The sequence below is a fragment of the Dermacentor albipictus genome, chromosome 1 (assembly GCF_038994185.2).
Source record: "Dermacentor albipictus isolate Rhodes 1998 colony chromosome 1, USDA_Dalb.pri_finalv2, whole genome shotgun sequence".
NCBI classification, from domain to species: domain Eukaryota; kingdom Metazoa; phylum Arthropoda; class Arachnida; order Ixodida; family Ixodidae; genus Dermacentor; species Dermacentor albipictus.
The window spans coordinates 107,926,806-107,998,894 of NC_091821.1; the positions used below are offsets into that span (position 1 = coordinate 107,926,806).

At 44.7% G+C, this 72,089-nt stretch overlaps 1 protein-coding gene across 4 annotated transcripts; it reads right to left on the reverse strand.

Annotated features, from left to right (window-relative positions):
* Positions 1 to 6,862: 6,862 nt before the first annotated feature.
* On the reverse strand, positions 6,863 to 54,797 carry glo (heterogeneous nuclear ribonucleoprotein glorund). Of its 4 annotated transcripts, none has more exons than XM_070524544.1 (12): positions 54,658 to 54,797; positions 53,296 to 53,424; positions 48,878 to 48,983; positions 48,233 to 48,388; positions 39,618 to 39,761; positions 38,806 to 38,944; positions 24,972 to 25,147; positions 16,570 to 16,602; positions 15,946 to 16,040; positions 15,535 to 15,670; positions 9,887 to 10,075; positions 6,863 to 7,116 (listed from the first exon to the last, which is right to left on the reverse strand). In XM_070524544.1, the coding sequence occupies exons 2-12, from the start codon at positions 53,377 to 53,379 to the stop codon at positions 7,049 to 7,051; spliced, it is 1,326 nt and encodes a 441-aa protein (XP_070380645.1). In that variant the 5' UTR covers positions 53,380 to 53,424; positions 54,658 to 54,797; the 3' UTR covers positions 6,863 to 7,048. The 4 variants fall into 4 exon arrangements, with proteins under 4 accessions (XP_070380645.1, XP_070380648.1, XP_070380656.1 ...); XM_070524547.1 differs by lacking the exon at positions 54,658 to 54,797 and adding an exon at positions 54,170 to 54,184; XM_070524555.1 differs by lacking the exons at positions 53,296 to 53,424; positions 54,658 to 54,797 and adding an exon at positions 49,771 to 49,905.
* Positions 54,798 to 72,089: the final 17,292 nt, after the last annotated feature.

Consider the following 72,089-nt stretch of genomic DNA (forward strand, 5'->3'; position numbering starts at 1 on the left):
GTAGGCATATAGTGATTTAAAGCCTACTAGACTTGCAATGCATGAGAACGACGCCGATGTATCACAAATATTTGATAGCGCGTACCGCTTAGATGTTTTGTGGTTGCCTTAGGTTGGCCGTACACGAGTATGCGCTCTTATGTTTTAGTCCCTATGCCAAGCAACCAGATAGTGATCAGATTTACCATGTATATCTGGTAATGCAGAGACACCGGTTCTCTTCGTTGAATTAAAACCGATATACGCAAAATAGTTCACAACACATACACACACCGCGCCTGATAATGCGCGTCACGTTTGCGCCCCCAAGAGATATTTCCGCGTACTGTAGTTACCGATGCACCGAAAGGCTTCCCTGACGGCCTAATATGAACGTACAGTGCGTAAATTTCACAAAGTACGAGCTCAAACATCTCCAAACCGTTCCGCAGCACGCGACAGCAATACTTTCAAGCAGAGCTGCGCCGGATCGCACAAGCCAAAGAGGAGGAAATGCTCGCCGCGCGCCCATTCCTCCTCACCCGATGAAAAGAAATGAAATTATGGGGTTTTACGTGCCAAAACCACTTTCTGATTATGAGGCACGCCGTAGTGGAGGACTCCGGAACTTTCGACCACCTGGGGTTCTTTAACGTGCACCTAAATCTAAGCACCACGCGTGTTTTCGCATTTCGCCCCCATCGAAATGCGGCCGCCGTGGCTGAGATTTGATCCCGCGACCTCGTGCTCAACAGCCGAACACCATAGCCACTGAGCAACCACGGCGGGTATCCGATGAAAAGGCGTCCAAACACATGTCCCAGCGATGCTTCACTTTCAGCAATAGCCACGAATATCAAAGGCTATGCGTGGGGCTGCCAAAATAGACCACCAAATTTAAATACCTTTTTAGGTAAATTTCAATTATCGAACACGTTGGAGCAATGGGAGGCACAACTCGCCAGCTCTGACCCGGAGGTGCAGCTTGCGCTTTTGAATCACGTCATGCAGGCGGCAGCAGTCAGTGGAGCCTTGGACTTCATAACCTTTCAGTAAAGATATTCCTTCCTACCTATGCTTTTTGGTACTGCAAGCGCCGATAAACATCTTAGCCGCCACGTTTGACATTACCTGGTGCTGCTTTACTATGGTGTACTGGAACGGCGCAGTGTCTCGTACGTACAGCAACACAATGGGACAACCGGGGACGCTTCTGTGTGCACCAGCCAGGCGCTGCGACCGACCGGCGTGCCTAGCGCGCGAAATTTAAATACCTTGTGCAAAACTTTCTGCATCTACAAGCTAAAATGCTCTCAAAACACAATTTAAATGATGATAATTTGCAAAAAATAAACAATACAAACTGTTAGAATATATCAATAACGCCGTCTAAGCTTGCACGTTTGCAACCACAGATCCTACGGTGTTCCTGATCGCGCGCTCAGCGTTTCGGTTACACAAGACAAACAACGCTCGTCTGCTCGTTGCGTTCAGTAAGCACGCATGTTTTTAGTATTTCGAAACACACTAGGATGAGAAGTCCGGAAGAAGCACCTGCAGTGTGCCTGGTGGGTTGCACGGGATTCCTTTCATGTTGCCTCAGCCAGAAAAGCGGTCGCCAAACTCTTGAAACAAATATAGACCCTTTGGGTCGTATCTTGCCACACGATAATAGTCATCCGTCTTGCTTGCGTTTCCTTTTCTGAAAACGCTGCACTCGATACTTTCCTGCGGAGAATGCTCCGTCACGCTGATAACGCGCATGCCGTTCGCGACTTGGGAGTACTGGGCTCGCAGCGTTAAAGGAAGGAAATGCGGACCAGACGACGATTTTTGTTGCATGGCAGGGGCCGCTATTTTGTAGCGATGCCTTATGCCTTATTCTATGCTATTCTTATCACCCACCCCACACGGCCGCCTGATCGCGTTCATAATACGGGCAGACCGTCGCTCTGACGAGTGGCCAAGCGCGAAAAGCCTGAAAAAGCACAGAATCGGAAAAGGCATCGCTACAAAATACCGGCCCAGACACGACCCAAAGGGTGTAATTTTGCTCAAGAGTGTAGGTTTCACTGAAAAAAAAAAGCACTCCTCTCTGTGATGAGTGCAGCCGCCATCGTTTGGATACTTCGCTCCACAAAAGGGCGCCGAAGGGCAATACAGCCAACGTTCTCAATGTGCCCGATCTGAAGGAGCCCGGAGTTTGATCGTTATGCAGCAACCTCTATGCGCGCGTACACACAAAAAGACATTAACAAACCCAGCGTTGCCGTGCACATAGAGAATGCGCGAACGCGGCAGGAAAAACCGCAGCAAGCAATCTGCGAGCTCCGCACGTAGTCACCCGCAAAAGTTCACGAGACGCGGGATTTGCAAAAAAGCCAAATTTCCGCGAAGGCTGTGCACGTAGCCTCTCATTAAAAGCTTCGATCCGCAGCAGTTCTTGCGAACTACACTGTGATCCATTAAATTAGAAGCGGTACGCATTAATAGAGCAGAAATCCGCATTTGTGAAACCCGTGCCCCGTAAGCTTTTGCGGGTGACTGCACATGCACACCCTCCGCGACAACTAGAACTACCGTTCCCGGAGGCCCCGTGTTGCACCATTATTTCTTCTTGCCAGCAACGACAGCTGGCGCTGCAGTAGACCAGCATGCTCCAGCACCCTCGATGTCATCGCAAAAAAAAAAAAGGCACGTTTTTGGCGCCATAGCTTCAGGGCAGAACACCTCGTAGAGGAAGCACAGCCTCCAAGATGCAACATGGAGAGAAAGAAAAAAAAACGCGGCGCCGCGTCGCTACGGTGGTCTTTCGTGGGAGAAACCACCTGCAATAGAGGCGTTGGCCACAGAGCACTGCACAGGCGGTTCGTTCACGCCCAGGCCAGAATGGGTAGTTTCACGCTTGACCCGTCAACTCTTGAGCGTAAGCGAAGCATATTCTAATACTCGGCAATTCTGAAGGTACCATCCGCGGTAGATGACATTTTCTAAAGACAAGGTTTAACTGTCAGGACTTGGTCTGGCATAGTTGCCGATAAATTGAACAGGTGGAAAGATAATATATTCAACACATCTTAGATGACATCGGAATAACCTACGAAGCACAGCACGGAGTGCGGAGAGACATCCCAAGGAAAATAAGGGAACATCTATCAATACCCCCACACCCCAGAAACATGCACCCGGAGTTTCACCAAGATCGAAGAAACGCACGAGCGAGAGCTCTCCACAAAAGATTCCGTGATGCCAGGGACGTGGTCTATGTGGACGCGGCGGAGTACGCAAATGGACAGAGTATGTCGATAGTGGGCTTCTTCGATTTTCCACTTCTGGCTACCCGCGGGCTGCCAGAGCCAGCCAGAGCGTCTTCGTTTCTCTCGGGTTGCTCCGCCCACCGCGCTACGCACTTCCGCCGGGCGTTCGTTTTGCTCGCGCTGGACGGTTCTGGCTACCCGCGGGCTGCCAGAACCTGCCAGGACGATTTTGGTCTGGCTGCTCTCTGGAAGTTCTCTGGCTAGCAGACGACTAAAAGAGGCGATGGGCGCTCGCCGCCATCTTTACGGGGACTTCACGGATTTCAACGCGGGCGCTTGAGGACTTAAATTTATCTCGCTCAGCCAACTGTATACGGTCATCTCCGGATTTCCTTACTTCTAGCGTTATCTTTTTAGGTGCTAACGCTCCGTTCCGCATCGCGAAGCGGTGTGATGCGAGCCGTGGTGAACCGTTTGAAGCTTTTGTGTGTGTGTGTCCCCCGATTGCTTCTTCGCGGCGGTGAACAGCGCGCCGCGCTCTCATGCGTGCATGTTATCTGCATCGTGTTCCACGCAAGTTGTAGACGCTCATTCACACATTGCGGTACATCTTAGTTTCGTCTTTCTCTGGTGGCGTTCCTTTTCACATATTTCGTGTAGTATATCTCTCCTTTCTCTGCAGTTAGCGAAGGCTTTGCAGTTAGCCCGTGTTCGCTCCGTCTCTCCGTCGTATGCTTCCGTCTCTCCGTCGTATGCTTAGGTGGCAGCTCGAAACCGATATGTGTTCGAACTGCAGGCCGTTGATCTAAGAATACACTGATTGCACTCGGTACATTTAGACACACGTACAGTCGCGGTCAAAAATACGCGGCCCACGGCTCCAGTCGGCGGAGCGGCCGCGAGCCGCACCGCGGCGCTCGCGTCGGCGCTGCGAGAGTTTGCGCTCTGACGACAGGTATCTCCCTCGCTCTCGGGCGGATACGTAACACGGTTGATAAAGTTCAAGTGCATCGTTCAGCTGTTTCGAGATAGCGAGGGAGATACCTGTCGTCAGAGCGCAAACTCTCGCAGCGCCGACGCGAGCGCCGCGGTGCGGCTCGCGGCCGCTCCGCCGACTGGAGCCGTGGGCCGCGTATTTTTGACCGCGACTGTACATTGGCTTATTGCTCTAATGATTGCGACCAATGTTGTTTTTCGTGTAAAACGTTTCGCTGGTCACAGGCGACGTGCATTTTCACGCGCCAGCCGCGTCCAGCTCCTTAAATGAGAAGCACCATCAGCCACAACAAACTTTCTGAAATCGAAGCCCAAGCAGGTCGGTGCGAAATTTTATGCGTATGAGACGTACCCGATAACCTGCTTTCTCATGTCTTGTGATGATACAGCGCCAACTCATCAATGTCGCCGGTGGGCGACGTGATCGCTACGAACAGGGATCTTCCAGCTATCGCTTTCGAGTATACAATCACGATTTCGCGTCTTGTCATCTGCCGCGTCGGAGGCCATCTGTTGCGCTGCGCAAGGCGAGGTTGTCCCAGTACGCGTCCTGCGACGAGTCGCGCGAATGCGATCGTATTCCTGAATGCAACTATACATTTTCAAGGTGGCAACGCATAAATGAGCCGACTACGCCGAGCGCGCGTCGGCCTCGACGGGCGCTGCCATGCTGGTAGCATGTTTACATTTGGCCAGCTGTACCGGCGTTCGATTTTGCAAACTTCGGGCAGGTTCGGGTTGTCTTGGAATCCCAGACCACGTGACTTCCTGTCAGAACCGGAACTAGCTGGCTGCCGTCTGGCTACCAGCGGGCTGCCAGAACTGTGAAAATCGAAGAGGCCCAGTTGCTACGAGTCTAGAGGGTGACTGCAGAGTTAGTGGGACGGTGAAAACATGGAAGGCAGAGGTGGCGGAGGAAGCTGCCTTAGCACTGGCAATAGCCTCCACGGAAGCCAACATCGTAGTAAGCGACTGCAAGACAGCAGTCAAGAACTATGCAAAAGGAAGAATCTCGCCGGAAGCACTCAGAATCTTAAACAACTTTCGTGAAGATCGCGACATTCACATTATATGGGCACCCGCACACTCCTCCCTTCCCGGGAACGAAATAGCGCACAACCTGGCTCGAGAACTGACAGGCCGAGCAGGTGACACGCAACAAATACTGGGAACGGAGAGAGACCGGATGACCAGCTTTAACGAGATCACCAAACACTATAAATTGGGAAGGGCCCATTTCCCCCCGGCACACTCGTCGTTAAATAGACGGCAAGCGACGGCATGGCGCCTCTTACAAACAGATACATATCCGAACCCGGTGGCCTACCACCGCTACTACCCGGACCTTTACACGGATAGATGTAGATTCTGTGAAGAAAGGGCGGACCTACAACACATGGTATGGGCTTGTCCTCGTACACCCATACAGAATAAAATAATTAAAACCAGAGAGCAGTGGGAGACCGCGTTGCTCAGCTGTGTACCGGAAGACCAACGCAAGGCAATCCAGCAGGCCGAAGATGCCGCCAGGGCCCAAGGGCTCGAGGCCGTCATTTAGGTAGAGGCCTAGGTCTCAAATCTGCTGTGCACAAATAAAGTTTATTCCTCCTCCTTCAGCCCATTATACTCATGTGTTGTCATGCAATATGAAAGCCTGTGCTAAATTTGCCAAATAGTCGCCCTGTCCTCTAGCACGCCTGATGGAGGTCACATGTCAAAAGCTAGCTGGAGCAGAGGCTGGGGCAGAGGCAAGCGCATTTACCCTCCTGGCCATAGCACAGGCTGTGCATCACTGTCCACGTGGTTGAGCCCACGCTGTAGATGCTGTGGAACTAACACTGAATCACTTAACATGGGACTGCAAGAACAAACCTCCTTCTAACCAGATGGCCTCTCACTCGCCTGTAGCATAGGGGCGGTGCTGCGCAGTTCTATAGCCTCGACGCCCAACTCCAGGCCATAGAACAAGCTGAAGAGGTCACCATCTAACATCGATTGATGGCCATCTGGCCTGCCTAATCACCCCACCTAGTGCAGACGAAATCAAGTTTTTCCTACCTATAGTAGGCAGTTTTCAAGGCACCAATAGCATACCCGAACTGTTGGGGTCTGACCAAAGCCCGGCCCCGATCAGAGCCCGTGCAGTGCTCTAGTTCGCCATGCCTGGCCAGGCATAAATGCCTATTCCCAGTCAAGCCCAAGCAAGGAGCCGCAGATGGAATGAGCAAAGATGCATGGCGATGCCAGCGTTGCCAACGTGCTCCCGCACACTAGCTCATCCCATCTACGATGGTGCAGAGTTCGAATTATCAGTGGTGGTGTGGATTTCAGTGTGAATTAGCGGGGTGCGTCACATATTTCTTTCAAAACACTATTGGACGAACTGTGGTGGCTACTTCGAATTGTTTGAAATTTCGAATTAAGCTTTTACTGTACCACAGAGGCTCAATAAGAACACCTTGTGCGGTTTATTGAGTGGCCGTGGCACTAGTACGTAAGGCAGTTGTACACACATATGCCAGCGAGTGGTTAATAGTACTAGGCTGCCCATTCACTCCTGTGAAGTTATGTGTAGACACACTACTTACCATTTGAAATTCCAAAGTCATCCAAAAAATGAAACAAACAAGTCATGTGTTCTGAAGACATTTACTGGACTGCTTTTTTGTGTGTGTGCTACACAGCACTTCACAATGACATGATTTCCAGGTTGGAAACTTTACATGTTAGACATGAGGTACACAAGCACAACTCTTTATACAGTAGAAAAAAACATTTAAAAATGAACTCATGATCACCAGCATACTTCCAAATGGTTAGAATGAAGTGTAGTTGTTCCCACCAATCATGTTTCCTCCCATGGAGCCACCCCCATAACTTCCTCCTGGAAGAGAATGAAGTTAGTAATCAACATTAACAATACTGCAGCAAGTTCCATGCTATGAAAGTTTTGTGAATTTCTACTTGACAGCTGGCTATAAACTAAAACTGAAATCTGTGCTTGAATGGGGAGGCTACCCTGGAGACCGAACTTTCTTATTTTTTAAGATATCCAGATGAAACTTTCAGGGTATGTTCACACCACCGTACTATGAGGAACTGCAAAGTTTAATGAAGATATGTTTATTAGTTCCAGAGTTATTGAGGTCTAACTAGGTGATTCATGTATATGCCTGAGGAAGAGCCTGGAGAAATCCCAGGACATCGTAGGAAGCTGAAATTCACTGTGATGATCCCTTGATAGATATCCCAGGGGGCTAAAGAGCCCTTTTCTTTAATTTCCTCTCCAAAAAATTTTAAGACAACTTTGAATTCGATGTAGCCAGTAATGACCACATTCATCAAAAATTAATTGCTTATTATAAATTAACTGCACCAACTTCCAAAAAAAGTTACCCCCTGGCAAAGTCACTCAGGAACAGAATAAAAAAAAAACGGCATACAAATCTGAAAAGCGGTTCTTGAGATATCGCCTTCCCCAGCACCACTACTAGCGAAAAAATACATTCCGAGAAAACAGGCCTTAAAGTTGAGCACGTGTGTGTGTGTTTTTTTTTTTTTTTATAGAAAGCTCCTACGGAGCTTCTAATTAGCTCTTGCGGCTCCAGGCACACTCAGTGTGTTGGATTTTCGACTGGCGACAGCCGAAAGCACAGTTTCGCCGCTGAAAAGCGTCTACACAGTCGGCACTCAGCACAGAAGTTCGATGCTCGTACAAGACGCATATCGCGCTCCCGTGCACCGAACATCTGCTCTGTCTTGGGCTTTGCCGCCATCGCGTGAAGCGAAGATCTAGCGAAAAAAAAAAAAAAAAGCTGAGCAAATAATCTAAAAGATAGCGCTAGGCGATGAACAGCTCGAAAGCAGGCGGGCAAGGGAAGCGAGCGCGCCATCACAGGGAGAAGCCGCCACCGCCCGCACAGCAGCCAATGGCAGGCGCGCTTTAGCCCGCGGGATTTGAGCAGCCGCCGCCGCCCACGCAGCAGCCAATGGTAGGCGCGCTTTAGCCCGCGGGATTTGAGCAGCCGCCGCCGCCCACGCAGCAGCCAATGGTAGGCGCGCTTTACCCCGCGGGATTTGAACGCGCTGCTTGGGCCAATCAGCGCTCCGCATCACATCGCGGAAAAACGCCAATAGCGCCTCAACTGCGCCGACGATGCCATTTTGCAAGGCGGCAAAATAGAGACAAAGAAACCACGGTCAAAACGACACCAAGATGGCGAGGGCAGGCCGCATGGTCCGGGAATGGCGCGCGCGCAAAGTTTGACTTCATTTCGGCATCTGCACGTGTTTTGTGGGCCGCGGTAGCCTCAAAAGTCGCGTTTTTTCTGTACTTTACGGTTGAATTAGGTGCTGATAATTACAGAACAGGTAGTTTATTAGACATGCAACCCAAAAATATGGTTCTTCAAAAATCGACTATTTCGCGATTTTTCGGTTTTCAAGGGCCGCGTCCCCCTTAACTGAGTAACTTATCTGCTCAATTAGGCATTGATTTCATCAAATATAACAATCCCAAGATAGACCAACTACATGCCAACAAAACCTGCATTCAATACAATTCTTTTCCCGAAAGTTGACATGCATAATTGTCTCGCATTGTATTCACTGCCAACAGCACCACCATTAGGTAGGCACTTTAGTGGAAGCAGAAAGCCGAAACCACGAATCTCCACACCATAGTTCTGACGGACTAAGCTCCAAAACTTAACGATAACCCATGGTTTCATCATTTGGGACCCATCTGAGTTGTAACACATATGGTCAGGTGCTCCTTGCTACTATTACCTCTGGACAGACCACCCTTCAAAGTGAGTGCTTTGGATGGCTGCAGCTTGAAAAGCCCTCATCAACATATGTTGCATGGCTTGCATAATTGAACAACTGATCCTAGTCAAGCTTTTCACATGTCCAACGTAGCAACACTCACTCACTGCCCATACAAGTCTACAGTTTCATGTACCAATTGATCCAGCCACTGAAGGCTTTGAAGTCGTTAATGTCGAGCTTATTGACAATCTGCAAGGGTTTTACTTGCAAAATACTGCTGTCAAAGTTCATACCTGCAGCTCAAACTTATTTAAACCACTTCAAAAAAGACCGCAACCACGTTAGCGTACTTGGCAGCACTTGCTTTTAACATATCAAAGAGGATTCTGATACATAGGTGTTTATGGGCCCTTTGCCGGGACAGGGCATCGCTAATGTTATATCAAGTGTGCGAAGGAGCATATCAGCAAGGCTCTACAGTATACGAGTAATGCATGCAATACGATTAGACAAGATTTTTTTGCCATAGAATTGATCTTGATGTTCGAGAAAGTTGGCAGATCTAGATATGACTTGAGCCTACCAATAACTTTGTAACAGTGGTTAGCCAGTGAAAAACAGTCAATGCAAAAAGATAACGTATGCATGCCAAATATTTTGAATTACAAACTCTCTATTTTGAAATGTGTAGTATGGAAATATATTTTTTTTAATAATAAACAATAGCCTTTCGTTGTGCAATTTTCAAACCTTTGACAATCTTAAAAATCACTTAGGTAGTTTTCATATTAACAAGGTTTCACTGTATTCAGATTTAAGTGATGCTAAATGCCATCCTAACAGTTGTGGGAAACAGACAAGGTGTAAAAGAGAAATGAACGCACCTCCAAAACGGCCACTGCCGAAGCTGCTGGAGCCGAAGCCAGTTCCTCCAGTGGCCATGGTCCCTGCAAAAGCAGGGGTGCCAGAAGCAGACCCAATGGGGCCTACTCCATTCCCAAATCCACCAGCATTGCCACCAGAGTTCAAGCCACTTGGTGTCGAGTTCAGAAACAGCTCAATGTAACGGTGCTCTGAAATGAAAAGTATGCCATTCTATTACCATTCGATAACGATTAATCGCTTGGTCACATATGAACATTATATGTAGCTGGGAAAACTGCAGGAAATGTAAAAACAAATTTTAAACACGCCTTTCTTTTTCACCACAATACAAGTGGCATCACAGTAACAAAAGATGCTAGCACCTGAGGTTGGAGTACAGACACTTATTTGCAAAACTGTAGGAACTCTACCACCTGCATTTCACATGTAGAAGGATGAAGGTTTACAAACACATCTTTAAATTTGACACTAATTATGTACCGGAAGTGCCCAACCTGGCATCATAGACATTACATTTCTTCTAGTTGTACAGTGTGTGCCAGTCACAGGAGTCCCGGAACTGAGTGAGCCAGTGCATGGTGAAGTCATAACAGTTGCCTCTTTGGTACTGAAACTGGTGCATACAAACACGTATACACTGCTTAGGGCAGGTTCTTGCCAGCATTTTGCTCCGATGTGTATAGGGTTTAGACCTTTAGAAGTCATGCTAGTCTCAAAGGGGCCTTCATACCTATTGAATATAAACATTATGGGGTTTTACGTGCCAAAACCACTTTGTGATTATGTGCACCTAAATCTAAGTACATGGGTGTTCTCACATTTCACACCCTTTGAAGATGATAAAGTAAACCTGAAGCCAGGTGCTGGAAAAATTACTTTTAGAGATAGTCAACTTTTATTTCGCTCTAGTGGGACAGACGAAAATATTTGAATTATCCAGTGCATTGAACGAAATAGGTAGAAGAAAACATCCAGAGACAACTGCTTCAATTAAGGGGGGACACGGCTCTTTGGGACCGAAAATCGGTCAAAAAGCCCGATTTTCAATCTTTTCATTTTTGGATTCATGGCATAATTCTGCACCTTTGAGCAAATTTCCATTTAAATCTGATGCGTAATTGCGCCGTAATGTCGATTTAAAATAATGTAGTTTCTGAAAGCGTGCTTTAAATTGAGGACAAACAGCGCTAGTTACGACCGCGCGCCGCGCAAAAACGAAAAGCCGCACCTATGCCATCTTGGTCTTGTTTGAAAGCTCGCGCGTCCGGCTTCCCACCCTCTCTCGGCCAGCCACCATGTGCCAGCCGCAGTAAAATAAAACAAGCGCAAAGTTTTCTTCAACGCGCGGTCTTATTGGTCGGTAAAAGCACGTGACCCGAATGGCACCATCTGATAGGCTTAGGCCTGTTGCCCTGGCATGAGCGCTGCACATGCCGCCATTTTGAGCGGGTCCTCGCTACTGCACGGAACTATGCCAGGGGGACCGAAGAAGCACCATTCCGTGTACATGTTCGGCCGGAGACTAAGGAAAACGAAAAAGAAAGTAGGGGAATCGTCTTCTCTTCCGTCTGAAGTAAGCGACCGACGAGGAGCAAGTGCAGACGAGCAGCCGCATGATAGCCGCGGAGAAGCAAACAAGGCATCGCTGGACGACGCATCGCTGAACAGTGCTCCCATCACTTCTGCGGATCGTCAGCCGCCCGATTGTTGCGGAGAAGCAGAAAATGCTTCGGTGGACGATGCTTCACTGGACAGTGCAGCCAACACGCCTGCGGACGCCAGACTCGCCGACCAACGCACGGACGGGCAACCGCCCTGCCCCGGAGAACCAAACAATGCCTCGCTGGAAGTTGCATCGGTGGACAGCGCACCCGACGCGTCTGAAGTGTCCGCCCGAGTGAGAATTGACTCGAAAACTGTGACCGACAGCGACGTAAGGGAGGCAAGCGCTCGTGAAAAGGCTACGCTCGAGCGGCTTGCGTCGACGGCAGCAACGACGCGAAAGATGGAGCAGTTCACGGAACTCGGCGGCGCGGCAGCATCGGTAACAGACGAACGTAAGACAGCGTTTACTGCCGTCGACATGCGTGCGATAAACTCCCTCCTTGGCTTTATGCGCTGCCAGACTTGTCAAGGACGCGCGGAGATGGTGACAGGAGATCGCGAGTACGGCCTCGCAGTGAAACTGATGCTCATCTGCGAGAGGTGCGGTGAGATAGCGACTGAGTGGAGTTCGCGACGGGTACAGAGTGAAAAGAAATGCAACCCGTTTGAAATTAATATCCTTGCCGGGCGTGCGATGCTCGCAACAGGTAACGGCCAGACAGCCATGAATGACATTTTCGCAGCGATGGGCCTGGCTGGCCGAGGTCTCCACAACAAGACGTTTCAGCGGCATTTGAAAAAAACTCCGAACCCCGGTGCGACGCGCGCAGCTGAGGCTGTTATGGTGCAGTGTGCAGAAAAAGCGGTTACACTTTACGAAAACTTGTGTTTTGGACACAAAGGCAACATTGCTGTGTGCTTTGATGGCACCTGGATGACGCGGGGCCATTCTTCGCATATAGGAGTAGGCGCAGTGGCGGAGCTATTTACCGGCTACATCCTGGACTACGTCGTGCTTTCAAACTTTTGTTTGGGCTGTGAAATTGGGCCCAGACCTGACTCTGATGAGTATGCTGGGTGGAGGAAATCCCATCAGTGCCAGAAGAACACTGATTGTAAATCTGGCCAAATGGAAGTTGAGGCTGGATTAATCTTGTTCCAGCGTTCTTTAGAACGCAACAAAGTAAAGTACTCAACCATGCTGTGCGACGGTGACAGCCGCACTTTTAATGCTATCAAGGATGCAAAGGTGTACGGCTTTGTAGATGTTCAGAAAGAAGACTGCATCAATCATGTACAAAAACGTATGGGTGCAGCGCTTCGAAACCTGCTCCAGAAGCACAAAAGTGAAGGCATGCGGGGACTTGGTGGCAAGGGGAGGCTCACAGCAGACCTCATCAACAGGCTGAGTGCCTATTATGGTCGAGCACTCAAGTCTCACTGTGGTGATGTTGACGCCATGCAGAGAGCGGTAATGGCAACGTACCACCATGTCACGTCAACCGACAGCTGCTCTAACCACAGCCTGTGCCCAAGTGGCAAGGATTCTTGGTGCCGTCATAATGCGGCAACAGCAAAAGGTGAGCCACAACCAAGGCACAAGTATAACTTGCCAGCGGACGTGGCAAAGGCCCTTTTGCCTGTGTATGAGCGCTTGGCAGATGTAAAGCTGCTGGATAGGTGCAAGCGAGGGAGAACCCAAAACTCCAATGAATCATTCCACTCAGTCATCTGGAGTATGATTTCCAAAGAGCAGCATTTCTCCCTTTTTGCTGTGGAGGCAGCCGTTGCAGAAGCAGTGCTACGCTTCAATACTGGAAATGAATATGCAGCAACAGCCATTCTTCAAGAAATGAATATGAATGTGACAGACTCCGGCTCAAAAAGAGCCAAAGAAAAAGACTTGCGTCGCACCACTGCTTCCAGGAAAAAACGGGCATTATCACTGGGCCTCCAGACGATGGTAAAAAAGAAGCACCAATCTGGGATGCACCCAGATTATTCCCCAGGTGCATTTTCGTAATTTGAGGTGCTTTCGTTCTCATAAAGGTGCTTGAAACCGTTTTTCTTCGTTTTCTCAAAACTACAATTTTGACACACAAGCAGTTTTGGAGTGAACATATTTCTGTTTGTATTTGTGCTAGCACAGTAATTTTTTTTTCCCTGAAAACAGAAACTCTTACTCTATGTAGTAAGGCTAATTTCACTGTGCATATTGGTCAGTAACATTTTTTAAAAAGATACTGTGTATAAAGCAGGTGAGGGAACTTTTACTGCAATGGGTTTAGCAACCCCTAGATTTAGACCTAATTGGCCTAGGAGACTCATTCTTGTTTTACTACATTCCTTAGATGTTAAACATTAATTTGGTATGCTAAATTTTATCATTGCATCAATTGTTTGGGAAATTATCAAACTCCAAATGAAAAACATAATATTGTAAATATTTTGAAAACTGTTTATTGTATGGAAAAAATAAATGCAGATTTAGAATCAGTGCATAAAACTTAATGAAACATAGAAGTTTCATTGAAATCAATCCACAAATAAAAAACTTTTTTCAAAGAGGGGTGTCCCCCCTTAACAGCATTTGCCTAATTCTAGAATGCCCTCTAATCTATTCCGCACCAACTTTTTATGAATTTAAGAAAACTAACGTGGAAATATTAAAGCACTTAAAGTACAAACTTCACGTGCACCAAACCTATTGACAAGATGTAGCATGCCTCAGATTCCGAGAATCAAAAATGCAGTGAGCAAAGGAAAAGAGGGGGAGGGGAGCGAGCTCGCGGTAATGCGATCAAGCGCGCCCAAGGGGCTGGAGAGTTGGTAGGCATCCCGATTTATGGCGCGCGTCTCCTCTGTCTGCACATGGCTGTAAGTGCGGCTGAGTGCACCGAGACAGCGTGGCATCATGTAAGCTGTCTTCCCATGCGTTTAGCAATGATAGTTGCATACATAATCTCGAGTTTTGGTGATCGTTGGAGTGAGAGACAGACGAAGCATTCACTCCCCGCTGCAGGCCCTTTTCATGATACATCGTCCCAGTGCGAGCGACACTATCAGCTGCGGAAGCAGAGTGCACGCGAAAGCGTGGCTGGCTTCGCTTAATTCGTACCGCCAGTGATAAGATATCGTCGCCGACCCCCAAACACATCAAAATTATTCGTTTTCTTTTTCATTCAATTTTTTTTCGATTGCCCAATAATACAGAAAATTATGCGGCCCCTTTCGTGTATGAAAACTCGATCAGCGATTGTGCTTATTTGCATAAAAAGTCAAATTTCAATACAACGAAATTTCTATATAACGAAGCAAATTGCTGACTTACATACTTTATACTCAATCACTCGAAATAAGATCATTGTATTGCATTATAATACAAAGGAAAATGTTACCTAGTTCTATCTGATAATTTAAAAAAAAGGAATTCGCTGATGTTACCCTTGGCAATGACACGGGTAGTCGAACGGTTTCGTTTTCTCCCCTCTGTGCAACCGCACTTTCACGTTTCAGCAGTTTCGTAATTGCGCACTGGTTTTGCTGCCTCGCGAAACTCGCACAAACAGCAAGTAGCAGACAATACCGCGTCCATCTGATTTCACGGGATTCCCGAACAGTCCCCTCCACTTGACCAAGAGCAGCTGCAGCAGCGAATCCAAAACTGTCTTGCTTATTTCTCCATGGCCGCACATTTGCATTTTGCGCAATGAACCGTAGCTCAATCTGCCTGGTGACATTCTACTGACCAACAGTAGTAATGGGCGGAGATGGCATATGCAACATCACCCCTACCCTATCCAAATGGGCGATGTGAATTGTGCTTAAGGCATGCAGGCCCTTCAGACAAAATTTCCTTGTGAACTAAGTCTTCCCTTTGCCCTAAACAAGCACTGCGCGGTTTCTGTAATATTTAAATAGTCCACGTCAATTTAGTATCTGCTTTTAGTGTCCCTTTAATCACTGCTTATGCAATTTCAACAATTTCAATAGTGCCCAAGGGCAGCACGCACTGTCAGAAGCTGATGAGGGGATTACTTACGCATGTGGGCCTTGTCTTTGCTCATGGCCTTGACAGCTTCCTCATGTGTGGCAAACTCAACGTCACATTCACCTGATGGGCGACCACTGTCTTCATAAATCAGGTGAACATTAATTGGATTCATTGGCTGAAAAAACTGCAAGGGAAATTTTTTTTTTTGAAGTTCATGCTTGTAACTAATGTGACGATTCTAAATAATAAACAATTTGTTGTGCTCGAGTTTAGAAGTAAACCTCAGCTGACCAGAAATTTTAGACTGAGGTTTACTTGAAGCACTGGAGTTATGTCGCACCTGTAGCGAATTCCTCATGCTACCAAAACATGAGAAGTGTCTGAAGGTGCTATAATTTTACTAAACATAGAAGGGGGAAGAAAAAGAAAAAAAAAAGAAAAGAAAATATGTGAACACACCTCGAAAATGTCACGCTCAGTGGCCCGGAATGGTAGACCTCGCATGTGCACAAAGTGACCAGTGGCTGAGAAGCGAGCACCGCCACCAGAACCTCCTTAAAAAAAAAAAAAAAGCAAGTGTTGTTAGGTCAAAGTTTAGCTCTGAACTGATTAGAAAGTGCATACAACCGATACAGCCTAAATCATTTTTAAATTAATCTGGGGTTTTATGTGCCAAGATATCAATATCATTATTACAGGCTATAGTGGGGGACAATTTTGACCACCAGGGGTCCTTTAACCTAAATCTAGGCATACGAGTGTTTTTGCATGCTGTACCCATTGAAATCAGGCTGGCATGGCCAGGATTGAACTCGCAACCTTGAGCTCAGCAGTGCAATACCATAGCTACCAAGCTAACGCGGTGGGTAACAGATACAGTATAACCTTGTCAGTGATATCGCACTAAGCCTTCAAAATTTGTTAAACTGTTGTGAACCAAGGTTTCCATATTTTCTTAGTTTTATTAAGTCAAGGTTTCATGATATCTAGTCTACCCACTAAAGGGAAAAAAGCAGAGACTATACGGCACGCCTTTAGAATTCATTCTGGGGCATGAAAACATGACATGCATGCAACACTCACCAAAGTCTCCATAGCCATCCTCTTCAACAAATCCTGCCAGAAATAAAATATATGCAGTTAACTTGGATAGCGGAATTCATTTGAATAAATCCAAGCACAAATATATGAAATGTCCAAGCAAAGAAACAAATGGTGAAGCAAGTAAAGCTGTGGAGTAGTGCACATCAAAAATTCGAAATCTAGCATTTGGAAGAGCTTGTGTGCACCATTTTTTTTCCGGCATAATATATTGTTATATATTCTTATATACAACACTGACAGATGTATCAATACTTTGGGAAGAGGCGCATTAAACTACCATAAATACCAGAATATAGGTAAAGTTCTTTCCGAAGAAAAATTAGCGAAGTCACCGTCATATTTTATACAGCAGTTTTTGGCACAACTGTAATTGTCATTGGGCCACCATGGAGCAACAAAACCAACCATTGCGAATATGTGAACTTTACGAAAATGTGCTTTGCCACCTGCTTGGGGTTCAAAATTAGCAGGTCTTGGCTGGAATTTGTGCTAAGCTCAAAAATGATGCGCTAAAAGGGAACAGCAGCATGGGGGCAGTGCACCGTTCTAGTGTTTTCATAAATAGTAAGTGAACGGGTGCATGTGTCGACATTCACTGAAATCTTCTGTTCCCATGGCTGCTACACTGTTCATATTGAACTTGAAGACCATCTGGTGGAATTTGTTCTCAAACATCATGCACAAGTTCTTCCAGTAACGGCACGGTACCCACAACTAGGTCAGCCTGTGTATCAGCCAGTGTCTGACCACTGCTATAGGCAGACAAGAGTGCTATTATGGCCTGCGCTAAGACTGCATTCGAGGGCTGTGGTGTAAACAGCGTGTTGTCATCAAAGTTGTCCATTTTAAACAGCCTAAGAACCTGACGGACTATCTCCTCATCGTCCAACTCGGAGCAGGGCAGGACAGCACATCACCGCTCGCTAACTGTTCAAATTTAACAGTGGGAATATCGACCCCACTAGCACAGAGGTCATCGATAATTCCAGTTTCTACGGCAGGCAGCATCTCAGCCGTGGGGTCCTGGCCTGTGGCACTGTCCTCCCTATCGAAGGCAATTCCTGTATGTGAAAGCAGTTGTGGAGCGTGTCTGGTGTCGCTGCCTTCCAGGCATCAGACAGGATTCCGACTGCCGACAGCACATCAACAACGTAGTTCTTGCCGCAATCCACACAAAAGAGCACACTAATCAAGTGACGCGATTGGTAGTGAATCTTCCAAGTCCGTAATCCTGCCCTGGCCCATGGGCTGCAATACACTTGCAGTATTTGGTGGCAAAGGCTCTGAATCAATAGCCATGAGGTTGTTTATGTGCCCGTGGGCAACGCAGTTGTCTGTGATCATCAGCATGTTGCGGTTCTGAAGCTCGTGTTTCTGGTCGAGCTTCCGCACATACTTTTCAAACAGATCCTGAGTTAACCACGCCTTCGAGTTTGCCTCCAACCAGGCAGCCAGCGACTTAACCCCTTTAAACAGCATGGATGTTTTGATTCGAGCGGAAGCTTCTCCATCCCTGCCATGTTGCCTCCCACGACTACTGTCAAGAGGCTCCTTGCTATGCTTTCCCCCATGGCAGGGTTCCCCGGACAAAACAAGTTTCGGGAACCTTTGTTCAGCCAACGTGGCCCAAATGCGAAAACATACTTTGGAATCCCCGACTTCACGCTGACGTACCGGTGCTGGGGTTTCGGAGTGAAATTTAAATACTGATACTTGAATCTTCCCTATTATTTTTTTTTTAAATGACTGCCTGCAGGGCTTCTCAAGCAATGCTTCACTAGTCTAAACTGATTTATTGTTTCGCTTTAGTGTCCCTTTAAGGGGGTAAATTATTTTACAGTGTGCGCAAGGGAAGGCCGACCTCCGAGCCCGTCCGTTCAACCCCATCTTGCCTCTCTGTTTATGGTGGATCCACACAACTAACGGCTCTATGAAAATCTGTTCCATGCACGCTTATTCCTCCGCCCGTCTGGCTGTGAAGTGCATCCAGACGACGGACGGAGTGAGCAGACGACCGCGCCGGAAGAATAAAGATGGCAGCACCGCCCGAAGCAACTGCCATCCGCCTCGAACCTGCCAAGTTGTCGTCCACTGTGTGGCCCGTAACTTTCGACCAGGGGCTTGTATTTGGTTTAAATTTGTGTCCAGAAGCTTCGACAGCAAAGCATTCGTGATGAGTGGGCACCGTTTCCGAAAACCGTACTTAGATTCTCAGCGTGTAGGCTTAGAGTGGCTGTATTGGCTGAACATGGCCTCGAAGATGTAGCGGTGGCCCGGGCGGATCTCAGTGGGCGTAAGTTAGATGTTTGCTTGTTTCTACTCACTCTAGATGGTGCCATTGGTGTAATAAAGACTGTCATACATGTTTTCACTTTGAATGAAGATGGAGATCAAAAGGAAACAACAGTTGGCCACAATGGCTGTTGTTTTGTCCAAATTGGATGATGAGTACTTGTTTCACTGAAAGAGGTCTTGTTGGCAAATGGACTATATCACAAACAAGCATCTCAGTATGCAAAACCACTTGTACCGAGAGCTGCTGGTCCATTTCGCTGGTGATGCGCTGCCAAATGATCTCTTTCACTCTCGTGTCCGCGTAATCGGTGAAAGTAATGTCCCACAACACAGGGAACTGCTCCACGAGATGCAAGAAAAAGAAAGTTGCCTCGTCGCTCAAGTTCATTGCAGTCGCTCTCGTGCGAGTCGCGCACGCAAACAGGCACGAATGGTGCCAACGGCAATGAAGCTGTTTCAAAAAGATCCCAAAGCTGCATTTGTTACCAGACTGCAGATCATGCTAGGCTAAATCCGAAGCATTCGACCCCCAGAATCCCGATACAAAAAATATCTCGGAATTTTCTGTCCGTGGGGGTTGCGGACGGCATGAATCCGTGATGCATAGTCACGTGATGTGCTGTCCGTCGCCGAAAAGACTGATTTAGTCCGTTGTGTGGATCCACCATTAAGGCAATGCACACTTTGTCACTGCTTTTTGGGGAACCCACAACAATTATGTGCACAACAATTTGCTCTAAAGCTGTACATGAAGCACACACTGCAAAGCTAATGCGACAGACAAGCTTTTTTGATGTTTCGCTCGCCTCAGCGCCTCTTTTGAGATTCAAAAACATGCTACGGTGTGTCCATTAGAAGGATATCACTGGCCGATTAGCAAGCTATCGGTTACGCACTGCCGCCTTGCTAGTGTAGTACTTCGATCAATCGTATCGGCGGCGGCTTGCTTTCGTTAGCCACAGCAACTTGGTTTCCCTTCGCAAGATCTCCTGAAAAGTGGCAACAGCTGTCAGATAAAAAAGAAAGGCGTAGTGTGAACTTCTGTGTGTCAACAAAATTGTGCGATTAAGAAAGCTATACTGCTCTTAAAAAGTTGCACTAAGATATTGCCATGGCATGCTTTTCTTTTTTAGCAAACTTAAGGGGAGACGCGGGTCTTGAAATGTCAAAAAATCGCAAAAAAGTCGAGTTTTGAAAAAGTGCGTTTTCGCTATGTTTATACATTCAAGAATCCCTCCGCGAAATCTAGAACCTAAATTTAATCGGAAAATAATAAAAAAGAACATCTATACGGACCAGGGTGGCCGCGGAATTAGCAAAAAATCGCCAAAAATGTTCGAACTTCGCGCCGTCGTCATTTGCGAACGCGTTGGCCGGCGGGCGCCATTTTGAGCTTGTTTGGAAGCTGCTTTCTTTGTGCGTATTTTGCGCCGGTTCAATATGGCGTAGGTGAGGAGGAACCGACGCTATCGCGTCATTTCTGAAGGATGCGCCCGTGCCGCTGATTGGCCAAAGCGCGCACGCCTCCCGCGCACCTCGCTCCTATTGGTCTGGCGCCGTTTGAGTGCCGATTCCCGCGTTCCCGACAGGCCGGTCGCTCTCGTGCGCGCTGCGTGTTTGTGTGGTTTCATCGCGCCGCTGTGAACGTTCGGCCGCTCGCTTCTCGACAACGTTCGATAAAGTGTCTTTTTCGGTGCCCGAATGGCTGGAGGACACCGTCGTATGAAGACTACTACGCGTCAAGCGTTCGGCAAGGCGCGAAGGCGGCCGTGGAATGCACGACAGTAGACGGATAAGCCTGTCGTGTACCCGGAGTTGCCGGCTGCTGGTCTGCCTGAAGATTCTGCCGGATCGAGTTCCGAGCTGCAACCCAGTACGTCTAGCATCAACACTTCGTCCACCCACGCCTCGCATGTTGGCGCAGACCGTGTAGATACCGTTTTCTTCACGACCGAAGAAAGAAGCAAGCGCGCAGCGATCGCCGATAAGGCGCCTGGCGTCGCAGTCTGCAACGGAGCAAAAGTTTGAGCTGCTGGGTGTTGACACGAAAGAGGACGTCAGCGACAGCGGAACGGAACTTGCCATCGTGTATTTATCCGTGGTGCAAGACTTTTTTGGACTTATGCCGTGTCCCGTGTGCGCCAAGAAAACGCTGATGCTTCGAAGGACCCCGGCAAGGAGTAGGGGCTCTGTGCCAAGCTTGTGCTGGAGAGCTCCACGTGTGGCATGCGCGAAAGGATCGTCGGAGGCTTCACATGTCCAACAAGGATCACACAAACAGAAATGCTTTGATAAACAAGCTTGCAAAGAGGCACAAGCCACCAACAGACTCTGCCTACAGTCCTGAGCTTTTATAGGTATAGGTGTGACCTTTTGCTGAATGCACAATTGTGAGAGTGTGCAAGAGATAATTTTTTTTTTAATTTGAGTTCTGGAATTTTACGTTCCAAAACCGTGATATGATCCTGGACCAATTTTGACCACTTGGGAAGCGCTACAACACAAGCACAGGAACTTTTTTGCATTTCAGCTCCATTGAAATATGGCGACCACCACTGGGATTTGATTCAAATTTTTTGTTGTAGCCATAAACTTTGTGGAAAGGACATATTTTGTTGTGGCCATGAACTCTGCGCAGCCTTATTTGCATAGGGATGTCATTTGTGTGCCTTCTGTACAACAAGGAACTAAAATAGGAATGTGAAGCTCGTGGTGCTAGCTTTCTGGCATTGCTTTCAGTGACTATGCATGATTTTGCAACCAATATCTCAATGTTATTTTTGCAAAATGGCCATATATATGTCATGAACTTGTTGCTGAAAGACAGGGCTACATGGTGGTGCAATTTATATTGCCATATTGTTAGTCCATTAAAAGTTATAGTGAACTAAAAGTTCAAACTCGTTTTTCTCAGCTTCATTTTTTTAAACACCGCACACTGCCTTACGGGGTATCTTCATGTTCTTTCTAAGTACCAGCAAAAAGTTTGGTATCAATATATTTGTGTCGAATCGATCTAGCCGGTGATGCTATTTATTTATTTCTAAAGTTGCCGGCTAGTGGCAACTAGTGGCTAGTGGCTTTAGTGGCAATTTTAATTGCCACTAAATACAAATGAAAATTAGCAAAGATATTGAAATTATGTTTACATCTGGTATTTTTGCATTTTAATTGCACTGAGAACAATAAAAATAGCATCACCGGCTAGAGCTACTCTCTGGCGTTCTGCCCATATACTTTGTTTTTCCTCTCGACAAAGTTAAGTTTTTGAAAAGTCCCGTAAGAAATTGATGAAATTTCTGTATTAAAAACTTTGTATCATTTGTTCTAATGAAGATATACAAAATCTAATTAGATATTTGCAATCAGCAGAAAAAGCCGAACAATACTGTTAAATATCATCCCGTTCACACTAAAATTAACAAAGTTGGTTTTAAGACCCACATCTCCCCTTAAGGTATAATACCTAGCGTACATTGTTGCCCTGCAACTTAAATTTCGCAAAAAGATTGCATGCCTGAAATCTGCATCGTTCAGTGAAGCACTCCCCTTTTTTTCTCTGTCCAGTGCTTACAGAAAAAAATTAGAACAATGTCCTAAGTGCACCTCGCCATTGGCAAAGCGAGCTTCTCTGGAGACGTGCAGTTTCGCTGCCTGTTGAGTAGGAACCAGGCAAACAAGGCTTTCAATCATTTTATAAACAATGCGTACCTAGAAACGCTGTTTTAGTGCAAAGCCTCAGTGGTGTTAAGGGGGGACGCGGCCCTTGAAAACCGAAAAATCACGAAAAAGTAGATTTTTGAAAAACCATATTTTTGGTTTGTATGTCTCATAAACTACTTGTTCTGTAATTATCAGCAGCCAATTCAACCATAAAGTACCAAAAAGATGCTACTTTTGAGGCCGCCGCGGCCCACAAAACACGTGCAAATGCCGAAATGAAGTAAAACTTCGCGCGCGCCATTCCGGCCCATGCGGCCTGCCCGCACCATCTTGGTGTCGTTTTGACCGTGGATTCTTTGTCTCTACTTTGCCGCTTTGCAAAATAGCATCGTCGACGCGGTTGAGGCGCTATTGGCGTTTTCCCGCGATGTGATGCTGAGCGGTGATTGGCCGCAGCAGCGCGTTCAAATCACGCCAGCTAAAGCGTGCCTGCCATTGGCTGCTGCGCGGGCGGCGGCGGCTGCTCAAATCCCGCGGGCTAACGCGCGCCTGCCATTGGCTGCTGCGCGGGCGACGGCGGCTGCTCCCTTTGATGCCGCGCCCGCCGCGTTCGCGTCGCTGTTGCCCCTTGCTCCGTCCGCCTCAACATGAGCTTGCGAGCTGCTGATCGCCTAGCGCTATCTTTTAGATTATTTGCTCAGCTTTAGCTTTTTTTTCGCTAGCTCTTCGCTGCACGCGATGCCGGCAAAGCCCAAGACAGCGCAGATGTTCGGTGCACGGGAGCGCGATATGCATTTTGTACGAGCATCGAACTTCCAATCTTCCGCAGCGAGTGCCGACTGCGTAGACGCTTTTCAGCGACGGAACTGTGCTTTCAGCTGTCGCCAGTCGAAAATCCGACACACTGAGTGTGCCTGGAGCCGCAAGAGCTAATTAGAAGCTCCGCAGGTGCTTTCTAATAATAATAATAATAAAAACACGTGTTCAACTTTAAGGCCCGTTTTCTCGGAATGGATTTTTTCGCTAGTAGTGGTGCTGGGGAAGGCGATATCTCAAGAACCGCTCTTCAGATTTGTATGTCTTTTTTTTTTATTCTGTTCCTGGATGACTTTGCCAGGGGGTAACAGGCTTCTTTCTTTTGAAAGCTGGTGCAGTTAATTTATAATAAGCAATTAATTTTTTATGAATGTGGTCATTACTGGCTACATCAAATTCAAAGTTGCCTTAAAATTTTTTGGAGAGGAAATTAAAGAAAAGGGCTCTTTAGCCCCCTGGGATATCAAGGGATCATCATCACAGTGAATTTCAGCTTCCTACGATGTCCTGGCATTTCTCCAGGCTCTTCCTCAGGCATATACATGAATCACCTAGTTAGACCTACTAAACTACTAAAGATATATTGATGAAACTTTGCAGTTCCTTATAGTTCGGTGGTGTGAACGCGCCCTGAAAGTTTCACCTGAAAATCTTAAAAAATAGGAAAGTTCGGTCTCCAGGGTAGCCTCCCCCCTTAAGCACTACATCGTTTAATATTCTTATAAAGCACACATCACAGCGAGATGGCAAAGTGCGAATGAGCATCAAGTACTTGCAAGCTTTTATAAATGAAGTAAACAAGTTTTTTCGCCTTTCTCTTTCTATAAACTGACGGTCGCTCTACATGTCAACGCTAGAGAATAATTTTATGTGTATATATACTTTGAATTAAGGAAGAAAAAGGACACAAAGTGCCTTATCTACTTCCTACAGGTCCTGCTGATTTTCTGGATTCATTCTCACCATCATTTTTTTCTCTTTTTGTAAAATCGTAAAATCTAATGTCTTTATGCCACATGATATGTTGAAGTATCCTGGCACGCAGCACGCAAAGTCCACCATTGTGGAGCATGAATGAATGTAGCTTTACTCGATAAAAAGAGCCACGTGTCCAGCTCCACCGCCGATACGAAGGCTCCAAAAGCAGAACAGCGGCAACGGCGACTACAAATCACTTTGCGGGGCTGCCGCGTTGGCAGTGTAGTGAAACTGTTTGTAATACCGGCCTATTGGCAGCAGCCATACGGTACGAAAACCGAGGAACTGTTTTGCCAACAAAGGCGAGGGAAGGCAGCAGCCTGAACTTCATTTTTGCAAAGATGAAGACACAATCTGTGGCTGTGCGCTAGCGAATCATCATCACACCCGCCCTAAATCATGCAAGGCATTGTACAGTACCTAGAATATCTGTTATCCTTATACATTGATTTTATGCAAATGGCAACGGTGCCACAAAGCTATTAAAATAATTGAGGTTGCAAAATTCATGTGAGAAAAACTAAGTCGGCAAAGCTGAATACACGAGTTTTGTTAATATTGGCTAACTCACGCAACGGAGTCCACTGAAAAAGCAAAGCAAAGGCCGTCAGCAGAGTAGCAACACTTACCACGGAAGTTGCGCCCCCCGCGGCCCATGCCATAGCGTGATGGACCACCACCAAAGCGCTCAGTTCTGTCATAGGGCCCTGGTCTGGCAGTGCCCATTGGACGCATCATCTTGGGCACACCCATGCCAACTGCCGAGCGAATTTCCTGCAGGCTGCTTTTGAAGATTTCTATGTACCTATAATGGGGACAAAGACAAGTTCGCCACAAAACCAGGGCATTGATATAAGCGACTGTCGTTGCACTTGCATATTCCCTGGAGCATTCAAAGCATGACACAAGGCCAAATAAAATTGTACCTACTATTGTTGCACACAAAAGCGGGCCTGTCTTTTCTAAGCCATGTTGGAAAGCTGGCATAAAATGCTCGCTTTACTAGTGCACATGGTCAAAAATATGCAGGCACAACTATGCCATGACTGGGATTATTTTACACACTAAATAGAATTCCCTACCTATGTACTACTTTAAGAACGAGTGAGCAAGGCATTTGACAAAACAATAAAGAACCAGGAACTCAACATTAAACAGAAACTGCTGACGCACACCCACAGCCAAAATCACCAATTCATGACTGACAGTGCCAACATTAAGCCTCAGGGGCATTTTGCCGTTATTCCATCATCTTTGTTTCTCGCATATGGATTAGAAAAAATAATTTCTATACAGAAGGACATGCATGAAGTGTGCTGCACAGTACCCTGTGAAACGAAGCTATTTCTTCAACTGATCTTAGTCTGAAAAAAAAAAATAATAATAATACTTCTGTTCAATTTCTATAGCAGTTTTTAAACCTTCAACTGAACTTATAATGTTCAACTAATCCACAGACCCCTCTCAATATTCCACTATTTCGTTCAATGATCTAACATCCCCTCCAAGGCAAAAAATGAACTCTATACAGTTACCCTGAAAACGGAACTTTTTATTTGAGACCAATGTACACATGTGGAAAACACATGTACAGACTGTGCATGTCACTCTCAGACACACAAACACACACACACAAGAGCATCTCATGGTAAAATGCACTATCTACAATAAAAAAAACAGTAATATAGTTAGCTGGTTGTGGGGAAGGAATCATTACTATTAATACAAGGTGAATTAAAGTTGTACAGCCAAACCCAGATATATAGAATCTGAAGGGCATCACAAAAAGTGCGATATATAGCTAATTCAATACATAAAATTTTATCCAGAAATTTTCAAGGGGATTTTACTGCTGTTCATATACACAATAATTCGTCATACGTGGGCTCGATATATCCGCGTTTGTTTAGAATGCTCTGGATCACCCCGACGTATATAGAACTGGGTATACTTAGGATTTTTTTTTTCTTGCTATGAATACAGTCGCCGACCGTTTATTTGGACCTCACGGGGACTGCGGAAATGTCCGAATAAACAGGTGTCCGAAAAAGTAGATTAAGAAAAAATGAAATCCTTTATTTCCACGCACTTATTCGGGCTGGCAGTAGGCCTGGAGAAATCGGGAATGCACCGCTGCACGCTGTTCCGTTTATGCGCAGTCAGATAAGCCTGAATATCGGAGAGGGTCGTACGGTCACTATAGGCGGCTGAAAGCACAGTCACTGCTTGTACACGCTCCGCATGTGACGGCAGCGTAGCACACAGTGCGTTATCTTCCGACTCAGAGTCATCCTCCGGCGGTGCACCAGAACCCTGACGAATGATCTCACCGACGTTGAGTTCTGCGCATGTCAGTACAGCAGTGTCAGCACCAATGAAACTCTCAAATGAGACGGTCTTCGGAATCGCAATGCAACCACTGCGCAGGTCTCAGCAGAACATTTTCCCCGTCAGTAGGGAGCACATCAGAAGGCGACAAATCTTAGGCCTCCCGGCACCCGCTTGCCGGCATTCCCCAGCGCAGTCTGCGCGGGCACTGTCGGCGCCATTAGACACTTTACGCGATGTTTCCGTATGCCGCATTGGATCACTGGAACCTCGACACAGCACACAAAGCAAACACAACCATGCAGACACTAGTCGCACAAATGAAAAACGTGGCCTACAGTCGCCTACTCGCAGCGTCGTGAGCGAAGAAACAAATCAGCTGCTGGATTGTCTTGACATGGCTTACAAAGCTGAAACCAGAACTGCTGTAGAGCCACTCTAGCGAACCGGGCAGAAACGATGATGATGAGCGGGGATTTGCAGTAGCGCCACTTCATGGGGCAGCAAGGAGGCTCCGTTCAAAACGTAAATGGCGTTCAGCAAGTCGAACCATGCACCGGTCAGAGTCGGTGCATGGTGCTCTCGATCGAGTTGGCTCAAGGAGTGTCCGAAAAATCAGACGAGAGCTTGCAAGGTGTCCGAACTTTTGGAAGTTGTTATACATTATGGTCTATGGGGAGAATGGCGGTGCCGCAAAGCAGACCGAATAATCGAGCATGTCTGAATTTTTGGAGTCCGGAAAATCGGTCGGCGACTGTAGATGCAAGAAATATTCAGAGAACCACTTCAATGATGTAGTAGTAGCGACTGTATACATGCCTTGCCACCTTTGATGGCACAATGACAGGGCAGCTGTCTTAGCTGACACTACGTGCGTAGATCTGACAGGGTACATGCAATGCAGGAATTTGACGGTGTATAGTAACGCAACTCTACAATCTAATTCTCATTATCAGAAATGGAGTGCAAACAATAAGCAGTGTCATGTAACACCGACTGCAAGTAGAATGCGACATTCATCACTGAGAGTAGCCCTCATGCTGGGCTAAGAATCAAACATGGTGGAGACGAAGCTCAGTATATATAGAAAAACACCGTGTTAGTGGGCAAGAAATTTAATTTTTAATGTGCGATTTTTTCACTGCAAGGGGTGCAGTGAAAATATGTGCAGAAGATGCACAGCCAAAAATAACCATGGCCTGAATAACCTTAAGTAAAACCATACACCATTCACTGTACAATCACACCCATTCCATACATGCCAAATCCCCAATATGAGTATTAAGGTGACTGTTCGAATTGGGGGAGTAATCATGAAGAAGCAAGAAGGAACAAATGGTGCCAAAATTAACACCATTTATTTGACAACTTGAACATGACTACTCATCTTTGAATGACTACCAGTCAACATTTACTATGTACTAGAGCACCAAAAAAATGATTGTCAAATAACAAAGCAGCTATGAAAGGATAAGATGCTATCCTGAGTCATAATAAAACTTCAATAACACAAGACTTGAGAAAGGCAAACCAAAATCAAAGGCAAACCACCTAAAACTACATACTATAGAGTGCAATTTAAATGTAGTTAGCCTGCACAGAAATGCCGCAAGAGACATGCTTTCCGACACCGTTGGACATTCAAGGTCCCTAGAATGGCTTAAGTAGAGCCATCTCATCCATTGCACCTTTTCGCTCCCTGAACGACACCGACAGTGCTACCTAGGGCTCGAGCACAGAGAGTACCATGTTTGCACAATTCCAATGCACAACCAATTTTTACAAGCCTAAAGTTAGAAACTAATAGTGCACCTTGTAACATGCATCGAAATGTAAAGTGCACCCAATTTATGAAAGAACATGGTATGCCCCACATTGTCGATCAGAAAAAAAGAATGAGATGTGCAGAATTCTTAGAGTTGAAACTTCCTTTTTTAAAAACAAGCTTGCATAATGTAAGAGGTGCGTAGCATCGCCATTAGCGGTTCATTGGTGAATGAGACCAAGCAAACAAGGCAGTACTCTCGTGCTATTACTTTCACAAGACTTTATGCGACTCATCATCAGACTTGTCAAAATAGGTCGCCAACAGCATGCAGGGGCACTCTGCCCAGATAGCAAGCTTGGCACGCTGCCAGAAATGCTGGTGGTCGTGTACGCTGACACATCTGGTGCAGATTCAGACGAAATTTTGGGGAAAAGGTCACAGTAGAGCACAAAATGAACCCACAGCGAAACGTGTTCTGCGACTTTCTCGTAATGGCAATGACGCTGCGTCTTATGGCAGGCTGTTGCCAATGCAGCAAAAAAAAGTTTTGGTTTTGTGTCCAATTGTAATGAGCAGGCAATTTTGAGACATTAAAAAAAAGTGAGAGAAGAAATGCGCACATTGAATTCATGCAAATACGGTATTCCCCTTATTGTAATGAGCACACAGTGCAACATCACCCATTCTTTTGTTTACCATACTGGACACAGAATAAGGCTGGCCCTCTATTGTTTCTTTTGGAATGCAGCGCACCCATTTCAGCTGATTATCCTGTCAAATGCTATCTTGAGAGATGGTCACTGTGTGGCTTGAGACCACCACTGCATCAGGTTGACTTGCAAACCAATCAGTGAGTACAAAGGACATATGCATGTTCAACATGGTCATTGTTATCAGCCATCAATAGAATGTGCAAGAGAGGAGGAGGCGTAGAAGACATGGAATGCACCTAAAGTTATTTTAGGGACTTTGAACAAGTGCAAAGCCCTAAATCTCTCAGAATTAGGTCACATATCTGCAGTGATGCATTAGGCAAGCACTGCAACTATAACTGAAGTAGCATCAAGCACAATTGCATTATGCCTGAACTTTATTTAAAGGAACACTAAAGGTAAATACTAAGTCAATGTGGACTGTTGAGATACCATTCCAGAAACCTTGCAACGCTTGTTTCGTACAGACTTACTTTGCAAGAATACTGCATATGAAGTGTCTGAATACCTTTATAGAAATACGGTGCCAACGGTTTTTTGCCCAAAACGCAAATGCGCGGCCATGGAAAAACGGAGCCGAGACAGAGTGGTAGCTTCGCCTCAGCAGCTGCTTTTTGGCCAAATGGTGTGGACGGCTCAGGCATCCCACGACATCACATGGAAGTTGAATTCTTTGCTACTTGCAGTATGTGAGAGCTTCGCGAGCCAGTAAAACCAGCGCAGCACTATGTGATGACGAAACTACTGAAAACGTGAAAGTGCAGGTGGCATAGAGTCAAGCAAAAACGAAACCTTTTGACCACCTGCATCATTGTCAAGATACATGTATCCAACAGCAGTGAGCATCAGCAAATGTGTTGTAATCACCAATTATTACAGTAGGTGAATTATGCTACAGGGTTTGGGGACTAAATCTTATTCACTACTGTTATTGCAGTGATTTAACTAACCTGGTGTACTGACAAACTTCAATAATTCTACTGCAACTTCAGCACTGAAGGATTTAGCATATTTTAAAGGGTATAATGAATTTTTTTCTGAGAACTGCCAATGGGGCAACTTATGTTACCGTAAAAACCCGCGTATAATAGGAACCCGAATATAATACGAGGTGAAATTTCTGGGACGAGAAATGGAAAAAAAAAGGTTTACCCGCGTATAATACGAGTGAGAGAAACTCGGGGAAAACATTTATTGAAATCGGACTCAGCACTTCATTCACTGTCGTCCTCCGCTGCGCTTTCATCGGACAATTCCTTGTCTGACATATCCTCCCAGAGGTACTCGTCCTCGGTGCCATCGAGCGCGTTCGAGATCCCGCACTTCGTGAAAGCGCGACGCACAAGGTCTTCTGGGATGCTCGCCCATGCGTCCACGATCCACTTGCACAGCGTGGCTGGCGATGCCCGCTTCAGCCGCCCAGTTGGCGTCACTGCAGGTTCACCTGACCACATCCACTCTGCGTAGCACCGCTTCACCGCGTCCTTGAAAGGCTTGTTGACGCAAACATCTAGAGGCTGCAGCTGAGACGTCATCCCACCAGGGATAACGACGAGTTCAGTATTACAATCACGCAACAGCTTCTTCACCGAGTCAGCCGAATGGCCACGAAACGCGTCCAGCACGAGGATGGACGGGAACGACAACAGTGCACCGGGCCGCCTACACCAAACGGACTTTATCCAGTCGAGCACAAGACTCTCATTCATCCACCCTTTCTCATGGCATTTAACGATGACATTTTTCGGCAGCTCACCTTTCGGCATTGTCTTGCGCTTGAAGACGACATAGGGCGGGAGCTTGCGGCCGTCTGCCGTGCATGACAACATGACGGTAACACGCGTCTTCTCGTTCCCAGTGGACCGGACACAAACTTGTTTCGAGCCCTTTTCGTGCACGGTGAGGGGCGATGGCATGTCCAGATAAACTGGTGTTTGGTCAGCATTGCCGATTTGCCCTAGCTGAAAGTTCTTCAACTTGCGCAACGAAATAACGCGGCGCTGGAAAGCCACCAGTAACTCTTCAAACGATTCTGGCAGCTTTTGTGAAATTGAAGTTCTCCGGCGCAATGAAAATCCTGCACGGCACATATACCGATAAACCCAATGCTTGCTTGCTTTGAAGGTGGAGCTCGTTAGGCCCTTTTCTCTCGCAAGCTCCCTGGCTTTTGCCTGCATGAGCTCCACACTCACAGCAAGATGCGCGGCTCGCTGTTCTCGGACGAATTCCGTCAGTTTGAGTTCAATTTCAGGGAATGCCCCATTCTTCGGGCCGCGAAAGCTTCTTCGCTTTCCGCTGCACTCGAAAAGTGCTTCTTTTTGCCGTCGCCATCCGCGGATACTTCCCTCGGTGACGCCAAACTGCCTCCCGGCCGCACTGTTGCCGATTTCCTCTGCCGCTAAAATCACATTTCGCTTGAAAGCTGCCGAGTACTGCTTCCGTGCCCCCGACGTCGTGCTCCTCCACTAAAAACGATGCACTTCGCAAAGCGCGGTTAACACGTGAACTGCCAAGGTCCGCACTCAACAAAGAAAGAAACGATGCCGTAGCCACGCTGCAATAGCGAAGGCAAGCCGTAGCCAGGCAGCAATAACAAAGCCAAGTCGTAGCCACAGAGCAATAACGAAACCAAAACTTCGAGCCGAACTTTGAAATTTTTGTCCGGATCCGCATATAGTACGAGGCGGAAATTTGGGACGCTAATAACAGGAAAAAAACCTCGTACTATACGCGGGTTTTTACTGTAATTTTTCTTTCCTTTTTAATATGTATTGCCTCTGGGCTCAATGTGTCAGCAAAACTCAGCATGGCGATAGTAACAGTAGTAACGCTCACTTGTTTAGCTTACGAGACTAGAGATTGATCAAAAATTTTGGAGGCTGTGCAGTCCAAACGAAAAGGCAATAGTTTCATTGCCACATGCACCATCATTTGTCCAGGGCAAAGATGACCTGGTATGCATTGTAGCAATGCTGCGACATGCACCCTGTGAACTCACGCAAAACCTCTAGGGCAAAGTTTTAGCCAGTCAAAAACAGGAGCCAAGCGGCAGCACATAAGATAATATATGCAACTTGGAGAATTGCCACTAATTCCACTTTTGTTGGTGACGACGTTATTAAAGAGAGGACGCAGCTGCTTGAAGTGGCTCAACTTTTGCTGGATTTATTCACTGATTTATAGTGTTTAATGTCCCAAAGCAACACTGGGGCTATGAGAGACGTGGCAGTGGAAGGCTCCAGATTAACTGCAACTAGCTGAGGGTTTCCCCATTCCACCCGCATTGAAATACGACCGTTGTGGCTTGGAATTGAACATGCAGCAGGAAAATGCCTCAGTGACTACGCCACCATGTTAGGCACCAACTTGTGCATAATGCACTTGAAGATGATGACTTTGAAAGTCTCACTAAAAGGCAATGACTCTCCTATGCCTATGTGATAAGTTTTTCTTTTTGCTGATAGATTAGCATAACTCGCACAGGTAACGTTCATGCTCAGCTCTCCCTGCACATGTGTACGTCACCCATCGGGACAACACACTGCACGCCCAACAGCATTTTACAGTGGAAATACATTTCATTACATAGGACTGTAAAAAGGCTTGCCTTTACACAAGCCCAACTTTCATACAAAGATTTACATTGTTATTTGGTGAATTTCATTTCCTATGTCTGCTGGCACTAGTAACGCAAATGCACTGCATTAAGAGATGGTTATTTCTTCCTGAAGCAGGTGACTCAACATAAGATGGTACACCTACAAGTCTTAACCCTTTCAGGGTCAATGACGTAAATGTAAGGCGCCAGGAACAAGTCCAAAATAGTCGATGCTGTATATTTACGGCACCGTCTGTACATTTAAATCCTAACTTTTTCTTTTCTGTTATGTGCTGCCACTATGTGGGAATACAGGGAAATTTTTTCGTGCACCTCCCACTCTCGGTTTTCGTTGCATGGCTTGTTTTAGAGCTAGTTTGCTTCGGCGCGTCTATATGCTACTGCTCGCGCATTGGAGCACGCATGCGGGCGGGCAGCGGTTTGGGTTTTGTTCCGCGGGTCTTGCACTTGCAAAACTGATGGCTATCTCGTTACTAATCGCTCAAAGGGCAATCACTTGTTTCTTACTAGTGTAGTGCTCACAGGGGTGCGCATAGGAAGGATGCTGCCATGCATGCGTTTCAGATTTTCTTTTTTGAAGACTCCCAAAAACTAATTGCCTCTGGTTGGCGATAAGATAAAGACTATCAGAAGTTTGTCGCACATTTTGCTTTTTTTTTACAGGAACACAGCCAGTTTTCTTGAGTGCGCCCACCTAAGCAGTTCAATTTTGCTATGGATGCATGTGCTAGTGTAAGATCAGGAACATTTCAGACGCGAAATATTCGCATGTGCGCATTTTCAAAGCCTTGAACTATGTGTATAACAATGCATCAAATAAGTTTATTTCCTTCTTTATTGTTATTCATCAATGAAGAGTACACATATATACCAACGCAAAATATTTTTTCTCACTTTACGGTCACGCTAGAAAAATTGCGGTAAATTTTTTTCAAAATAGGTCCCCAAGAAGAATTGGAACCTGCAATAAAAAAATCAACCCTGGGTGGTCGTATATGGCAGAAAAAATTGACCGTGAAAGAGTTAAAATGCTCAAATGTGCTGACACTTCAGTACCACATACTGGTAAGTGACAATCAGCACATGCCTTTTTTTGTGCACACACACACACGCACACACACGTCTGTCCACGTGCTACCACCTTTGTTACCTTGCTGATGCACATATTTTTTATGGTAAACATGTTTAGTAAATAGAAGTTTGCATACAAAGGAACAAAGGCTAGCTACAAGAAACACTAATACGCGGGTCAGAGGGTCAAATTTAGTGACATTCAAGCAAATGCACATCGCTGTTAGTGTCATTCGCAGGGTGTCTGATGGAAAGGTTGAGCAACACTTGGCAGCGAGCATGTTCGACGAACTCAGTTTGTTGCACTGAAGTGTGTAGTCTCAATAGCAGGGCTTCATGAATACATTTAAATGCTTAGCGCAGAGTTTGCATTAAATCTAAGACCAATTTTTCGTAATTCCAATGTAATGAGCATCTCTGACATCAGTGAAGCCAAAACAAGCTTGACCCATCCACTTTTGGCATTCATCAAATCCTTCATGTGACAGTGGAATCTAGATATGCTTTTTGGTTGTAATGGCTCATAGCAAGTTGACGAGTTAATGAGATTATAGCATGTTTTTTTATTGTAAATGTTCTTGTAAATAAGAATTGTTATGCGTGATAAAAGCTTTCTAAAACTAAATTCTGACAAAAGCCTTAGGGCTCCACAGATCACTGTCATCAATCCCAAATGGCTTCACTTTGCGATCTAGCACCTGCCTCTAAACTGACGATCAGCAAAGCGAAGTGCACTTGCTTGAAGTGCCACTAAATTTGTTCGTCTAAACTAGGTATAAAAGGGCCAACAGCCTTAATGATTCTGCCTATTTTGTTCTTTAGTGAATGCTGTTATCTAGCAATTCTTTGATAAGCAGCAATAGCAGGTTAGCACACGACTACATGCACTACATTTTAGTTACCCCTCCATTTATACAGCTTTGCAAGAGTAGCTGAGCAAAAGCCATGAAATCTAAGCATAGAACTCTACAGCATAGATTTTTTAAGTTCCATGCCTCAACATTACACCGTTTGTTCCAAGAATTATATACAGCTTTAGAAGCACTTCACAGATATATGATTTGACTTTAAAGATGTAGAACTGGCATATCTGAAACATTTGTTGCACAGCAGTCACTTACAACTAGCCATATTAGTTCTATCCCACATTTGTACTAAGAAAACATTTTTGACAAATAGAAGTAGTATTTTAGTACTTAGTAGAGGTTATTGAGAAGGGTCTATGTTAAGCCAATACTACTCTTTTCATACCCAGCTCAGTTAAACACATTATGCATTTCGTAACCATTTTTCCATGCAATGTATGCAGAGAAATGCAACAGGTATTCTTTTTCTCATTACAGCAGTTACTCAAGCATGCATTACGAACAAATCAAAGGAAACATTTTTGCACAATCAACTCTCCTGCACAACTCAAAAACCAGTGAAACCAGGGTATTGCAAAACTGCTGGGAAAGTCAACTATAAAAATTACAACTCTGCACCATACAAAGGGCTGTGGACAAGCAGCTCTGCACATTTAAAAAGTTGAGAAACTTGGGATACAAAACTGCACAACCACTGCGCACACCTTGTTGTCCACTGTCTTTAGAAGTGGATTCTATACAATATGCTCATTTTACACTTTAGTAATCTCCTTACACAAAGCAAACGTTTTGCAAAAGCAGCAGATTAGCACCACAAACATTACTTTGGCTAAATTAGGCTTGACTAATCAGTAGTGAGCATGAGCCAGAAAGTAACTGTACATGCATGCACTATGCCTAGACTGCTGCTGATTATCACTATCACAGATTTATGCTTTCCACAATTTTTAATTTAGCAGTGCTGCAAAGCAAGCACTCCTTTAAGAGAAATTACAGCTGCTTTCAATTCTAAGCGTAGCTCAAAAAAAAAATATATATATATATATAAGCCTTGTCTAACAGCTTGACTTTTTTTCAAAAAAAAATTTTAATGCTCGATACATTTTTAATACTGAAGCAGCTCCATAAAATTAAACATTTGGTAAATTGTTTGGTACTGTACCATTTCACATATAAAACAGTTCCAAGTTGGAATTTTCACCAAACCATATTGCACTTAGTCTTAACTCCACTAGGGAAGAAAAAAAAGTGTGTGGGGGGGGACAACTGTGCTAACAAATTATGAGATATACAGATGCGAATCTCGTCAATTTTGCAACAGAACCCCTTAAATACAGTAGGACCTCAGAGATGTGTTCCTGTTTGTTACGTTATTCCAGCTCTTAGATTCTCAAACATCCCTCCTGTTAGTTCCCAAAAGGGTAATGTCTTTACTTTCCCATTTGTTACGTTTCCATCCCAGCTGTTCCATCCAAAAACTGCAATGGTGCAACCGATAGCTCATTACAATTCCTTGCTATACTGTGGAACACTGCCTCTGGTGAGCACAAACAGGGTGCAACACTGACAGAAAATCCGCTGCGCAATACATTGACATTAATGAGTTTGCGAATAGGAGCCTGCGATACGTAAAGTAGTGAATATGTGCCCTTTGATGATGGCTTCAGGACATCAGAAACGCTGAGCTTGTCCAACAACGTCGCAAACCTATGCACCCGTAGAAGATACGGATGAAGGCACAATTGGACACTGTTGTGGTCTTCCAATACCTTGTGCACTTAACACGCTTTGCATTAAGCTGAAAAAAGGTTGTGGGTGTTCAAAAAGGGGCCGTTATTACTTAAGTTCAGCCAGAGTGGCAAATGGAAAACATGTGCATTGTTTAGTGCAGTTGATGGCTACAATGCCACAAAGAAGAGTTAAATTTACAATCTAACCACCAGGTAGCAATAACAAGCTTTATTTAGTGTTTCTTCAATAGTTTGTTTTCTATTTGACTTCAAATGAAATATTGCGAGAGTAGCTTTTTGCCTAATATGTAGCGCTGCCACAAACAGTATCAGATGTTATGTTATCCCAGATCACACATTCCTTTTTCGTTGTCTCCTAAAACATTTCAGTGAGGTTCTATTGTCCATTTGAAACAAATCAACAGAAGCACCCAAATTATTTTAGGCATGTCCCAAATTATGAGAAAACCAGGTTTAAAACAAAAATGGTTTAATAATTCCAGCTTTACTGCAAGCCCTTTACAACATTAAACAGAGATAAGGCTGCAAAGCTTTGTGTGTCTGCAGACATGCACAGCAGCTTATAATCCAACTTGTTTAATTCACAATTGGCAAGCAATAAATAGCAAGCCAACAAACCACTACAGAGATTCTGTACAGTCAAATTAGGAAAGCTATGATAGCATAACCAATTTCATAGCACCTGACATATAGCCAATGAAGTTTGTTTAAAGGCCATTCACAAATATTAAACACTAAAAACACAAATGCCATGTGTTAAAGAAAAAGCTTACCACATATTAAAATGGACTTAAGGGCACCTCACCCAGCTTCCTCAGAAGTTATGCAGCCGAGCCCTTTTACATTTTTGACCGGAATGGTAAGAAAATGCGCAAGAGCATAGAGGTATGTGGACTTCGTAAGGAATGTGCAAAACTAAATGGGGCGTTACTAAACACTCGAAACTGCAAAGCCCCATTCAGGAAGCATTTTCCCCCAATTGTTTTAAAAAGGGATGACTAGTAACAGATACTGTCCAAATTCACCTCCCTGCCCAGGTGTTCTCTCCCATTGGTCAAACCCGTGCTTGCAAGGACTTTTTTTTCTAACCCTCACAGCAATGAGCCTATGCCCTCCGAAGCTATGCAGTACACATGCAATGCATCAATATTTTTGAAGGAGTGGCACTGGTGGTTGCACCGTGAAGCACAGGTGCACTTTCATGTGGAATTTTCTTTTTATGGCACAATAATCCACAAGACTACTATGACCACACTATGAGCATACCAGGATTTTCTGTTTCCTATGTTCAAACCTGGGGGAGGGGGGGGGGGGGCTTCTTAGTACTCTGCCCACGAAGTTTTACGAAACACCTACACCAATAATAAGGTTTTATGAGCTGAGTAATGTCTTATATGTGAAACGTACAGCGTGAAAGTAAAACTGGCAACGATAGAATATGTGTCAGCTTGCTCAGAAACAGTGACTCTTAGAATGCAATTTCAAAATTGCAAAACATTTTTTTTTTGCTTTTAACAGGTGACAATAAAGATTTAAAAAACAAGATTGGCTAGAACAATTACACTGAATTGTGTGATACACAAACAGGAAAATGCTTCATGAAAGCAATACTTATTGAGACTAATCCGAGATAAAGCTAAAAAAGTGCCATAATGGCACTGATAATGTTTACTGGTTTACTGGAAGGTGCATTAACCAAGACTCATTATCAGTTTTAAAACAGGAATAGGAAGCAATATTAAAATAGATCATTGAATGCTGCTTGACTATGTCACAAAAAAGTGGATAGGATGCATGAAAAATTTCATGCAAGGAAATCCTTTCAATGTGGACAAATACACATTACAAGGCAGAGTGAATTGAAGTAAGAACTATGCAAGTACTATAGTCAAGATCGTTAAATGGCCAGCTTCTGCATTAACTTCAGTTGGCAACCTTTTTAATTACTATTAAGACCTCTCTTCAACTACATTGGGCCAAATTCTAAAACAAAACTGAATTTGTTAAGAGCAGTGGCATTCATAGCCTTGTAAGCATGCCAGAAAAAAGTTCTGAACATGTGCAGTGTAGTTTTACTTCACAATAGCACTGCCGGATACAATAAAAAGGAATGAAGCTATGCAAGCAGCACTCAAAACTGAAGTTTTCTTTTCTTTCTTTTTTTTTGAAGCTGAAGTTTTTGAAGGAACAAGTGATCAGTGCATTTGCTCTAACATGCCAAAATACAAGCAGCGATAAACAGCATGGTACGAAACACACCACAGAATTGGCACAGCAGAGACGAGAAAAATGAAGAGAGAAATGGAGGCCCAAACGAGTTGACCGCCTGGTAGCACTCTGTTCCCACCTGTGCCCAATTTTTTCCTTGTGTTTCCCCATCGCCTTTTCAGCTATATCCCGTGTGGCAAACTGCACAAAAGCTTCCCCCGTGCTCCTCCCCTGGTAGTCGGTAGGAAGTGTAATCCCATTGGGGACAATCTCCAACCCTTCAATAAGGCCCAGAATAGGAGAAAAACACATTGTCACTCGCTCTGCTTTCGCTGCACACAAAGAGGCACACTAACGCATCAACAAAACCAATGCACCACAAAACGGCTGTACATAGCTAGCTACTTAAGGCCGCCATGCAACATCCCTAACAATGCTCACAGCTCCATCTGAACTTCCACCGTCAAATTTTTTGTGCATTTGAAACATTAAAAACGCAAGCAAAGCCACGTCAGCTGCCACTGTTTCACCATTATATGCAAAGAACACTCCTCTTGAACAGGTAATTACATTACATCACGACAAGATGCATATAAATTAAAGGCTGCTTCTTCTGCTGTCCACACTAGAACCCCAACCCAATAGTGCCTTTAAAATGCAACCTAGTTCACAAAACATGCAATACATAAAGTCCACTTCCGAGTTTTGCATAAAGGCTCCCTGAAGACAGTAATCCGCAATTGCCGACTTTGTGCTCATTGAAAGATACTGCATCTCAGTGAGCTTATATTTCAAGTGCAGGCAAGCACACTAAAGCAGTTCCTCATTTTGTTACTTCTTTACAAGTCTCTCCATTTATTTGTTTCCCCAGTGATGATGCAGGCCAATCAATCACTGCCACAGAAAAAGTTCTCGCAAGCAAAGTGTGAATTTAATGAAGACGGAACTTACCCGAAAAGAACTGTGCAATTTCTTCTTTCGAGCAACCAAAGGGCAGGCCTCTCAACCTGACGCAGCCATCGTTGAGAGAATCCTGTTGGTGTGCTCCACTGCGCTTCACGACCCAATCCATTTCACTGCGCTTTGATTTGAACACTGTCGACAAAAGCAAATATTTTACCAGCAATTCACAACCAAGACACTCGGAAATCAATAGACTATTCCCCTCACGTCCCTGTTGCAGCCGTATGCAGCCGCCAACTGACAAATAAGACAGCTCTGCAGCACCACCATTTGCTGCATAAATTTAATAGAAGGATGGCTGAAATTGCGAATGCCTTCCGAGCACCATTCGATATTTCACTTTCTGCACGACTGCATGCTAAATTAGTCGCAGAGATGAGCAGGAAGAGTAATATCTGCATTTGTGTGTTCTCCCTTCGAGTGCAGTGTTAAATAATGATGTGGTCTCAGCAACCTGATTGCCTTTTACAAAAGAGTCACTAAAGATAGCTAAGCAGCTTAAAATTGTGACTCGACTCTCGTCTGCATCAACAAGGGCAGTGATCATTTGGTCAGCGAAGTGCAATCGACCTCTGTTCAGTTCCAAGAGGAAGGAAATTTAGTGCATACGTTGATAGTACAGTGAAACCTCGTTAAACCGTAGTTGGTCAGAGCTTGGAAGAAGTATGTAATAAACGGTAGTACTGCTTAACTACCGTTTACCGCTTAACTAGCGCGAGATCGCCCACTTACCAGTCAAAAACGAAACTCTGTAGAGAGTGCGATAAAAGGGCAAAAAACACGCAGTATTTATTCACCTCACGTGACAAGTCTTATTTTTGTCTGATGCCGCGCCAGCCTAGCAGCGACCTCAAATTCACTTAGGCTGCGAGCCAACTTTCCAGCCAGCCCCCTCTTCGCAGCAAACACCTGCATGAGGCTGACATAAAACACAGCTTCTGTTCCTGTCGGGCCTGAATCACCCCGTGCTGTCGCTTTCTGTGTCAACCACATCACTGTCGTTAGGCGACACTTCCGCAATAACAGAGGCAACAATAGTAAAAAGTCGAACCTTGTAGCAGACATTTTTTCGCTGTCGCAGCAGCACTGCCAAGCAACTTTTTCTGCGCATTCCGAATGCCACACACCGTAGCCAACAGTAGATCCCTCTCCGGTCCCAGCGCCGCCTTCTTGCCTTCTTCATGCCACGTTCGATAGCACAAATGATGTCAAATTTTTCTTGTATGCTAAGAACCTGGTTTATGTCCGAGCTCCGGCATGATGCGAGTCCTAGTTTGCACGACGCCACAACACCCTCTGGCACGACATCAAAATGATGTTGATGTGGCATCACTCTTCCAAGCAGCCTCTGCGGAAGCCGTTCTTATCTCTGAAGCTCATTCCGCTGGGCTGACCGGTGGCTGTGATTTAAATCACGACGTACCGCTGCGATTGTGCGATGAGAAGTGGAAACGCTATGTGCTAACCCATATGTACGGAATAAGCTGGTACAATTAACGTGGATGCAAAACGCATGATGTTCAATGGCCGCCGCTGAGGCGGGGATTTGACTTTACTACATTACAAACCAAACTCAGGGTGTCTACCAAGTTGACATTTCCAAATTCCCTGAGTTTTCCAGGTTTTCCCTGAGTGCCAATGCAAATTTCCCTGAGTGATGCAGAACTATGTTTTATGTCAAGACGGGCTGAAAACATGTCGCCTGAGGCTGTCACTCCCTAGTAGGCACATGAAAAAAATTAAAGAAGCGACTTAATCCAATTTGAATACTAAAAAGTAGTGTTTTGTTACTCAAGAAGAGAATAGAAGGTAGTGGTTAGTAAAATGCACAGCAAATAAAGTGTCTTCGAAAAACATTCCAATGGAGTCGGACATTCTCAAATACGAATAAAAAGGAGATGCATATAGAAGCAAATATTTTCGAATATGAGCTATTCCTATCAACTGATTGCAATCTCAGTGGTATGAGGCCCGAATTCTGTCACAATTGAGATTCTCTCTCAACACTCGTAAGTCAACCTCAACTGTTCTGAAATACTATCAGCCCGCGCACGGCGCCCGAGTGTTGTGTTTCACTGATTTAAAGAGTTTATTTTGGTTTGGATGAGGGACACCTGCATCTCGGCTTCAGCCAAAACTTTATTTTTTGAGCTCAAGCTCCTTCAAAACGGCGGCAGCAAGCTTCCTTTCCCGTTTATTCCTCAATGCGTAGTTCATTTCTGTTCTTGTCCTCCTTCCGCTACTCATTCGCCCCAAGGACCATTTGAAGCATCTTGGTCAGTTGCACAGTCCACGACCGATTTTTCGAACTCCCTAGGGGCCGCGAAAACGTCCGAAAATTCGGCCAGTTGCAAAAAAATAAATGCGTGTCATTTACTGCCCTTAGGGACTCAAACCGCCAAAGCACGTTCGAAAACGCTCTGAAGGCCTGTCGCTACACATATTAGACATATCGGTGCTCGTAATGTGACAGGAAATACCGGGTGCTCGCGTGTATAATTAAAGAATACATACTGTGTTCCGTGGCAATAGCCCCTTCCCACGCTTGTTATGCTTCACTGCAATACTTTTAGGTATGCTTCACCAAGTAACATTTCTTTCAGAGGCGAAGCTGACTTTCAGGAACCGGCATTTTCTATGTCAATCGCGAGGATCACACAGGCGGAGTCCATGCCATTGCTGGCAGCAGCTAATTCTTTCAATAAAAAACTCGGCACCCAACGGGAAGAAGTTTCATAGCGAACGTCGATGCAGCTAGGCCTAGCGTTGCCGCAGTGGTGGCAACGGCTGCCAGCGGATCTGCGTGCGAGAGTGCCGGTTCGAGGTGGCGAAGTAATCAAAACGGCAGCCGTGGTTCCTTTGATTATTGCCGTTTCGGACCTGCCGTCACGGCAAAACGTCCGGAAAATCGGACGGCGAAGAGTTCTTGCGTCGGAAATTGCACACGTTCTGATACGTTGACTCTGTGGGGTACGTGACGGTGCCGCGAAGTCGTCCAAATTATCAGGAATCCGCAAAGTCAGTCCTTGACTGTACACTACCAACTCCACCAGCCGACGGCAGGGCGTCAAAGACGATTCATTACGATTCCTGTCTGTTACTCGAGCCAGCATTACTGCGACTTTCGACCCTTTCAGTAAAATTGCCGCTAATTTTCCCTGATAGAGGCCCAAATTCCCTGAGTTTTCCCTGACTTTTTCCAGACTACTAAAAATCCCTGAGAATTCCCGGTTTTCCCGGTTGGTAGACACCCTGAAACTACTGTTTAAGGGGAGACCCTGCACCTGACAACTTTTTTAAAATTCTTTCTCAATTTTGATGAAGCTTGCCAAGGTTATCAAGGTTATGTATTTCAATGTGCTAGTTTTCAATATACATCATTTTCTTGCAGAGAAAACTTTCCAGAAATTGAATAAATCCGGCTTTATTGCATAATTTGCTTGCAGGTGAGATATCTACCAAACTACACATGGCATAATAAATATAGACATACAAAAATGATGTGGAACTAAGAGTGCAAATAAGCAAGTATGATGTTTCAAGCCAATTTTATATCAAATAACATTGCAAACTTCAGTGAGAGAAAACCATCTAACTGCTAAAAAAATAATCATTAAAAAAATTTCTAATAAATGCAACATCATTACATTTATTTGCACTCGACAGCTCTGCCTTCCTGAAAAAAAAAAGAATTACAGTAATAGCACAAGTAGAAGCAGAGATAATGCCCCTTTAATACGGCATCATCATCAAAATTGTGGTTTAGAGAATACAACAAAAAACATTTTACAACTGATATATTGAAAGAAAGTTTGAAAAAGGGCACCTAAAGCCATTAGTAGCCACTAGGTATAACTCATGACCGTTTGGCCGTTGCTGGTCGACAACATAGCATGCACTGCGAGTATGTTCAGTTCAAAAGGATTACACGTTTTCGGGCCCTCAATTTTCCACGAGCTTTTCCCGATGCAACTTCAGCGCAGATCTCACAAACCAGTCAGTTTAGTAGCGAGACCGTAATCCTGATCGCTCCGCACCAGCTACGCAGAACCACCGGAAGTATTACACGAGAAAACGCCGAGATTGTTCACTGCTGCAAGTCCGACGACAACCTATAGAGTAGCAGGCTTCGCGACAGTTGCACTATCGGCGGTCAATGAAGAAATCGCCAAATCTTTTGCTCCGTGGCCGTCATAGATGCAATCTTGTCGAGCGTAGCTTTCCCATGTGCTCTCATCTTATCCACTTCCTCTTCAGTTACGACAGCCGTGTTCAATTCTTACACGAGTAACCAGCGTATGGAAATTTGTGATCCAGCAAAGCAGTTGAGGCGTCAACGTTCAGCGGCGGTACGGCTTCAGTGGCGAGCTGCCGGGTATCATGTGCCGACTGCGACAACTAAATCGCTATTGAAAATTTACTGCGTCTCGTACATTTCCACCCGTAACGATTCCTGGAACGAAACTTTGTCGGACCTCCAGCACATCCACCATAGCAGTCTGTCACAGAGTGCAATGCCCGCGTCCCTCTCGTGATGGCCGCCAGTGTCGCCCCAGCTACAGCGCCGCATGCACGGCGATGGGGAGAGAGTGCTCCCCATTGTCCCAAGCTCGCACGACCTGTTTGGTCACGTGTGTCGCCTGAGCGCGGCGGAGGGACGAGGCGGCTCGGCGAGCGGCAGAGCGGCTTGGAAGACGGAGCAGGTTGGTCGTGCACCGGGAGACAGCTGAAAATGTGGTCGGCAGGCTGAAACCTCCAGGCCGAAGTCTTCGCCGTTCGACCGACAGACGGTGCAAGGCCGTCAGGATCTTCGGCAGCGAGGTACCAGCAGCCCGACGCTCTTCAGACCGGGATCTCGGCAAGCACGCCACAGTTAAGCCTCGTGTTCCAGCCCGCTCTCAAAACTTTCCGCCGGACTGTATTTTTGTAATCGCGTTTAATCTTTCGTTTAATTATCCATCGAGTGTTGATTCTTATATGTCCTGTTAGTTTAGTCTTTGCCGCATTTATTGTCGCGTATATTTTGTATTTGGGTCGCGTATTATTTTTGTTTTTCGCGAGTGTAGGATTTCCCACGTGGTGGGCTTAGTGTCGCGCGAGCGGCGTCAGGGCGTGTGTTGTGTGACCCACACGCCTTCCGTGAACTGGGCCCCGCTGCTGGTAATTTGTATGTTTTTCGAGTATGTCTCGCGCATGATTTTATCTTATTAAATTGAATGTGTGTGTTTTACATCGCCTCCCATCTCATGCTTCTGGTTCACGGTCGATCAGGCGTGGACCTTATCGCCGGTCAGCAGTCAAACCCTCACAAAACGCACACGGGGTGGGTTTGTTGTCGCCCCATCCCCTCCGGTTCGGAGAGTGCGAATTACCCCACCATCAATCTTTGACACAGTCAGGAGACGAAGACAAAATGGTGCCTGTTTTCGTCTGAGTGCTCGTGGTCCTTGGAGCCAATCATAACTCGCCATCTTGGTCACATGCTCAAACTGGCCAATAATATTGTGAGCCGCGAATGTCTTGTTTGTTTCATGATTGCAGCACCGGAAATGTTGCTGACCGACGAATAAAGAAAGCCAGACACGTGAGCTTTCGAATGATACCAAAATGACACTGGCAGAGCATATAGTTATTGAGTTATGCGAGACGAAAATCGAGCGCGATTGGTCCCCAATTTAAAGGGCAACGCTTGCGGATTCGAGTCTTTAGACCACGATAACGAAAGAACTACACGGTATTTTGTAACCAAATTTCGGAGCTAGGCGTGGAAACGCATTGGGAATACAGAAAATAAAAATTGAAAATTTGAATTTTGGGCCCGGTTTTCGGTGCCAAAGACTTGGGTCCCTCTTACGCGGGTACGTTTAACGAGGCTTCAGTGTACTTCCACTAATTTGTAGTAACTGCATGATACAGCCCAAAGCCAAGACTGACCAGAGAGAATGCAAGAATATGTGCATACAACAATCCACAAACATGCTTCCCATTTATTCGAACTCCCGATAATTCAGACTTATAGACGGTCACCGCCAAGTTTGCATTAGCGATTGGCAACTGTCTTTACCACCTCGCAGGTTATAACAAGAGCCTAAACTTAATAAAGTTACAGCTATATGATATGGGAACATTTTTAACACTGATATTGTACACCAAAGCAGCCTCAAAGACAACCGCAGGAATGGACCTTTCCAGAACCACACATGTTGTCAGCGGCAGCCACAACGCAGCGCGGAAAGTAAGTGCCAGCCACCTCGGCCGTCAGACTCGGTTCGCTTTGCCTGCAATGTGCGAGTCACGCACGGCCTGGTGCTCCCTTCCCCCAGAATGTCTGTCGCCAACCACAAGCTGAGGTGCTGCAGAAATCACAGCACCGGTCCCTCCATGGCCAGTGCTCAGACTTCCCATACTGCTTTGCGGACTCCACTGACGGTGCACGCATATTACAAGATGGACTCCTAAGCTCAATGAAATCTTTATGTAGTAAAACACTGATTACCATTCAAAAATGCTCTGCAGTTAACCTATAGAACTTGCACTTTTTTTTCCTGTCCACTGCTTAGTAAGCACTTTCGTATTTAACAACTTGGCTTATAATCTACAGCACAAGCACCTTCAGCAGGACACCACGAGTGGCAGGCATTTGACATTGCTTAAAATTAGGTATCAATCATGCTACACTGCCACTAAGGTTGCCCAAAATTTGATTTCGCTGATGTGTCCATCCTGATAAAATAGTCCCATGAGCCTCCCCAAAACAGCTGCACCACAATGTGCAATTGTCAAACGACAGATGTGTGCATGTTAGCCCGTTTGGTAACAGCACTGTTCCATTTTGTAATTTGTTTTACAAAGTGCCTCTATGCAGCCATTCTCAGGGCTCAGGCTACCTTCCCGAGTAACACACTGTTGAGCCAGAAAGCAGACAAAGTACAGCCTGATATTTCACATATTTCACAAAAAGCAGGAAGTAATGCACGTCATAACAGCAGCAGAACCTACATGCAGTTGTGAGCCTGCACCTAGTGAATGACATCACATAAATACCTGCTAAATCAGGCTTCAACTATATCCGCTGTACCTAGTTTTGCAATGTACCGTGTCTGTTTGAATCTAGGCCAATTATTTTTTTTCAAATAATCATGTACCAAACTCTAGGGACTGCTTAGATTCAAGGTTTTTAAAAAACCAAATTTTTAATTAAAGTTGAAAAATATGATGCATAGCTAGCACCATCTAGAAATGTTAGTAACGCAGTTGCTACTAGCTGCACTAAAAGCCAACTGAAGTACATGAGCAACGTCCTATAATTATTCAATTCTTAAACGCCTCCCTTCTTATGGATTAGTATGTTGGCATCGCCAGTTATAGGAGAAGCCTCTTCATACTGTTCACTACCTCCAATAAAGGCTGCGTGGCTGCTCTAGGTACTGTACAGGTCAGTATAGAATTCTGCTGCTATTACTGCGCCATTGAAATTGCTGACACAGCCCTGCTCATCTTTCACTGCATACATCATACCCTGTCCTATGCAATGCTTTCTTCTCACCAACTTCATGCTGTGGCCATATTTTAGTGCTCCTTTAATCTTTCTCACATTAAAATTTCGAATATTGCTTTCTTCTTGAACAGTTTGGACAGCTCAGCAAATTCTATCTGATCTCTTGAGTTACACAGTTCATGCTTTTCGTTTTATTATCAGGTCTTGTTCCTTGGAAGAGTTTACCTACTGGTTCCCCTGGTGTCTTACCTCCCAAGTCACTTGCTGCTTCTGAAATCAGCCTAGTTACAGTTTCATTCACTACCTCGATGGTATCTTCATCTTTAAGCTTTTACACATATGTACTGTTTACAGAATACTGGAGACATCAGCAGCAGCACAGGCAGAGGGATCTTGGGTTGCTTAGTTCAACCACAGCAGGCAGAACTACTTTTGCAACAGACTAGGCTCTGCTTAGCCACTAATGAAAAGGCAATTGTAGCAACATGACCCTTACGAACATTTACTCTTTTTTTGATATTATGATCAGAATACCAATGGAACACAAGTTCATTTAGGATTCATTGTTGAGCAGGGAGTCAAAAGATGCTGCCAGCAGTGTTGTGGCTTTTCTTTGGCATTCCAACCAGTAACACATACTATACGACAAGACTACAGCTTGCTAGTGTGGCTCTGGAAGCTACAAGGCATGTTGACCAGACGCCACTCTTCCAACATACAGGCATGAACTGCAGAAGCATGTCTATCTGCAACATAATGCGCCCGTTTGGCTGGCACCTACTGTTGCCTCTGCTCAAGTGCCACACGACTGTGAAATGGGGCTTATGTCTGTGGCTGTGCAGTGGATTACATCTTCAATTGAAGGTTAAGTGCCTCGTTTAAAGTGGCTGAGAATGAAGTTTGGATCCTTCCACATTGCGTTTCCTTAACACTTGACATCTTAACGCATGGTCACTTTTCAACTTCCAGTGTCATAAGCAATAGAAATGTGAGCTGTTGCCACAATCTCATGAGCTCCTGTTTTATATTGTGAACCAGCATTACAATACAATACAACACACAAAATCACACAGCCACAATTCCAAAATAATGTAAATATGCTCACCTTCAATGTACCTGTGGCCAATGTGCTCATTATGACGCTGCAGGCCTATTTCCATGTCTTGTTCACTTTCCAGCTCAATATATGCTTCCCCACTCGGTCTGCCTTCTCTTGATAGTGTCATGTGCACTCCATTAATGCCTCCTTTGATGTGGCATTCTGCACAAGAAGCAGACAATAAGTTGCAACATAGCATTCGAACATAAGCTGTGGTAATCAGCTTGTGCAAAGTGTACATGTAAAAATGCCTTCGTGCTAATTTACGATTGTGTGGTACAGCGCGAAGCAGGGACGAGGGATGCAAGACGAGGACAAGCGCTTATACGAGGACAAACCATCACCCATCATGCTAATAGCACATCAACTGGGTCACTGAAAGTGCACTCACAGCTATAATTAAAAAGAAAACTTAATCTTTTGCAATGGCATCACATGAAATGCTCAAAGTTCATTTTAAACACACTCTTTAACACGGTATAGTTCAGAGTACACCTTAACACACTTAGAAGTTTGAAGATAAATATTACAGTAAGATGCTTCACGGTGTCACGGCAACGCTTGAACTCTTAACAATTTTACCTATCATGCCATCAGTGGCGTATTCTGGGCAACATCGCTACTTCCAGAAAATATAACTAGAACGCTTACCCTTTGATGTAAAGAAGTTCAAGATCTCTTCTTTGGTGGTTGACCACGGCAGGCCCCGAATGCGCAGAACAAACCCTTCGTCGTCCACAGGAGTTGTCATTTTGTTCTGCAAGAAATCAGTAAAATCTTTACTTGCACCATGTTTGTAACCCCGGTGAGCTACGTGCAGTGCGCGAGCGAGGCCACCGAACACCTGTGAAACGGAGTAGCTCACCACTTCCTTTTACGATTATACGAAGCGCGTACAGCAGCCTAGCACAATTCCATGGAATCTATAAGGCCGCTACCACTCAGCAGTCAACACATACAAGCAATCACAACGATGCCGCGAGCGCGCGCGCGCATACGAACAAAACGAACGTTACTATCGCCGCTGATGCGAAAAAAAGGTGTAATACCACAACGCATACGTGTTCACCGGATAGAAGAAATATCACTTATGCAACGAAACGCAAGCATGCTAACATGTGTTCATCTTCAAGTCTTCACCCACGCGAGCGTCGATTAAAGCGTCTCCCGCTAACGCCATTTATGCCGATCGCAACACGAACAAAGAAGCGACAGAAAGAAGCGTCAAGTAACGCACCAATGTAAATCACACAACAGCGAAAAACAAACGCCATAACGCATCACATCATGATCAGCAAGCTAAAGCTCCCAACCTGTAGCACGCTGATGTAGAATTTAGAACAAGAGCATGCGTGCAGTCAGATGCGCTAGGCTTAACGATCACCGGCTCCTGCACGATGAATACCGGCCTTTAACGTGGTCTCTATTGCTTGTTGGCTGAAGATTCGAATGTCTCTTCAACCAGCACGCAATAGTTAACCGAAATCACGCTTGCATGTCAAGTTAAAGTGAAAAGCCGACAAGTAAAACAACATAAAACACACCTGCGTTGAACAATGGCGGCGAGAACGATAAAACAACGGCAAATACCGCTGCGCTTCACGGGAAGACCGACCTATTCAACCGCCAGGAGGTGATGCCGCTGACGAGGCAGTCAGGAGTCGGCAACGGCAGGGGTGCTGCGATCGTTTGCGACGCCGCCATTCAAAACCACACCCATCTAAAACCAAATATCGAGAACTCTATGACCTAGTTCCGGCTTTTGCAATCGCTTCCGGTGCATGCAGCCAGCAAAAGCATAGCCTTTGCGATCAGTTTATATTACTTAAGAGCCTTCGTTAGGGCGTGCATTTGGAAACCATTTAGCGCTTTCCGCTGCTCTCTTCTTGCTTAATTTTGTAGCACGATCGTGTTTTATAGTCGATATAGTTAAATATATACTGAAAACGGCTACTTGCCTGGTTTGTCAAGAACAGCTACGAATTTTCTTTGTTTGAGCCAGTGCATGTTTAAATCACAGCGGTAATCGCGCATTGCGGCAACGCATGGCATTCGAGATTGGCGCAGACTAGAGTTACTTATAGAAATTAGGCTAATAAGCTACAGTAGAGCCAAATTCCCACTTTTTTCTTAAATAGCATGCCAAGTGTTATACTAAACGATTCCAAACATAAAATGTGCCCTTGCTGTAAAATTTCAGCAGCGATAATATCGTTTTTTTTTTCGTTTTTTTTTTCTGGGATCTGCTCGCTTCGCAGGCAGTGCGTGGTTTCCGCGTACACTTGAAAACTCTGTAAAAGGGTGCAAACTTTTTTGCAGAGTAATTTTTAAAATATATTGGAAACCTTGTGGAATGCACACATTCTAAAGTGACCTTTTACTCTACGGTAGCACAGCAACCAGTTTTGCAGGTCTCGCAAAACCGTTGACGCGGAATGTATGCCAGCAAGTGTGGTGGGGGGTGTGTTATCGAAGCCGTTGAAACAAGCCGTCTACGATCAAAGTGTGAACAGTGTGCCGAAACAACACGAACGAGCACGTGCACGTTCGTGTATGATCAAAGCAGCCTACTGATTTTTGAAGGCTAATGAAATAATCCGTTAGCTTTGCACTGCTTTGTAGCATATAAATTTGTCCTCCCAGTCCACCTAAGTCACGCCGACGGCTCGGCCCTCGATGCAGTGCATGACTTGTTCTGGTAATCATTTATTGAAAGGCTGTCCCCCTGCGCCAAGTTTACAAACCATGTGTGACTGATAGCACCACCTCTAGTTGACAAACTCGTTTTGTGTAGCTAATAGGAGGCATAACTCATTGGGCTATCAACGTCCTACAGATGCCCAGCAGAGATCCGAAACGGGACATTCGAACCTCTCTAGGACATACCCAAGAATCCCGTGAATAATTCTTGGATGCATGGGATCGTGCCATGCACGCGAATTGGCGTTCATAGAAACGCCCCACGAACGTCATAATAGGATATTCGGACGTCCAAGAGCTGCTTAAATATGGATTTTTATTGCATAATCCCGACTACTTCCTAAGGACATTTTGTCAGGATATAGGGCGCTTCTAGGACATTTGGTCGTGGAGTTAGGAAATCCACAGGACGTCCTTAATGATTATAAATTAACATAATAGGAGCGTACGTTCCTCATAATGTGCCCTAGCAGTGCAGCAGGCCTGCTGCATTTTATCATCATCATTCATTAACCCTTAAGGACCCTTAACAGGGCATTACCTAAGAGGGGGAAAACAGTATTGAAATAACATATAAAGCATCGAATGCTATTCAACAATGAATCAACTAGGTTACAAGTACAGAGCGCGCACACGCACACGAGAAGGATGCAGTAAAGAGTAGTGGAAAACACAAGGCAAAAAAGAAAGGTAAAACACACATCCTTCCATAGAAGGATGGGATGGAGCAAGTAATTAGGAATAAGCTAACAAATGAAGATATACTTTGTAATAAAAGATTGACACCCAACCAGACATTGAAATACAAGACAAAGTATACAAAGTATAATGTAAATCATTATCTTCTATTGGACAACGTCTGTAACGTAAAAATGGTGTGAGAAAACAAAAATGCTTAGTTCAAGTTCTTTAACAAAGAGCTCAGTTAAGGACTGCCTGAATTTTTCTGGATTTCTGTCGAGAGCAACTGCTTCGGGAAGGCAATTCCAGTCTTCATTGGCTGCGGGAAGAAACGATTTGTTGAATGCTTGAGTCAAACCATGAAGGCGTTGGATGCTGTTGGAGATGAACAGGCGGCGAGAAGTTCGAGTGGGCGGCAGTAACAGTGTACCATGCAGGTTAGAAAAGTTATGATATAGCTTATGGAACAGGCTGAGACGCGAGATTCTGTGTCTTACTGCTAAAGGGGGTAGTTCAAGAGATGATTTAATGTGGGTTATGCTGACGTGTGTATTATAGTTTGATGACATAAATCGGGCAGCACGATTTTGGACCGACTTGAGAGAGGTAACTAAATAATCTTGGTAAGGGCTCCAAATCGGAGAGGCATATTCGAGTTTGCTCCTAACGAAGGTTTCGTAGGCTATTTTCCCGATTTCCGGGGGGGACAGATGTAGTGTTCTTCTTAAGTAACCTAGCGACCTTGAGGTATCAGTTACAATATTTGAGAAATGCTCCGACCATGTCAGTTTACTGTTATAAGGACGCCTAGGTATCGGTAAGAGCTAGCACGTGATAAAGCTGTCGAATTAAGGGAATACTGAAAAATCATATTAGTTTTTTTTCGTGAAGCAACCATGCATTTGCACTTTGAGGTATTAGGCTCCATCAACCAGCGCAAGCACCACGTTTTAATTAGGTTGAGGTCGCGTTGTAGTAATGATTGATCACTACTGTTTGAGATTCGACGATATATACAACGCAATCATCAGCAAAGAGGCAAATAGATGACGTTATTTCAGATGGCAAGTCATTTATGAAGATAAGAAAGAGAAGCGGGCCAAGAACTGATCCCTAAGGGACGCCGGATACTACTTGCGCTGCTGTTGAAAGCTTACCGCCAATGACTGTGAACTGAGATTGCGCTGTTAGAAAGCTTTTGATCCATGACAATGTAAGTGGGTCAAGATTAAGGCAACCGAGTTTGGCCATGAGACGACGATGAGCTACACGATCAAATGCCTTTGAAAAATTGATGTAAATGACGTCGGTCTGAAAAGACGAATCCAAATTCAAGTTAAGGTCTGTAGTGAATTTGAATAATTGTGTTTCACATGATAACCCGGGGCGAAAGCCATGCTGCTTGCGGAAAAAGAAAGAATTATTATCAAGATGACTGGCGACGTGAGAATATATGATGTGTTCCATTAGTTTGCATGCAACGCATGTCAGCGATATAGGTCGATAATTTGACGGGTCAGAGCGGTTGCCCTTTTTGAAAACTGGGGTTACTTTTGCAGTCTTCCAGTCCTGCGGAATTTCACCTTCTAGAAGGGACTGCACAAAAACTATCTGCAAGATGCGACTCGACATGTCTTTAGTACTTTTAAGGAACTTTGCAGGAATATTGTATTGAATATTTTACATACCATTAACAAAGTAAGTTTGACTTGCTTTTCTGTTGGCTTGTGGGGCAATGATGAAAAATAATTGCATGGCTCTTGAAGATCCATTCCAACAGTCCAATAAGGTAACTAAGCATTTTTGTCATGCAGAAGCTGAAATACGAGAAAACGGACCAGGACATCAGCCCACCACATCTCAAAGCACAGTAAAGAAGGCTGCAGTGTAACTAAGCATTGTGCACATAATTCCTTGCTATGGTAAGCTAATACATTACATACAACTTGATAAATATACTATAATTAAAAACATATACACATGCAAGCAATACTCTTTTGTGCTAACAGGAACGAAGCTACAGAACCAAGTTCTGCAGGCTTCTGAATCTTTTGTCAATCTCATTAAAAATAGAGCATTTTAGTAGAACAGTTGCAGGATGATCACGAGTTCAACTCTCAAATGCACTCAGCACTTTTCAGTAAAGTACATCAATGCAAACAAAAAAAAATTGAAGGGAATTGAAGAAATTGAAGGAGCACTCGCATCACTTAAACTATACCAGGAGAAGGTTGATAAGTGTGAAGTGCCAATTACGGCCGTACAGAAAGAAGTGTCACACATGGCCAAAAAACTGGATGACCTAGAAAATCGGAGCCGCCGCAATAACGTTGTCATCTTTGGTCTAAAGGAAGACAATGATGAAACTAATACATCCTTGGCAAAACATGTCACGGAGAGCATATTTAAAGAAAAGCTCAGGGTAGAGGTGCGATCACTCGAACGCATTCATCGCATTGGTAGAAAGATTAAGAACAAAGAACGACCAGTAATACTACGCTTGTATGACTTCTCAGAAAAAGCTGCCGTCCTTCGTAACTGTTTCAAACTGGAAACCAATACCATATCTGTTTCTGAGGATTTTTCGCCAGCTGTTCGGGAAGTGCGAAAAAAATTGTGGCAGTCGTCGAAGGTTGATCGCGCGAAAGGTGAAAAGGTGAGCCTTCGGTTTGATAAAATGAAGATTGGCAACAGCTGGTACGCGTGGGACGGCGAGAAAAATAGAAGAACTGTGATTAAGCGTACACACGTTGACGATGACGCTGCTCCGCCCGGAATTGATAAATGACCGCAAAACAGAAGCCCCTTGACATTATTGTGCCTTAATGCACGTAGCATTGTGAACAAAAGAGAAAAATTAGAAGAAATTGTCTTGTTGTACTTCCCTGACATCATGGTAATTACCGAAACCTGGCTGCACCCCGACATTCATGACTCTGAAGTAGCTCCAGTGGCTTATAGCCTCCTTCGCACAGACCGTGACGGTCGCGGTGGGGGCGTAGCCCTAGTAATAAAAGATAGCGTTTTATTTCACAAACACGAGGGCATACCTGGTCATGAAAGCATCTGGTGTACCGTTAACGTGTGCGGAATGTCTGTTCTGATAGGTGGTGTGTACAGGCGTCCTAACGCTTCCGTCGTATACATGATGCAATTGCACGATTTCCTCCACACCAAGGTAAATGCCAGAACCAAGCTGATATCAGCCGGCGATTTCAATCTGGCAGGAATAGACTGGGATAACCTAACGTTTGGGGCTAGGGAAAAGGAAAGCTGTGACCAACTGCTGAAAATAATGTTTAGCTTCTCATTATCGCAGCTAGTTAACCATCCAACAAGGCAGCAGGGAGGCGTCGCATCAGTGCTAGACCTGGCATTTGTCTCGAACACTTTCAAACCAGAAATTAGCATAGAAGATGGTATTTCTGATCGCAAAATGATTTTGTTGACCTTTTCTGGGCTGACGTCACAGGCGGGTCACCAAGATCATCCTTACACTGATTTTAAAGATTATAGAAGAGCAGATGACGTCAGCATCATAGATTACTTAGAAACTGTGTTTGAGGATTTCACACTACTGCCTTCATATGATGTTAACGGATTGTGGGAGAAATTTAAGGGTGCCATAAAACATTGTGAAGAAAATTTTATCCCCACAATACGTAAACGAACAAATAGAAAAACACCCTGGATTACCCGCAGTATCATCCACTTGAAAAGAAAAGTGCGAAGGATGCGCAGGAAAAAACATAACCCAGTGGAAATCGCGCATCTTTCGGCTGCGTTAAAGTTTGAATTAAAAAAGGCGAGAGATAACTTTTTCTCGAATACTCTGACGAACTTCATGCACAATCAGCCGCACAAATTCTGGCACTATCTGTCAAAACCTGAAAACCCAATAGTACAAATTGAAATCGCAGGTGTTCCTACCCATGATGCACACACTATTGCTAACGCTTTTAATGCCCATTTCCAATCCGTGTTAACACGCTCTTCCCGTCCAAGTGATGTTTCGTTTGCATCTGATTCAGCGATGCCTGACGTAGTTATAGCTGAGCCAGGCATACTGAACCTGCTCTTGAACATTGACACAAAGAAAACGCCCGGCCCCGATAATATTTCCAATACGTTTCTAAAAAGATTTGCTGCCCAACTGGCTCCGTTCTTACACAGGATTTTTACGGCGTCTCTTCAAACAGCTGCATTACCTTCAGACTGGCTCGTCGCAAAAGTAATCCCGATTCACAAAGGTGGCAATAGGTTGCACATAGACACATACCGACCAATTTCTTTAACGAGCTGTTGTTGCAAATTAATGGAGCACATTATTAACAAATCCATTATTAGTTACTTAGAAAACAATAACCTGATATACCCTAAACAGCATGGCTTCAGGAAGGGCCTTTCTACAGTGACACAGCTATTGGAAATTTCGCATGACTTTGCAGAGATAATTAATTCCGGATTACAAGGAGACGCCATATTCGTCGATTTCTCCAATGCCTTCGATCGCGTGCCTCACTGTGAACTGATCGAAAAACTTAAACTTATTGTAATTGCATCTAACACTGTTGCGTGGATAGCATCTTACCTCGCACTCAGATCACAATATGTATCAGTAAACAATAATGAGTCACAGAGCCTTGAAGTCTTTTCTGGTGTGCCACAGGGGTCCGTGCTGGGGCCATTGCTCTTTCTAGTGTATGTCAACGACATCCCATCATGTGTTGAGCCTAACGTAACCGTACGTCTTTTTGCAGATGATTGTGTTGTCTACACAACTGTTCGGTCTGTGGATGATCAAATTAGACTAAACACCTCACTAAACAGTATTGCCAATTGGTGTGATAGGTGGGGAATGAAGTTAAACATCAGTAAAACAGCATGCATCACTTTTACACATAAAAAGGTACCTAACATGTTCACTTACAACATAAGAGGCACGGCTATAATAAGATCAGATACTGTAAAATATTTGGGTGTGACATTCTCAAGCTCGCTCAAATGGGACACTCATATTGACATCACATGTGCAAAGGCATTTAAGCAGCTCAATTTCTTACGTCGGAAATTGGCAACAGCACCATCTGATGTCAAATTAACTGCATATAAAACCCTCGTTCAGCCAATACTTGAGTATGCCAGCATGGTATGGTCCCCGCAGCAGTCTTACCTCATTGATAAACTTGATAGAATACAGCGCATGGCACTTCGTTTCATTTATTCCAGATACTCTCCGTACGACAGCGTCACTGCTTTACGTGAACAAGAACATATCCCGACTCTAATATCAGGACGGCGTATCGCTGCCTTGAAGTTTCTTTTCCTTCTTTATCACGGGCACATAAATATTGATAAAACAAAGTACATTAGGCCACCCTTCCATCATTCAGAAAGAACAAATCACCGTAAGTGCATCAGACAGTTTTCTGCGCGTTGCAACACATTTAAATATTCATTTTTTCCATCTGCAATTGAAGCCTGGAACCGTCTGCCGGAACCAATTGCACATGTTGACTCCATCGAAGTATTTGCAACCAAGATGCGTGCACTTTTTTATGATTAGGTCTGTTTCCGGTTATGTACTGCTTCACTATAACGTTGTGTTGCGCAACTGTGTTTTGGCCGTTTCCCACCACATCTGAATTGTTCGTAGCTCCTACCACTTCCCTGTATTATATGCCTTGTACTAATTGCTTTGGTCTGTCGTTTTGTTTGTGTGTCACATCTTTGAATTGTAATAATTGGCGTGTTTCATTGCCTTCTTCTATTTTTGACCAACAATGTTTCATTGTTTTGATTGTGACCCACTCCTGTATGAGCCTGTAAAAGGCTTACAGTATTGCTAAATAAATAATAATAAAATAAATAAATAAAACTCAATATTTCATCGCACAAGCTCAGCCATTAGGAGTTATTTATGATGCACCATGGTTAGTAAAAGTGCGCATGAATTAAACTGTTTACAAATGCACTTTGGGTAGCAAGAAAATTCAAGAATGCGCAGTGGGGTCACCACGGAAGTTATCACGAGGCTTGCTGTGAGCTCGCTTCCATGGCCGCAGGCACATCAACGCAAAATTTGCTGAACAGTTCAGATGTGTTAGCCACTTGATGTTGCCAGAGCCTTTCCTTAGGCCATATTCAGTAGTTACACACACTAACACGAGTTATGCTAAAGATGTCACAACGACATCAGCCATTAATGAAATTACTTGAGACTAGTTCAGTGGTCATACATAGACACAAACAGCTGCTGCACGACCACCCATTTATAGAGCAAATGCACTATATGCATCCACAAGTTCTGGTAAATGTCACTAGAGCAAACATTGACACTTTGGTGTAGTGATGATATCATTTCAGTTGAGCTAATATTTTGCAGATGTACCTCTCCCAGTAAAGGAACTCTCTCTGGTGTTCACATTATTTGGCGGTGATCTTTCACAAATCCTTGACTTCAGGCATCTTCCCCCAGTCTTGGAAGCTAGCCAACGTCCTACCTCTGCATAAATCTGGTGAAAAGCAATTTTTTTCCAACTATAGACCTATACGCTTACTTCCAATTCCAGAAAGCTACTAGAACATATCATACACAAGCATATAACAGAATACCTTGAATCGAATAAAATTTTCTCTAACATACAACATGGATTTTGTCATTACTTCAGCACAACAAAACTGGTGGAATTTTCACGACATTACTAGAAATCTTCATATTGGCAATCAAATTGATGTGTTATTTGTAGACTTTTCCAAAGCTTTTGACACGGTTATACACAAGATACTAAGTAAACTAAACGTAATTTTAAATAATCCTCAACTGATCGACTGGACAGTTAGCTTTCTTAACTCTCGCTCTCAATTCGTTTCAATTAATTCCACTTCATCCTCAACTGTAAATGTAACATCAGGTGTTCTACAAGGCTCTGTTCTGGGACCTCTGTTATTTTTAATATTTATAAATTACCCTCCTAACAACATTAAGCCAAAAGTCCGTCTTTATGCTGACTGTGTGCTATACCAGGTAATTTCTGCTCTTAGTTATCACGCCTTACTTCAGGATTCCTTCAACAGATTTTGCACTGGTGTATGGACTGGCAGATGCGCAATTAACTTAAAAAAAACATAGTAGTGTCATTTGCAAACAGCCATTTTCCTTCACAGCACGTGTACGATTTCAATAACACAATAGTTCCCCGGGCACAGGTGTACAAATACCTTGGTGTTATCTTCACACACAACATGCCATGGGCCCAGCATATTGATCACATTACATACTATCTATAGCACTAAGAAAATTAGGTTACTTGAGACGAGCATTATCTAAATCACCAAAACACACTAAATTACTTATGTATAAAACACTCATTCGTCCTGCATTAAGTATGCTTCATGCATGATCTGGAACCCGTATAATAAATTTGCGACGTTAACAAAGTTGAATCGGTGCAAAGGAAGGTTGTTAGTTTCATTTGTCATCGCTACGATCTTGATTTTTTGCCCTTATCTGGAAATGAATTCCTCCAATTTATCTCTTCTATATATGCACAAGGCGGCATACATTCCATGAAACTATTCCATTCAATTATTCACTCATCTTGTCAACTATCCGCTGATGATTACATCTCACATGCCAGCGCTCTTCCAACTAGACGCTGTCACACCCTCAACCTAAAGCCCTTCTTTGCGTGCACTAACACGTTCAAACACAGTTATTTCCCGAGAGTTGTTGACTGTTGGAACAAGTTACCCGGTTCAATTGGCACTTACCGATTTTGTAAAGCACTAGTGTGATAAGATTGCTGTTCCTTTTTTTATCTATTATGTTCAACTGCCTTTATTTTTGTTGTTTCTTGCATGTTGTACTCGACTCCTGCATTAGCCCTGAACAGGGCTGCAGTATTTGAAAATAAATAAATAAATAAATGAAAAGGCCCTCGGCAAGTGTGGGGGTACAAAGGAAGTTAGTAGGAGGGCTACTGCGAACTGGCTCACTTCAACTGTTTCAGGCACATAAATGCAATATTTGCTGGATAGTTCACAGGTGTCATAGCCATGAAGCAAGCTACTGTAATAGTTCACAAGTGTCTTAGCCATGAAGCAAGCTACTCCAGACTTTCTGCGGGCCTGCTTCAGTGGTTGCACACAGTAACAGTACTAAAGGTTTGATAGATACACTGGGCATTAATAAAATTACTAAAGGATCACTCAAGCAGTTGCAAAAATGAACATTACAGGAGAGTTCACACGCATAAAAGCAGTTACAAGACACTTGCTTTGGCACAAAACCAAACTGATTTCACAGGTACTATAAGTTACAATATACTTTTTGTATTTGAGCGGTCACAAACACAAAAAGTGTTCACAGGCTCGAAGGCCTCTAAGCAAGTAAACAGAAGCTGAATGCGACCTTTCCGTGGTTACAGCCAAATGTTGCTGAAACCATCACAGGTACCTTGGCGACTACACAATTAACTAAAGGCTTGCAACATGCTCGCTTCAGCAGTCACAGACAAAATAATGCATTATATGAGTTCACCCGTACCAAAAGCTAACGGAGGACTTGTGTGGGCTTTGTTGCATTCTCCAGGCTAGCGTACCCCACTGCTGCCGAGTTGTTGCAACGCCTGTTTATCAAAGCTCGACCGACGTTACTACTGGGTAGCGTGGCTTTGTCGGCAGGCTGCAAGTGCCTGGTGGACCATGGCGATCAGGCAGGGACGAGACGACTCCTTATGCAAAACTTGCACGGTTTATTCAATGGTTGGTGAAAGAAGAAGAGAATGAAGTGAAAAGTACATTGCGGAGCACATTTAAATAGGCTAACTAAAATCATAGACGGGATCTTGCTCACGTCAACATCATGTGGCAGGCACAGAGTCTGGTTGTGGTTGGGCGGCAGATACCTTTTCCCCTGGTGACCTTTCATGAGCTTGCCTCCGCTGGTGGCAACCTCGGGGTCAATGATGCGTGGCTGGTCCTTTCTTCCAGGCGATGCTGGTTTGCGGAAAGGGTCCTTTCTAGAGTCACACAGTTTGCGGAAAGGGTTTTCATGCCCACACACAAAGGGGCCTGTGAACACTGCGGGGCACCTGCCAGACCGGTCATCCACTCGAGACAACCATGGCAAATTAGGCATCCATCCTTCGTTCCGGTTGAGCAGGGTCCTTCAAGTGCCCTTTTTTTTCCGGGGTGTTACATGCCAACCGTAACAGCTTGCTTCAGTGGCCACACACAAACACAAGTTCATCCTAAAAATTCACAGGTATCAGACAGCCTCGATGGAATTTACCAGAGGCAGAGTGTGGCTGTTCTTCCATGGCAGCAGATACAAATACTTCTGAAAAGATCACAGGTATCTTGACAACTAAACATTTTACTAAGGCTCACTGCAGGCTGCCTCAGCGGTCGCAGACAACTACATTGCAGTTCACATATACTAAGAAATTTGTTGAGGCATTTCTGTGGGCTTGCTTGAACAGTCACAGAGACAAAAATTAACCCAGAGTTCACAGGTACATCGGCCCATAGGAAGTTACCACTAGCTGGGTGCAGCCTTTCATCCATGGTTGCAGATGCAGAACAGATCCCGGATACGCTACACAATTTAGTAGTCATCCTGCAGGATCAGTTCCAGTGGTCACAGACACGAAAATGCTATGTTAAGATCAGAGGTACCAAGAAAGTTAGCAGATTTTTGTGGACTTGTTTCTGTGCCGATCATCAACGAAGAATGATGTTCGACCCAAAGTGACACCAGGCTGACGGCAGGATTACAGCATGGCTGTAAAGTATGCAATAAAAATGTGTTAGAAATATGTACACAAATTACTATCCACCATGTGCACGTCAACAAGCTGCACTTTTAACAGCAGTCTACTGGTTCTGACAACTGCTTCCTTGTGGATTTGTACAAAGTTGCTGAGCTAACAGTTATCAGAAAAGAAGTGATGATTTCAACTCTGTACAAAGATAAAATGAATTCTCATTATCTCTACGTCAGCACAGCTATGTGAAGCGAGCTGATAACAGTACAAAATGTCGCAGTTTTGTCCAAAAAGCGAAGCAGTGATTGCAACAGCAAACTACCAGACAGTTATAATTAAGCAGCTGTACGGGTTATTGCCATTGTAAATTACAGTAAACCTTCACTTCCATGTTAAATTAACAAACCAGGTGTCGTTTGCAAAGCCAAACATGAACACATCTCACTGATGGTAAACACACTGTATGAACGCTGGCGTGATGAAGCGGGGCGGCAGCGACAATTGGTGGTCGCTTCTTGCTGCTTCCAGCTACAATGCGTTTCCATAGCCAAGTTTACACGACCTTCGACACTAAGCTGCGCAGGAACAGCGTCCACGAAGCCACAACCAACCGCAGTGCACGTCCGCATCAGCGAAATTTCGTCAGGAGTGCCCCTACAATTTCCACCGAAAAAAAAAAAAAAGGCTACCGTCGACTACATATAGCTTCAGTAAAAATACAGTGACAACATGGCAGGCACATATCCAAGGGGGGGGGGGGTGCCCCACCCCCTCCTCGCCCACGTTACCACTTCTCACACACATTCCTAAAGCGCCGCCAAATCAATGTTGAGACTTCACAGCTTTTCGGTGGTCAACATTTTGTTGCCTTTTCACTTCTTTTGGATGGCGGTAGTTATCAGCGTGTCCTGGGATGTGAAGGCCAGCTCCTCATCAATTCGGTGCCCGCGCGATTAACTCGAGATGCATTCAGTTGTCACCATCCATTCAACGGTCACGTGCATCGCTGTTGCTTCGTTAGTTTAACCTTCTTTGTTTAGACTTATCCAGGGACCAGGAAATGGATTCAGTTCATGGTCAGCTGGCCTGTATGCACGTGGAACGAGTTGCGGCCAAAGAAAACGGCAACTGCGTTTAACTTTTCTTTTTGTTTCATTATTTCCTCGAGTGACGGCTCGCTGCGACTCTGACAGATCATCGGAACCATATACCCGTGGTATGAGTTAGATAAGGTGGAAAATAAAATAATGTGAGACAGCGTCCATCATCAAACCCTGCAATAACCCTTAAGCTTATGGCAATATGACTGTCACCCGTTAACTCGTCTGGTTTTTTTCTAATTGTACAGCACTTTTTGTGCAAAATTGGCAACTGGAAACAAGAGTCTCAAGGAGTTGAGAAATTAAGCGATCTACTAAAGGAGAGGGCCGAGACAACAGCCAAACAGAAAGGAAAAGGGAAAATTACCAATTTAGCCATAGTTGGATCCAGTGATGGATCAACATCACTTTATTTAAAAAGTAAACAGAAAACGCCGCTGGAAATGGAGGACAATTCCGTACGTTCCGAATGACGCTTCTACAGTTATCATTACAGCTGCCTAACGTAGCCACTTCTCTGCTGTGCTTATGTAGGTGTTTTTCTAACCTTTCGCGGTGGGCACAGTACGTCTAGAATTGCAGCTTCCTGCGCCATAAGAGGCTAGAAGGTTATCCTAGTGTCGTGAAGGCGTGGCGATGTGAAATACTTTGCTATGCTCCGGCAGATGGTGCCTGCGCTCGCTGGCGGGTTGCTCTTGCGGGCTCCGGCGCGCTTTTCAGCGGAAGCTTGCAAGTGACGGGCGCTTTCCACCGATTTGCAAGTTCAAAAAACAGGCATGCAATAACCTATAAGGGCCGGTCAACCTTACAAAATTAGCGAGCACGCTTATCGCAACAAGCGGTGAAATAAAACTTTGTTTTGACCTAGTTCGCCCATAGCTGGTAATGACAGAAACGTAACTCAGATGAAGAGAGACAGAAACTAGACAGTGCGCTTTTCATGTGTTTCTATGTGCCTTGTGTTCGTCTCTGTTGTGCTGCCATTTTAACCAGAGTGACGGAAGCTACGCAAGCAGCCGTAATAAAATGGGCTGGTATTTTTTTTCTACGGGAGATGCGACACCAATCAGCGCACAAATGTGTAGAGAGGAAACTTAATGCATTCTGTTTGTCTCGTGCATATAGTTTATTGCAGCTTTACAAAATTGCACACCATGGTCCGCAAAAACGCTGTATGGGGAGCGCTTTCAAAACCTGTCACAAGTCTTTGTTTTGTTTGTTTTATTGCACAACGAAGGTAGGTATGTACAAAAGCGGGGAGCATTTTCGCGGCTGTCGGTCTACTGGCATCGCTGCATTTTCAGGAGCTTCTGCCTTTCTCTTTCTGTGTTCCGTTCCATGTTCTTTGCATCTGCAAAGAAGTGCAGCCTCGTCAGTGCATAGAACTTTATTATGTTTGTTGTCAAACTACGCTCATGCTCACTGCAACCCACTTCTTTATGCTTCGCTCCCTTAAGGAAATGCAAAAAGCAAACCAAGCTTTCAGCATAAAGCTGAATCCTGCTGAAATACACAGTAAATGTGTCTTCAACTTTACAAACAAGCTCAACTTTACAAACAAGCTCCTCAACAGCTTTGGAATGGTAGATCAAGCCCCCATGATCAAACTGCCTTAATTGTTAGTATGGAATTTCCATCACAATCTGCTTGTAGGGGCAAAATACAAAGGCGAGAGGCACACTCTGGGTGTGGAATTTTTTTCAAAGACTTTCTGACAACATAGCCAGCTATATAATATACTAGTCTACTGTCACTGTGCTTTTTGACACAGTTGTCATGATCCCACTGTTGCCTTGTGTTTTGACACGGATTCTGCACACTCCAAGTTGCCATCATCTACAGCTCATCAATAATTTATGTTAGGTGGTCAGCCTTTCGTTTTCCAACATCAGATGGCTTGTGGTTACAAAGTCTCCTGCATGGTGAGTTCCTATTTTTAGGAGGCCTTTCCAGACTGTAGAATGACAAGCTGTTTATTATAATTAAAAACTGTTCAGGTGAAGGATGGTCGTTACAGCCAATGGATTGCCTTATGACACCAAACATATTTTTCATTTTGTCCCGACTAAGATTAGCTGTTAACAAGTACTTGTAGCCTAGTGAGCTACTTAAGTAGTTTAAACGGGACAGAGTGCTTTTTATGGTCACATGCAGACCAAGGGCAGTTCCTGGGCTAAGAAATCCACCACCATGCTTGGCAACATAATCTTCCCATTCTGCAAGGAATTCAATGAACTCTTCAAGAAACGTTGCACTTGGAGAGTTGGGTCAGAGGCCTTTAGATGGTGTTCTTGAAGTCATTGTAAATATTAACCTTTCCATAAACTTCACAAGCTCCTTTGTTGGCTCAGTTGTTCTGAAGAGCCTGTCCAAATGAACTTTATAGAAAAAAATCCCCTGTAGTACCTCCTCGCTAAATAGCTGGAAGGCTATAAGTTCGCGCGCATTTTTTTCAAACACATTTGGAGCGAGTGGGTAATGTGTGGCATTACTTTAAAGGTTAGTGAATCCATGTCCAAGGCATTGTCAGAGAAGTTCAACACGTCGCAGCGCACCAAGCATGGCACTGCGGTGTCAACGTAAATAAAGGCTGGGACAAAGTGAACTACGTCGGTGCACATGCTGTCCAAAACTGACGACGACTTGTGTCTGCATTCCTTCGGCTGGTGTCAGTAACCCGCCACAGGAGCGCAGCGCCCACTTCAAACTACCCTGCCAAGCATCCAAACTGGTTTCTTCGGCACTTCGGGAAAGGGCGCCTGCTCCCGACACTAGGAGAACCTTTCTAGCCTCTATAGTTGTACGCGACTGGCGGCCACGCATCGTTACGTAACTTCCCAAATAACAATCCGAGTCGGTTGTGGCACTGGTTAGAGCAGTAAACGAGGGATCCAAAAGAACTGCGATTGTTCCACAAATATATATTTCTGTATAATTCTTCCAGAGCTAATCCAAAAAAACACTACTATAGTCGGATACAACTTAAGTCTGCAATGAAGCCCCGCCCAGGCCCTCATAACCGCCAGCCACTGTTCCTCTGCGAGGCTGCAAATAATTCGTACTTCAAACTTCTTCTGTTACACAAATAAGGCGGTAACTACAAAAATAAAATTATTAACACGTATTTTATACCTTTTCCCTCGCCTATTATAGCGGAATGGCGAATGCCTAATTCTTTATTCAACTGAAATAACATGCTTGCTTCACTACAACTATTTGTTGTGAAGTTCCACTTCAGTTGGCAGTGAAGTTTCACGAGTAAAACGGGTGCAGCAGTGAAATGAACTGCACCGCAAACTTTTGAAGACTCCACACATTTTGTCCAAGTCTGTTGCACACCTCATTGCTTCTGCCGATGAAAAGACTTCAAGAACAGCAGACGCTCCGGAGGTATCAAGTACGACGCCATTTTGAAAAGGCCACGTGGCCACGATTGTTTGCTTCTGTGACTGGCTGGCGGAGTAACCTAACTCCGTGTGCCTTTGTTGTCAACTACTGTTCTTTTAAGGTCTATTCTACTAAAGTAATCTTTATTTTACACTTTTGCTTCTTTACTTGTTCTTTGGAGTGTTCTTTCTGCGCTTATTTCCTGCGCAAGTCCATTTGACATGGTTCTTTGCCAAGGAAAGGAGAGGTGTATCGCACAGGCGTACGTGTAAAATACACCTTATTTCAGTTCTCTTTTGTAAAAAAAAAGGGGGGGGGGTTTACATGTCAAAACCACTTTCTGATTATGAGGCACGCCGTAGTGGAGGACTCCGGAAATTTCGACCACCTGGGGTTCTTTAACGTGCACCTAAATCTAAGTACACGGGTGTTTTCGCATTTCGCCCTCATCGAAATGCGGCCGCCGTGGGATTTTGTAGTTTTACGCGTTTTTATCGTGAATGGTGGGCATTATTCACGTTCGTACTAGCAAAGGTACCCCCCCCCCCTCATTTGCATAGCAAAGTTACCTTTGGTAGCCCCCCCCCCCTCCTCCGAAAAAGAAATCATGGAAAAAAAAAGCCTGCAATATGGGGATGCAAAATCTTGTCCAGCACATCGCGCACACATGTCAGCACATACGCTGGCCCAAATAACAGCAAATGCGAGAAGAAAACTAAAGCAACATGTTAGCAGCAGGCAGCAGCAGCAGCAGCAATAAGCAGCAGGCACAAGTAGCCAAACAATTTCGTTACTCCCAGAAACGAATGTGTACGGCATTGCTTGACAGAAACACGTGAGAAAATTAAGCAGCGCGGCTGGCCAACCATCATGTGCAACAAGTGCTGCGATCGCGATACAAAGGCCCACAAATGTTTAGTTATTTCAACCATACGCTGTTTGACGATTGCTCTCGCAGTCCCGGTTACGCAGAGAAAACTCAAATGGCAGACGAAGCTCAAGCGACACGGTTAATCAGCAAGGGGGCGGGCGTGTGACACTAATTTAGCAGCCAACGAAAATCAACAAATGTCTGGTACCTTTACGCCTCTTTATGTCTGGTACCTTTACGCCTCTTTACAGCTGGTACCAGCCGTAAAGACAAGCGTGGTGAAGTTCAGCAGTGCGGCCAGCCAATTAACAATCATGTGCAACAAGTGCTCTGATTGTGATACAGCATCTGCATTCCACGTCCCAGGTTCATGTACAAACCTGAGAGCATCATTTGTTTTTACTTTGGTCAATGACCGGTTTTACCAGGCTACAGTAAAGTTTATTCTCTTTTGCAATGTCATACAGCATCCAAACATACATTGCCACATCAGGAGGGAGGCTAAAGGCTGTATATGCCTGACAAGGCCTATCCTCCTCGTGGTGACAAGCAGTGCATTTGAGATGACAACAAGCTTCCTTCCAAAGTAACATTAAAATCGCACAAAAAAGGAACATCCAAAATTCTGTACAGTATATAAATGTTTCGACATAGTCATTTTTGAAATTACAGCTGTGAAAAGAAACAGGAAAGAGAACGCACAAAAAACGATAATAAGTAAATCACCGTTATCTAGCAAGGTTGTAAATAATCTGCCATGTTAAGACTACAGTAGGTCTAAGTTGTGTGTTATGACCTAAGTAACAGATCCATAACTCTTTTTTTTTGCAAAGTATTTTACTTGGGAACTCGCGTATTAGCATTTCAATATCTTTGTTGTCATTCAAGAAAGTTATAATGGTATGTTCAAAAGTCTCAAGCCCATAGTTAGTTCAAACCTCGGGAGTTTTGCGAGAGACATATCGGAGTTCACAAACAACATCAGGCCGTGCAACTGAACAAAAGCTAAGGTTAGGTTTGCTGTGGATCAAGCAATGAGCCTCTATTGCCTGTCGAAGTGTTATTAACTTATATATGTTAAGAAGGCCCAGTGGTCGCCAGTATTCTCGTGTACCCGAAGTGTAGGGAACATTAAGGATTGCTCTAATTGCTTTTTTGTAAGATAAATAAGGAGTTTAGGTTTGTAGATGTTGTTCTACCCCATACAAATAAGCAGTAATGGAGAAGTGACTGTATAAGGGTAAAATATAGTTTTTTAGCCAGGTTGGTAGAAGAAGCCTTAACTTGTGCATTAGTCCGACTGAGCGTGATGTGTTGGAACGCAAGTAATTAATATGCTCAGTCCAGGTTAACTGCTCACTGAAGACCACACCAAGAAAACGTGTAGACCTCACACTTTCAATGTTTTCTCCTCTGAAACTGGGGACAGGCTCGAAGGTTCGAATTTTATTTTTAGGTTTAAACAATATATATAAATATATTTTTCACATTTAGCTGAAGCTGATTGGCATGTATCCATAAATGTAGTTCAGACAAATATTTGTTTGCATATGCTATAGTGTTCAAGAAGTCATTACCAGAGAAAAATATGTTGGTGTCATCTGCATATAAGCGTAACTGGTACATTGATAATATCCTTAATGTAAAGTAAGAAAAGTAAGGGCCCTAAAATGGAGCCCTGTGGAACACCTGTGTATATTGTGCCAAAAGCAGATGGAACACCGTTTACAACTGTGCAATGTATTCTTGACGATAAATAGCTATTAATAAGTTCCAGAGCAATAGTACCTCTTATTCCATAAAACGGTAATTTACGTAATATCTTATGTTTAATAGAATCAAATGCTTTTTTGAAGTCTAGGAATAACCCAAGTGTGATAAACTTATTTTCAATATTACTAATAATTTTGTCTTTTATTTTGATAAGTGCCATTTCAGTGCATTTTCCTTTCTGGAAACCATACTGATAAATTATTATTGCTGATGTTTTAGTGAGGTAAGATGTTAATCGGCTCTGAACAACATTTTCTGCAATTTTGGAAAAAACAGATAAAACTGAGATTGGGCGGTAATTATTAAGATCATCATGACTCCCGCCTTTGTGAATGACACACACCCTTGCAGTTTTTAACTGCTGCGAAAATATCCCTTTTTCTAACATTAGGTTACACATGTGCACCAGGTCGGGTGCAACTACATTAGTTATAGTTTTCACTGCTTCAGCTTTAATATCATCAGTTCCAGTAGAAGAACTATTCTTTAGTTGTGACACATACTTCTGTATCTCATATGGCGTCACCGGCTCGAGATAGAGTGAACTTGTCGAACAATTAAGCAGATAGTGAGTAGGGTCTGGACCGGTAGAGGTGACATTGTTATTTGCACATACCGTTAGAAAGTAATCATTAAATTTATTTGACAATAAGGCACCGCTATGAACCTTTCCGTCGACCTTGATCTCGTTTGGTATTGATGGATTGGCTTTCGAATGCAATTTATTGAAAACTTTCCATATTTGCTCTGGAGCATGTTTCTTAAAGAACATCTTGCTATAATATTCTTGCTTAGTTTTGTTCAAATCAGAACTTAGTTTATTTCTCGTTATTTTGAAAGTATGAAGTAAGTTTAAATCTTTACTTTGTGAAAACTTGGCAAAACGTTTGTTTTTGTGAACAATTCTTTTGTATAGTTCCACATTTATCCAGGGCTTTCTCGACCTTTTGTGTTTAGTACGACGAGTCAGTGGAAAAGCAATTTCGTATATCGCTAAATTTTTTTTCAGGAATATATCATAAACAAGGCTGGGGTTTGTTTCCTTCTATACTTCAGGCCGGTCCAACTGAAGGGCTAATTCGTAAAAATGGATCCATGTTTTCTCATTACATTTTCTGTAACAAGAATGCTGTGTTGAATTATTAATCTCATATTTATGAATAGGTAGGATAGCAAAAAATGGATGATGGTCACTGAGATCAGAAGGCAGTACACCAGAAATAATAAAATAACATCAGAGCATAGAAAATCCGTAAAACACAAGTCAATAATAGTTTCACTATATTCAGTTATTCTTGTTGGTGCCGTAATTACATTCTCACAGTTATAACTTGACAAAATATCAGACAGGTCTCTGGACACCACACTACCTGATTGCATGTCAATGTTACAATCACCAAGTACAAGCGAGTTGTTAGTGTTAGCACTGCACTGGAGTGTATCCCCTAAATACGACAGTGACAACCTGCACGAACCTGCACGCTTATTCCTTTATTCCAAGGGCAGCAACAGCTGTTCCACCGTCCTTCAAAACCATGATTTCCACTTATTGTACAGAATCCCACCCCTCTTTGTAACGCTCTACGTGCCATTCAGAGTATTGAAATAAATAAGTAAAGGAAATTCAGTTAATCCATCCTTACGCAGCTTTTGCGATTGCTATCGCGATCGTTCAGCAAACAAAACATCAATGGCAGACGAAGCTTAAGCGGTTACTCACTGCACGTAGGACACGGTTACTCACTACGAGCGCGATAGAGTCAACTCTGACAAACCCTCATAATAATAAAAAAAAATGCGACCACGTGCGAAGAAGCTAATCGGAGCACCCGTTTCGTCGTTACATAGCTGAGACGAAGTGGACCTTAACACCTGTAGGGGTTGAAGGACGGACTTCGGGATGAAAACAAACTTGGGAGGGTTTATTTTACATTATATACAGAGAGGTGAGAGTCAAGTAACAGTTGTACAGTCATTACGGGCCGGCAGCAACTCGGACGCTGCGGCCCGCGGCAAGAAGTTCGAGAGAGGTCAATCAGGGAATGCTCGGGTTTCTCTGGAATGCTTATTTTAAACCCTTCGATGACTGAAAGTCGCGTCATGTTTGGCCAATGGGAGATTCCGCTCAGATGACGCCATTTTCGGCCAATGGTAGGCGCCCGTGCGATGGTGTCATACCCGGCGAAGAGAGTCGCCGATGGTCCCCCTTGCCTTGCTGACTAGCAACTCACCGTCACAAAAGCCAGGTGGGGGCGACGCTGCCAGGCCTTCCCGGTACATCGCAGCCGTCTTGTTTCGGGACCAACTTTCCTTGCAACAATGCCGGGCTATCCCTTCGTTTTCTGGAAAACTCAAGCATTGAATAGCTCCTCCGGCGGCGTACGAACTTGTTTGCACGTGAACTTGTGGCCTTCAACTTGTTTGCTCGGGCGCTCCTCTGGAATGTGCTTTCCGTGTTTTCTGCGCTTCTCAAATAGCTGTGTGATTCGATGTGGTCTGGGGAACTCGAAGTAGGCGTAGGAAACAGCTCCATATCTAACACACCATACTAACATGCATCCGTTCACGTGTAAATAAGCAGAAGTCTAAGAAGCCGCCCAGATGTTTCGTTATTACGACAACGTGCACGACACTGTTAGCCAAAAACAATACCAGCCTTAAATACACGCGTGTTAAAATTCAGCAGCTCGACCGGCCATCACGGGTGGCAAATTCTCAGCTCGCGATACAAACGCCAACAAAAGTTATATTATTCTGAACGCACGCAGTTTTACGATGACTTCGGCACTTGCGGTTACGGAAACAAAACGCCAAGCACACGTACCGAAGTTTAAGCGACATGGTTATCACTACGAGCACGCGAAAGAATCAGTCATGGAATCAGTTTACTGAGAAAAGGTTTTACTGTTACGTACACTCGCCCCCAAAATATTGCGGCATATTGCGGGGTGCGCGAGCGCGTGGCGAAACGACCCTCCTCCCCTTCTAGCGGGGCACCCCTGGTGTCGAGACCGACGCATGCGCGTCCCTCCGAGACTGCAAGCGTGCATGTTTCCGCGCTTTCTCCTTGCGTGCCGGCGATATATCCGAATGTAGCCGCGAGGTGCCCCTCTTGTGATAAGCGCTGAAAAGCGCTTTGGCGGCTTCGACGGGCGAAACTATGTGAAGCGTGTTTAGAAGCGTGAACTTGCGCGCGCCACTGCGGCCGCTTTTTGTCGAGTCACGAGCGCTGACGCATATGGCTGGCCCGGTGGCGAGCGCAACAAGTAATTTTTTTTAGAGCGCAGCTCTTTGGCGTCCGTTCCTGGGTTTCGCGTCATCGTCGGCGTTGTCGTCGGCCTCGTAACCAGCTCCGCCCCCCTTTCATCCCCCCAGCGCTAGCAGCGACCGACTGATACCGCTGGATGCCGCTAGAGAGTCAAGATAACGTGACTGCATAGAACACCGTCGCCGCCATGCAGAAAGAGGAGGAAAGGGTCCCCCCCCCCTGTTCTTGTGTGGCGGATAGGGTGCTCTTCAGTTGCCGACGCGCCGGTTATTTCACGTAGGCCCCGGCACGTCGACGAATACGTGACCACCTT

What these genes read in the sequence shown, in the direction of transcription:
- glo (XM_070524544.1), bottom strand. Translation starts at nt 53,379, where the DNA reads ATGGATCTTCAAGAGCCATGCAATTATTTTTCATCATTGCCCCACAAG. An exon ending in TCAAACTTACTTTGTTAATG is followed by an intron (nt 48,984 to 53,295) that starts GTATGTAAAATA and finishes GATTTCTTGCAG; the next exon opens with AACAAAATGACAACTCCTGT. An exon ending in TGGCCACAGGTACATTGAAG is followed by an intron (nt 39,762 to 48,232) that starts GTGAGCATATTT and finishes TTTTGTCGACAG; the next exon opens with TGTTCAAATCAAAGCGCAGT.